Below are 72,089 nucleotides of genomic sequence, written 5' to 3'. Positions count from 1 at the left end.
GCGTGAACGTCCACTAAGATTTTGTGCGCAAGAAGATTAATGTGAACCCAAGATTCTCAAAAAATGACATCATTGCACGCCATTCAAACCAACCATCAAGTGGTAAACAACCACGACCTTCAGATTAACCGTCACCACATATTGCACCAAAGGCAGATTGAACCCAAGATGAGGTCGAGCGCAAAGGACAACGTTTAGAGAGAGAGAGAGGTTCTTGGTTGCAAGAACCTTTTCTGGGGTTGTTTGTTTCATTGTTTTTTATGTGATTTGTGTTTCCTCTTTGAGGCTCAAATGGATCTGAATCTAGTATTGATCTTGTGTTTTGGTACTAATTAAAACCATAATAATTTGTTCTTCTCAGATGAAACACAAAGTATCCCTGAGGGCAAAGGTAAGCCCACAGAGTTTTATGCTGCCAGGACGGTGATCATAAGTACCGCTGGCAGAGCTAGCATGGCTAAGTCTTTTTATATTGTGAGTCATTTACCATGTTTGATGTGGAGCATGATCCCATACAGGACGGAATGCAATGAAAGATTGTGTTCCACCATCCTAATGCCCCCTAAAAGGCCTCTAACATAAATCCAGTAGTCACTTGTTAGGTGGCACCTAGGTGTCTTATAGGGTGTTTGATCCCGGATGCACTTGTTTAAGGCAATTTGTCCTGGACAAAGTGCATCAAAGACAGTTCTGATTAAGACTCATAATTTTTCAATGTAAAAATAATAAAAAATAATATTTTATCGGGTATAGTCTGGGTTTGATTCATGTAGTTCTTATCGGGTCCGGGGTATGTTTCACCTGTGTCCAAACCAACCCGTTAACACCCATATTTGAAACTTATGACATCCTGTCAACACGGTGGCATTTACTAGTCGACCCTAATGATTAAGAAGGGTGATACCAAGATAAATATTTTAAAGACATTGAAGAGCACACCCAAGTTCATGATTTTCAACTTCTCATCAAAACACCAAACCTCATAAATTACAAACTTTGCAGTTCACAAACTCTGTCATGTTTTATTTGATAAACCATCCCTAGAATTCAAACTATGGCACATCTGAAATTCATGTTTCACACTATGCCAAACTTTAAACATGTCTTTCAAGCTAAACCACGGTGGTGGTTACTCACGTAGTCAGCGGGGTCCTGTATCAAGCTGAAGCCCCAGGATTGGATCCCGCTGTCCTCAACCCAAGTTTTACCTAGCAAGGATGCGGGTCAATTAAGTGACCTGGTTCTCACCAAGGGTTCCTTTCTCGTTAAAAAAGAAAAAGAAAAAGAAAAAGAAAAAGGCTCTATCGATGGGTAAGGTTACCAAGGCTTCATCATTATTATTTACTTCATAATATATATATATATATATATATATATATATATATATATATATATATATATATATATATATATATATATATATATATTAGTTAAGCAAAGGTAAACCAAAACAACACGATGGCAGTGGACTTATTTGGATCTGGAATGGAGGCAGGGATGAAGGTTAAAATCAGAACCCATGCGGGGAGGCGGGGATGGACTTCAGCTTTTCTCCGCCCTGCCCCATCCTCGTTTCCAATCCCCGCCTTGCCTCATCCCACCCCACCTTGCCCGGTTTGGATCGGGGATGGAGGACATGAGACATGAATGGAGGTTAAAATAAAAACCTGTGCAGGAATGGAGGAGGGCAGGATTTTGAGATGGGACGGGGGTGGAGACCTTGTACCCCACACCCGCCCCCGATCCCCTGCCATCCCTAACACCATGTTTGAGAGCCTAAATTCAAGTTTTAGATGAGATGCCTTGAAAGGGTCTCCATTAGATCCCAAGGTTTTCCACCTATCATCCTACACTTGACCTACCGTGACTGTGACCCCTCTAAAGCTTAGCCCTTTTCTTGCCTTGTAGTATTGATTCTTGACGTAGGAGCCAAGCAACGTGCAGTCTGGTTCAAGAAATTCGTTTGGATATAGTTTTAGTTTAGGGTTTTTATTTGAGTTCTAATGTCTTTAATATAATGGATCCATCTCATATCCCACATAGATCTAGGGTTTCGTGTTCTATAAATACTCATTATAGGGATTATTGAGGATGGTTGAAACTTAATATTTTCTCTAAGTTTTGTATTATTTAATTAATTCATTTATTATTATCTTGCCTTGCTAGAGTAAATATTCATATGAGTAGCTTAATTTAGTTGTTATTGCATCAAAATTTGTATCAACTTCAAGTATTTATTTTACCCTACCCTACGTTATGTAATATAAAGTATACCCAGCATATACTCATTACTGCTTGATGAGCCCACACAAATGTAATCGAGCCGACCAACACTGCTCGCTGAGTTACAAGTTCGAATGAGCCCTTTATGAGAGCCAAACTAAAAGCGACTCATCCCGTTTCTCAAACCTTCTTTTTTTTTTCTCAAAAATATAAATAAGTGGAGAAAACTTTTTATATCACTAAATTGTACAAAAAAATTAAGTTTTTTTTCTTTTCATTAGAAATATTCCTAGCTTTTTCCCATCAGTACCCACACACAGATGTAATCCAGCAGGGTTCGAGCCAAGTTGGTCTTAAGGTGGACCATCCAAACAAAAGCCCAAGAAATCAAAGGTCGGTTTTGGTTACTCAAAGAGCTTTTCTTCCAAAGCCATCAATAATTTTAGTTGGAAGGTGCCCTCCTTGACAATGACTAATATAGATATATCCTAGGGCACTGGTCAACGGGTCAGGTTTGGTTTGGAGTCAGTTGAAACCAGACCCAAACCTCATTTGATATTACGGTATCGGATTTGAATATGAGTTTAACCGGACCTATTATTAAAGAAATCATACCCGGATCCTATAAGGATTACATGAACTGGACCCAGACTATACCCAGTAAAATAATATTTTTTATCATTTTTATATTGAAAAATTGTGGATCTTAATTGAAACTTGATCCACCCCGGTCTGTAATGAAATTTCACAAACTATACCCGGATTCATATATTAATCGGATCCTTTTGGTCTGACCCGAATTCTAATCGGACCTTCTTATTTATCACCAAACCCTGACCCTATAGGGTTTGGAACGGGTCGGGTCTCTGTCAAACCCGACCCATCGACAACCCTATGTAAGCCACAAATACTTTAGTCGTGCTGACCATGTTTAAGTGTGCCCCTAATTTTAGGCGCCACAGCGACTGTTTCGGGGACGGCTTTAGGGGTTTATTTAGGGGTTTTGTGGGGTGACTGTCAAGCGTTCGTGTGGGCTGGGAGAAGAGAGAGCAAACCCTAATCCTTTTGAGCCATGGACAGATACCAGAGGGTGGAGAAGCGGAGGACTGAATCGGCCATCAGCGAGAATGAAATCAGGATTACCACTCAAGGCCTCATCAGGAATTACACCAGCTATGCCACCAGTCTTCTTCAGGTGATTTCTTGTCTTGTGCACCACTCTTTGGTTATATCTCTTTTTAATTTTCTTTTGTTCTTCTTATTGGGTTCTCAGAATATTGATGTTGGTAGTCATTTTTTTTTGTCACCATCATGGATTTCTATGTGATTCTGGATTTGGGTGTCTGTTTTGTTTTGGGTTTTATCTACTTTTTTGGTGAGTGGTGTTTGGGCTTTATTTGATTTGGAGGTGGGTGTTTCCTGATTTTTAAGTATGTTGTTTATTGATATTCTTGGTGTTCCTTTTGCATCTTGTTTGGTTTGGTATTGTTAAGGGTTTCACTTTAGTTGGTCTCTCTGTCTTTTTTTTTTGAGGTTTGTTTTTTGGGCCGTGTTAGTGCGTGGATGGTGTTTGTTGTCTTTCAGGGCTCGTATATGAGATTTCAGTTTTGGGCCTCATTGGTTTTTGTGACTGCATCTTATGGGATTTTTTGCAGTTTCTAGTTGCGTTTTTCTTCTTTCCGTTTTTATTTGTTAAAACTTGTTTGTGGATGTTCTCTGACTGTTCTCCTGCGACTTGTTGATTTCCAAGATCAGAAACAGCAGAGGTTCCGCTAACTCTGACACATACACACACGCATGTACATTGAAGAGTGGCACGTGTGTTGCCCCAAACCTGACTTGCAAGTTTTGCACGAACTTCAGTGTACATGTTTATCTCATATTTTATGTTTTGAATCTCCAAATATAAAAATGGCAAAATATAAAAGAAGAGGTTTAAATGTTCTACACTGAAGTTGTGTGTGTGTGTGTTCCCCAAAGGCCCAAACTTGACTTGCAGTTTTTTCCACAAGCATCTTTGGATGCTTACATAAATGAAAGAGTGCTATTATTTGTTGTTTTGGTTAGGCGACCATGGCTTGGTGTTTGTGTGCACAGACACACACACCAGTGCAAATATGTCTTCTCATATTTTATATTTTTCATTTTTGGAGCAGCGAGTTTAATCTTTAATACAAAACCCGCTTGTTTAGCTGCCAAAGTTGGTTCAATGCTTTCATATGATATTTTTTTACGACCTTAGTGGAAACTCGCATAAGTTAGAATTCCACTATAAGATCTTGCTTTTAGTTTTGGAAATCAAGCTAAGCATTGTTGTTCGGCTTGATCTTATGTTTGATTAACACAAGTGAACCTAGTTGTCGTTTATTCTTTTAAGCTTTATGGTCCTGTATTGCAATATCAACGAGTTCTCTTTTCTTTGCAAGTGTCCAACCATGTCATATTGATATTGATAGGATCATAGGTGCGCAGGACGAAGCACTGACATGCTTGGTATGACATGAAAGTTTTCTATAACTTGGACAGAGGGACAAGGGCTTATGTCATATTTATATATATCTGTGTACATAATGTATATATAATTATATATATTAAAAAATTTTATATAAAGGAGTAAAGCTTTAATATCATCCTAGGTGCGATTTTTGAACAATGATTCTATGCCACTATAGTTAGTAAACATCAAAGAATATTTCCAAGTTGAAGATCCAAAAATAATGTAATCAATGGCATGTTTTAAATGTAAAAACTGCAAGAAACTGCAAAATAACAATCAAGATCAGAAATTGAGACAGATGATCTAAGGACATGATGTTGTCTTTGTTTGAAGGGTTTTTCTATGTTCATGCAGCACAAGGGTGATAAAAATTCCATATTTGGCACAATTGTATTTCATTTTTGCATTCTCATTGATATTTTCTATCTTGTTTCTCTCAAGATTAAACATTATTCCCAACTTTTTTTATTAAAAGAACAAATTATACACTTGAAACAAACTATACTCATTGCTAGATTAAGTAATAAACACACCAATTAAGCAAACCCTAAGGTACACTTACTAAAATAAAGTGTTTTTCTGCTCTTTTCCATATATTGCACAAAATTATATCACAGGGATACATTTTTTGACCTCCTAAGAACTCCAAATAACGCTACGATCAGACCAAATCATTAATAGACGTTGACACCTTTCATACCATGAAAAAAGAGTAACAGGCACTTTGCAGATCATGTGTGTCTTGTGTTGTCACGACACAGTACCAAATACTAATTGATAAGAGGCAGTTGTTTGTTGATTGGGTAACTTGAGTAGTTGTTTGGTGGATTGTGATCTCTCTCTATCTCTCTCTGGTTATGCGCGCACGTGTGCACTTTATATACAGGGGTTCTGAACATTTTGGTATATGCTCTTATATGTAACTGGATCTGACTTTAGCCTGTCACTGATCTTTGAAGCAAAAATATTACTGATTGCCACGGTATATAACCATGCTCTAGATGCTTGTGAAAAACTTAGTTAAGGTTGTCTCTTTTGACTGACTTGCAATGTGATAATAGAAAAATTTGCAAAACAACCCATGTGAATATTGATGCTTACTTTTTCATTTTAATATTGGAACCCTATTTTTGTTGTTGTTGTGATAGTTGTTGGTGTTGGTGTTATTTATTATAGGATATGAAATTTTGTTAGTTGAGATTTTCTGACATTAGCTTATCTTCGCTGCTTTAGATAGTTCATGCAAGCCATGTAAAAGTTGTTTGATTATATTGATCTGGCTAAAAGTGGAAAAATATATTTGTTCATGAGTATCCTTATTTTTGACAAAATAGTGCTGCTATTACTTGTACATTTTTCTTGTCTTGCGTATCTATTTTTTCTATCATTGAAACTCTCAGATACTGATGAATAGGGGTGGCAAAACCTGACCCGACCCGCCAACCCGCCTCTTAGGCGGGTTCGGGTTGGGCTTAAGCCAACCCGTTTAATAAACGGGTCGACCCGCCTAACCCGTTTATTAAACGGGTCGGGTTCGGGTTGGGGGTATGCCAACCTGCCAACCCGCTAACCCGACCCGCCAACCCGCCCGCTACCCGCCAACCAGTTTTCCCGACCCAACCCATTTATTAAACGGGTTGGCGGGTCATGTCGGGTTACCCGTTTATTAAATGGGTCGAGTTAGTGTTTGCCACAGCTGACCCGTTTAATAAACCGGTCGGGTTCGGGTTGAGGTATGCTGACACGCCAACCCGACCCGATTGCCACCCCTACTGATGAATGTCTACTTGTATGACATGCTCAAAATCAACGTCGTTCTGCAGCAGCGTTGTGCTACTGGTAGATGGTTACTTGTGACCCTTTTGTTTGTGTTAATTCCTGATTGTATTTTAGAAACTGAATAAGTTAAGAAACTTAGGTTTATGCATAGAGCTTCTGGAAACAAGAACTGGGTTTGGAGATTCATCACCCAAAACCATCAAATAGCCATACATATGGGATAATGGCTGGGGAAAGAGACAAAATTTGGTGTCTGCAACTCATGCTTGTAAAAACCATGTCCAACTTGTGTACCACAGGATTCTTTTTCTTTATTTTCTCCTGTCTTGGCTTCGTGGAGTTGATGGAATATTCATGAAAGGACATGATGATCTGGATATATTGAACTGATATCATTTGATAGGTGTTGTATGTTTTGACTATATATCTGGTTAGCAGATTATCCCATTAGTCATGAACCTTGGCTACTTCTACTGGTCACATGTAGCTATGCTCTTTCTGTGAGAAATAGAAAAACCTATGTACACTTTTTCTCTCTAGATTCTGGCCCACTAGTAGGTATGTCTGTGGTTCATACTTCATAGTCTTCACATGTCTTTCATCAAAGTGGAAGCCTTCTAGTAAGTATTAGGAATTGCACTTAATTTAGGTGGTGGTTGGATATTATTGGTGATATCGTGTTTGTATAAGAATCATAAGGTTTTGAACAGTTTGCCTTAGTTGAGCTTGTTACTGGTTCAATGAGATGTGGTGTATTAAGGGACCCTTCATACGGGGTTGTAGTTATGGTCTGACACTCAAAATGGAGAGATGCTGTGTGTACTAGCATCTCATTGTCTCCCTTCTTGCTACTTGGGCTGTATAAAACTGTCATCTAGCGACTTTACCCTTTTATGCAAGTTCCCCCAGTAAGAGTAGTTGATAAAGGCTATTATTATGTACATAATCAAGAAGAATAATTTTGTTTCTGCGACTGTTGTCTATACATACAAATTTAAATGGAGAAGATGACTGGCAAAGAGAAGATTTCCTGACTAAGATGACCTGTAAGTCATAGTTGTTTTATGCTTTATAGTGCTTTTGGAAAGAAAACTCATGATGGTGCTTATGTTCTCCTAAAGTTGTGTTTGGCATGTTTTAGGTTGTCAATCATGTTTGTCATCATTTATGATACTGAGATTGGGAATTTACCAACTGGAATTTTATCAGCCATGCCATGCACCATTATACAGACTTTTTAAATAAAAAATGGGTCTATTGAATTCAACACAAAGGTGGTAGATGAAATAGATTCATAACAATTTCTTGGTTAATATTTGGAGAACCCAACTCTCTTTTGTATGTTTAATGGGATCAAATTCTGTTACTCTGTTTCAATCATCATTCTTGTGTTATTCTCATCAGGGAAATAACTTCGTATGCTTTAAATGGGTCAGTTTCTCTGGGGAAAATCTAGGCAGTGTTTTACAAAAAATCCAAGTGATTAAAAGAAAATGTAATCACCCTAGCCAGAATGATAAACTTTGGGGGTGTTTGTTACAACCCCATCCAAGTGAAGCAACTTTCCCTTGTGAGGCCTTTCAGTTTATAACTTTATATTTCAGTATATAATATATTTTAGATATATCATATATATTTAGATTATATTCAGTTTATTTTAAATATATTTTGTATTTATATTATATCTAATATATATATATATATATATATATATATCATAGTTACCTGTATCGTTAAGGTAATTTCTCGGCGAGAGTATTTCTCAGAGAGATTTTCAAAAGTTGATAAATCTCAGGAAAATCTTGGGAAAATCTCCAGAGTTTAAAAGATTGAAAAAATATAAATAACAACAAAAACCTAAGAAAATAATAAGTTTTGTATTATTTTTCTTTCAAAAATATAAAGAAACATGTTTTAAAGGTTTTAAAATATAAAAGAAACAAAAAATAAGAAATGCAAACTTAAAATTTTAAAAAAAATCTAAAAAATATCGTGATATTTTTTATTTGCCGATATTTTGAAAATATTGCATTATATTCCCGATAGTATCGACAACCTTGAAATTGCCAATAATATTGCGATATATTCAAAATATTGGTGATATCGGTGACAGCGATATATGTATATATACCCTCCCCGCACCTCTGCACCCAAGTTTTTTTTAAGTGCCGCATCGGCGCATCCACACCTGCATCTATGTGACATAGGGTATCAATTGTACTTCCAGTTTATTTTTCCATAGATGGTGGACCGCACTAATCTCATGTATTCTTGTGCTTATTGCTTGGTTTTACTGTCTTCTATGCTTATTTATGTTTGGATGGCAATGTTCATAATTGCATGCGGTCATATTCAGCTAGTCAAATTCTTGTTTATGCATCCCATTTTCAAATTGATATTTTTACTATCACTGAGGTGAAATAAATCTTTCCATACAGAATCTTATGGACTGAAAGATCATTATTCCTAGAAATTCTCTCATTCCAAAAAAATGATTGCTCAGAGAAATCCTTAAGAGTTTCTAAGACATGGAATACCTCTGGAGAAGCTGCATAATTTTATTGCCACCTTATTTCGCATGCGTGACACATTGTGTTGGCTTTTGCTATATGTTTCTTGTGATTATTTATTTACCTCTATTTACTGATTTATTTAGAAGGCCCTGCTTCTATGTGGAATTAGTGATGTAAGCCAGTATAACATGATATTTGCCAGATATGTTTATAAATAGAGCATTTTAAACCTTGTAGTGCTATTCTATCTAAATTTTGGCATTTAAAGGAAAAAATTTATTTGTTCAAAATTGGCTGCTGCTATAAATGTTATTGTTCTTCCTTGAATGAAAATCTGATCATTTACTTGCTGATATTTACACCTCGATCATAGCTGGTTTTTTTCATGATTTGATCCTAAGCTACTGGTTGAGTCCAGGGTTATCGGAAGTGCCATAGGGCATGGGGAAGCGTGCTTCCCCGAGCTGCATTTCAAAAATGCGAAATGTGTTGGGAAGCGTAAAAAAAAAATTGAGAAGCGTGCTTCCCATTTAGGGAAGCTCACTTCCTCTTCTTTTTTTCATTTTTTCGTGTTAATAATATTATCATTATTTTTTCTTTTTTTGCTTCCCCCTCGCTTCCCCAAGCTTCCTAGGTTGCTTTCGGTTCGCTTCTGAGACGATTCTTGGTTTGCTTTTAAGTTGTCTCGCGCTTCCTGCTTCCTAAAATTTTGAAATTGCCTCGCTTTCCTCTTGGCAACTCTGGTTGACTATTTCTATCTCATGGTTTCTCCTTAGAGGGATATATTAATGGCTATTAGTTATTTGGTTATGGTCTTGATAGATTAGGCATCATAATATAGGTGGAATTTTCACCATTGATCAACTTTTTTGTTATTAACGTGTTGATATAAGTTTAGTACTTCAACACAAGGTTGTAAGTATCATATCGTAACCCATATCGGTCTGGCCCAAAATAAGATACATATTGTATCTTAAAAATTGTAAATTTGAAAAAAAATTAAAAATCTAAAAAAAATCAGAAAAATAGCAAAAAATTTAAAAAATCATCACACGCGAAACAATGATGAAATGCACAAAATGCAACTATAAAATCACATGAATCATTTATGTCTCTATGAGCTACATAAGACATCATCAATCATCAACTATCTCACATGAACAATGCAAAATATTATTAGGTTTTTTTTTACCTTAACCCACTTCATTGAGTGAAAAAATGGTGAAAATGCACTCTTAATGAAATCGCAAAAAGCCTCTCCCTTGCACAAAGATCGTTCCCAAATCACTCTCACTGCTCCTAGGGTACGTGGATTCCTCTCTAATGACCTCTACACAAATGAGGGAGTCGCCCTCAAGAGGTGTTTAAAATCCAAAAACACAAAATTACTTTTCGTCCCTTTTTTAAAGTGCATTGATATTGTATTGTACGATATTGTATGATACATGTATCTTACGACACATACAATACGGATATGATACATATCGTATCATTTTTCTAAAAAGTAACGATACTGACAACATTGCTTCAACATGCTCCATTTGTGATTCAGTTGTCAAATATCTGATGTGAATACGCTTGCATGGTGGCTTCTGAAATTTGTAGACACGAGGTGTTGGTGTGTGATGTTGGCAGATGCTTTGTTGAGATGAAAGGCCATGCAGCTTCTTCAATGTCTTTGTGGATGAGAATTATGCTGGCAGTTTAAAAAAGAATGATGGTACTATAAACCTCAAGTTACATTGATGTAATTGTTGTTAACAATGTCAAAGATTAGGGAACCACTGCAGGTTAGCTAGATTTAGTTGGAAGCACTTTCTACAAGCATTTATGAAAAAGGCAATTTGACAAGATATAAAAACTCATGATTTCAAAAGCATTTATGTAAGAAAAGACAAAATACATTGGTTCATAATACATGAACATTTACGTAAGAAATTTTGGTTCATAATACATAAACATTTATGTAAGAAAAGACAAATTATGAAAAGAAATTTGGTTCATAATACTTAAACATTTATGTAAGAAAAGACAAATTATGAAAAAATATATTGGTTCATAATACACAAACATTTATTTGAGAAATGACTATTTGTAATATAAGTATTACTCGAGCATTTATTGTACTTCAAATCATTCATTTTATAAATGACGATTTGAGAAAATAAATATTATTTTATACACAAACATTTATTGTTGAACAAAACAATTAATTTAAGAAATGACCATTTATTTCTTTAAACATTAAATACAATTTCAAAAATAGTTACTCAAAAAGTGATGACTTGTATTTGAGAATATCATTCTTTTAGTAAGCATTCCGCTGTGGCAAAGAGAAAGCAAACACAGAGACCCAAAAAAGCACAAGCTGTACGCACAAAGACCCCGACGTTCTAAGAGGGAGAGAGGGGAGACGAAGAGGAGAGGGGGAGAGCAGAGGGATTTGGGGGCATACCTGGAGCGGTCGGTGGCGGGGTCGGCGTCGGCGTCGGCAGAGAACAGAGGGAGTCAGAGAGGAGACGAAGGGAGGATTAGGGCAAAAAAAATGTGCCCTAATCCTCCCCTTCGCATCCTATTTCATCGGGCAATTTTTTTTTAAAATCCAAAAACTGGACCAAAATGACTCTGGGTGCGTTGATCGCACCCAGGGTCGGGTTGACCGCACCAGGTGCAGCACCTGTTTTGCAGAATCCCTGTGACATAGTACTGGACCTACTGGTGGTATGCCATGACTAATTTTAGAATAATAGTTATTCAATAGCCGAAACTCGCTGAAGATGAAGTATTGAGGCCACTATCTGGAATCTAGGTTCTGGACTCCAGTTTTCAAACAGCCATTCTTGCATGGCTGGCAATTCTTAGAAACCTGCAGAGATAGATGGCATCTAGTTCTGAGAATGACACCTAGGTGGAAGATGCACATGATTTGATTCAAACATTCAAAACCACTGAGTGCATCCTTTTTGGCTCTTTGTATAAGCACACCCTTCTCTATATTCGGCGTTTGCAAGACTAAGTTGTAGATGAGTGGTCTTGGCATTATGGACAAGAAAAAAAGTGGGAAGAAATTATCTCAACAACTGGTAATGATGTGCTTTTTGGATCTTCTTGAAGAAGAGAAGATGGAAGTAGTTTTTAAGGCCTTGAATCGAGGAGTATTTGCTTGAGAAAATATTGTAAATTTCACTGCTGCAATTAGAATTTTATCATTTATTATTTGATATATTTTGATATATGCTTCTGGAGGATACAGGTTAAGGCATATGACTTTAACATGATTGTGTGCCTTAAAGTTTTAATTGGGAATGATAAATGGGCAATGTAAAAAGAATGAGTTGGTGAAAAGAGGTGGGAACTTTGTCACCTGGGTATGGGTGCGGATATGGGTATGGAGGGTACAACACGACAATTCCAAAAAATGTGGGTATGGGGTGGAAACACGGCTATATATATATATATATTAAATATCACGTAAATACAAAATAAATTCAAAATAAACTGAATATAATCTAAATATATATGTCATCTAAAATATATATTATATACCGAAAATATAAAGTTATAAACTGAAAATATAGTTATAAATTATAAATTGGATATAAACTTGTATGTACGGAGGCTAAAATGGCGTATCAACACGGGAACATGCGTGTCAGCACAGGTACAGAGAGAAAAATGGAGTGTCCATGTGACATAGGGTGGGAGTCCACATGTATGGACCACATGCACTCATACATTTAGTTTAGGATCCAAATATATTTGTAGTAAACTAATATGTCCACAAAATATAAGGTACATGATGTATGGATGGGCATATACATGCATGTGTGGAGAGAGAGAGAGAGAGAGAGAGAGAGAGAGAGAGAGAGAGAGAGAGAGAGAGAGAGAGAGAGAGAGAGAGAGAGATGCACTTTTTTTAAGTTTCTAACAGAATATGCTATATTATGGTATACCATGAAATTTATCTTATGATATTCGCCGTATATTGGGGCATTATAAATGGTTTTTTTTTCATGCAAGGATAAGGTGTTAGATTGATTATATAGGAAAATCAAGGTTGTAAGTATGGTATCGTTACCCATATCGGTCGGGCCCAAAGTAACTCTGTGTAGTATCATATCGTAAACTTTTAATAAAAATTTTCTAAAAAATCTAAAAAAATCAAGAAAAATCAGAAAAAATGTGCAACATTTAAAAAAACTCATATCACATGAAACGATGATGAATTGCACAAAATACAACCATAAAATCACAATAAAACATTTATGTCTCTATGAGAGCTGCATCAAACATCAACTAATATAGAATCATAGATAATATTGCATTCCTATCTTACAAGAACAATGAAAAATATTAAATATCTTGCAACATGTTACAAGACTCGTACTTTCCTATTACATAAACAAAAATATTATAGCAATGGTATTACTCAATTTTCAATTGGTGTTTTCACTCATTACTTGAGTGCGTCATTGTCATGCCGGATCATCTTATGCTATCTTTGTTGGAGGTGTGTAGAGCCTGATTTCTACCTTTATATAAATCATTAATTTTCGCGAATCCAACTTTGCGGTAAGTTGGTCGGAGGCGGTAGGGGGTAACTTTGTAATTTTAGACATAATAAAGATTTTTTATCTTAACCCATTTTCTTGAGTGAAAAAATAGTGAAAATGCATTTTTTTTACCTTAACCCATTTCTTTGGGTTAAAAAACAGTGAAAATGCACTTCTAATGACCTCTAGACAAATAGAGAAGTCAGCCCTCTAAGGGTATTTATAACCCAAAATGAAAAAAATAACTTTCAGCCTTTTTAAAGTGCGTTGAAGGTGTATCGTATGATACCTGCATGATGCAGGCGTGTATCGTACGATACACCTGATACGGTACCATACACGATATGAGTGTCTATCGTATTGCAAAATCTAAAAAGTAATGATATGTATCGTACCGCATCATACAATACGGTATGATACTTACAACACTGAGGGAAATACTTAAACATGAGATGGGTTATGTGAAAGAATGTAAATGTTTGAGGACATTAAGATTCGACTTTGCATTATGAAAATTTGATATGATTTTGTTAAGTCTACATCATATGTTGTATCCGCTTGGACAGCACCATAAACTCTGTCCAACTTGCTCATGTTGGTGCCTTGGTGATGCACAATTTGATTTGCAATGAAGGTCCATGATGGTATCTTTTGTTGAAAAGTTAGCACTCAAAACAGATGCTTGTCCATTGTGCACAGTATTTCTGTCACGTGTGCTTATACTGGGTCTGTGCATTGTATTGCATGTTTTTCGTCAGTGCCAGTTGTATTGTAATGGTAGGAGTATTTAATTGAACTTCATTTTATTGATTCAGGAGAAGAGGGTAAAAGAGATTGTGTTGAAGGCTATGGGACAGGCCATCAGCAAGACTGTGGCAATTTCAGAGATTATGAAGGTTGATTATCTTTCTGTGTGCCATTTTTTCTTTTTCTTCTCAACTTTTTCCAGCTAGTCCTAATCCATTTCAACTGTACCCTTCACCAAAAAGCAGAAAAGAATTTCTGGGCTGCATCAGGATACTACTATAAGCTCCACAAGCATAACAGATGTTTGGGAACCAATTGAAGAGGGCCTTGTGCCGTATGTTTCTAAAATTTTCCACTTAATTTATGATTTCGTTTTGGCCTCCACAAAACCAAAGCTGCAGCTGACGCTTTTGAACCATGACACAGTTTGGAGATGACTCGGCATGTTTCAATGATATCTATTACACTTTCAACAAAAGAGCTGAACAAGAATTCTCCTGGGTAAGATACATGAATCAAAACAATTACTTTTAGCATTTGTTTACCAGTGTAATATGTGCATGAAACCTCTTCTTGCCTTTGTAGCTATCAACCTCCATCATCTTTAGGGAATCAGCAGCAGCGGCAAGCACCTCTATCCACATACAATGCGCCTGCTGCAGAAGGTAATTAATTTTGTTTGCTAAGAAAAGTGGCCCTTTTTTGTAAAAAATATTATTTCAAGCTTGTTATATTTCCATGTTTCACTACAGATTCCTATGGTAATTAATTTTGTTTGCTAAGAAAAGTGGCCCTTTTTTGTAAAAACTATTATTTCAAGCTTGTTATATTTCCATGTTTCACTACAGATTCCTATGGGAGGGGGGGAGATTCTTATGGACGGGGAGATTCGTATTGGCGAGGACGTGGTCGGGCTAGGGGAAGAGGAAGGGGTTGGGGCAGAAGCTATAGCAGCAATCAAGGTTTATACCCTTTTTCTTTTCTTTTTTTCTTCCTCTCATCTTTCGTGAAAAGTAACACAAATTACTTTGACAGAAAATGGTGGGTGGAATTGGGGTCGAGGCGGAGGACGAGGACGGGGCTGGGGTTACCGTGGTAATTGTTTAACACACCTTTGTTAATATACTTGCTAATAGTTATCAAATTTTAATATATCGTGGTGATCTGTATTTATCAAATCTAATGTTAATGGTTTTATTCTCCAAACGGTCTTATTTTTTTTTCTTGATGTATAATTGGCAGGTGGGGGTGGTGGGTATGAAAGAGGAAGAGGGGTCCGGGGTTTTGCTCGAGGATGGGGAAGGATGGGTGTACGGGGAAGGGAGAACTGATGATGTTTGAATGCGGATGGTGTTTTAATGCTTGCTCGGTTTTATTAGAGAGAATTGTCTGTGAGCTTCATAGTGTGGCCTTTCCTGAGTGTTTGTGATTCTCTGTTATTATGTAGGCCGTCTTTCTTGTTGAGAAAATAGTCATTGTGTAAATGCTCGTCGTTTTCTCATCACAATTCCCCCCGTCCCTTGTATTTATATCAATTTTTCGTTGTGAATAGTTTTTGGAGTATTCATGCTTTACCCTCCACTGTTGATTTTTTTGGGGGAAGGTAAGCTCCCCGAATTTTATGTTTTGCGGCTTCTCTTTCTCCGGGGAGAGTGAGTGAGTGAGAGAGTGTGTTTTTGGCGTACATGCCATGCTAGACTGTGGCCTCCGGGGAACTTAAAATTTGGTATATTAACAAGCTCATAAATTTGTTATAACTGTTTGTATCCTTTATAAATTGCTCCTTGCCATTTGCTATTTATGATTATTTTAAAGATATAGTTTTGGTGTTTTGATTTTTTTGTAAATTTCATCCTTTTTTTCAAAAATAGCGTTCCATCCCACTCTCATCAGCCTTATCACCACTGCCATCATTTTCCACCATAATCATTCCCACCGCTTCACATTCTCTCGGCCATTTCAAAATCCTAGTTTTTTTGGAGGGGAAATTTCAGAAAAATATTGATTTTTAAAAATATTATAAATAAATATATAAAAACAATTTTACGCAAATTTATTAATAAATAAAGTCTGAGTACCTGTATAGAGGAAGAGGGGAACGGGTGCTCCTCTATTGGTGGGTTATAAAGTCTTAATGTGAAAAACATGATAAAAAAAAGAAATATTATCGTGAGATTTTTGAAAGTGAGAGTCTCGCAAAATTATGGATCTTATTGCGATTTGTAAATTTATTGTGATAATATTGTGAGATTTTCACAATCTTAGCGATATTTGTGACTTAACCCATCACCACCGTTACCATCATTACCACCACCCCAACCATTACCATTATCATTGTCTATCGCCCACCACCCTTCTGACTAATCCTTTTTTTTAATTATAATTTAAATAGTGATGATCCAAACATTCACTTAATTAAAAGTAAATGCATCATTATTCTATATAACATGTGCTTAAATTCATATTTGTAAGCAATAAATAAAAATACGGTTTGTAACAATTTTTTTCAGAGTTAGAAACCATACGGTTTTGAACCCTGGCCCTATTGAGTTGAGCGGTAGCTGACTGATTTATGAAGTAAATACGTTTTTTCAGATCTGGGAGCAATACCACCGAGGTGGTATCCCATGTGGTGAGCGGGGTCCTGTGCCAAGCTGAAGGCCAGGTTCGAATCCCTCCTCCACATGGGGCTTAAGAGATATCTGGTAGGAGTCTGCCTAACCCCCCAAAAAAGATCTGGAAGCAATAAGATTTGAATAAACTTGTTGCTTGCAAACCAAGCACTTCACTATTTGTTGCACGCTGCATTCTGTGGTATAAAATGCATGTATTTTTACTTAACGAGTCTATATAAGCCAAACATCGGCTATTTGCATTTGGCGCCTATTTCGCAAGTTCGAATGAGCTCTTTGCAATCCGAACAAGCAGCTTGTCTTGTTTGCGTATGCTAGCTGATCAGTCTAAGGTGGGGTACCTATTGGAAAACTCTGTAGATTTGGTAGTGATGCAGTGGAGTGGACAGGAGGATTACTCCTAAACCCTGCAAGAATAGGTACCCTAACGCAACTAAGAAACTAAATTATCTAATGTAATTTAAGAAACAAGGAAACAAGCAAAATAAAGGTCTGTTGTTGCCTATTTGTTATTAAGGATTCATTGGTTGTATTACGGAATAACCCGTGAAAATACTCGATAACTTTTGTAAAGATGTCGCTCAATGAAATAATAGTTTATATATGATGGATGTGTTTGCTTGCATGTAATGTTGAATGATTAACATACCCAAGTTATTTATTTAGTAGCTTACTCTACTCTTAATTGCAGTATGAAGACTCACTACAGTACACCTTACCAATTTAAGGGCTCTAAAACAAGTAGGAGTCTAGCTGCACCTTCTCAAGTAAGGCATGCAGATGAAGGTTTTGCAATGAGGGGTACTACAAGCCCCAGTGATCATATATCTCCACAAGCATCAAGGAGTCTACCTCCATATAGTGTGAGAGCAGAAGGTGGAGAAGCATCACCAGTTTCGCACAGGCAAGACCATGCTACTGTGGGGAGTGGTGTGTCTCCGAGCTATACCATAAGTTTTTTTTGTATGAATTATTACAAAATCCACTACAACAGAGCCAAAACCAAGTTGTATCTGAAAGCAGTTTGTGGGATGAGAAGTTCAAGAATATGAGGATGCTTACCTTTGATGAAACTCCTGGGAGAGAAATAATAGAAAAATGGATGATGTAAGCAGAAAAGGCACTGGATGTTATACAATAATGCCCAGAGGATCAGAAGGCTTGGGTTGCAACATCCAACCTACTAGGAGATATAGAGTACTTGTGGTGGTCCATCAGAGATGTCCTGGGTAATAAAGATTTTTTCCCTGTACCACTTTCAGGAACAAGTTCTACAAACAATTTTTTTTCAGGATTGAGAGAATAAAAAAAGAAGAAGAGTTCAAAAAATTGAAACAAGGGATCATGAGTGTGGCGGCTTACACCGCTAAGTTCAATTTGTTGTCTAGATTCACAAAGGCTTTAGTATCTACCAAGAAGCAGAAATACAAGCTCTATTAACGCGGACTAAAGCCTGAGATATTAAGGATGGTGTGACCACTGTAAATTCAAAAGTTTTCCAGATTGATGGAAATGGCATCTCGTTATGATTTTTGGGACGCTCGAACATCAAAGCCAAAGTCAGAGAAGCCGAAGCAAGTACAACAGGGATAGTCTAGTTCATCATCCTGAGGTTTCTTCAATAAGAGAAAAGACAATAGCAAATTTCCAAAGGCATAAGAAGACAATAGTGGGGGAAACAACAATAAGCTGCAGGAGAAGAAGCTTGAACAACAATAAGCAAAGTAGCTCCGACACCAAGGGCCACCTTCTAGGAACAATGACAATTATAAAACTTGTGGCCTCAACTATGAAGGTCATTATTATCAAAAAAATATTAAGTGCTATAATTGAGGACAGACGTGCCACATCACCAAGAAGTGTCCTTAGCTAGTGCTAGGAGATAGAGAAAGACTCAAAGACAAACCAGTTACTCCAGACTGAGTTTATGCGAGAACTCTATAGGAAGCTCTGACTAGTCTAAATATGGTGGAAGGTACACTACTTATTTCTGGTGTTTGTGCTTATGTTTTTTTTGACTCTGGAGCAACTCATAGCTTTACTACCTCTACTTTTGATGCACTATTACCTGTTTCACCTACACCTCTAGACTTAAGTTATCAAATAGTAACACCAATAGGGAGACCGTTTATGTGGATAAAGTTACCAAAGGATGCATGGTGCAAATTGAAGAACGTTCATTGCTGGTAGACCTTCTGGTATTAGAATTTAACGGAGTGGACACTATCTTGAGCATGAATTGGTTATCTAACTATCATGCAACTATCAACTGTTGGAGAAAAAATATTAGTTTTCAACACCCTGAGGTCCCAATATTTACCTTTCAGGGTGTTAAAAAACTAGCAAAATTGGTAATTATTTCATATTTTTAGGCTAACTGTTACCTACAAAAGGGTTGCCTTCGATATTTGGCTTATACGAAGACAGAAGTTAGTGATATCCTTATGATCGCAAAGGTAGATATTGTACAAAAATTCATAAATGTTTTTTCTGAAGAACTACCGAGACTTCTACCAGATAGGGAAGTCGAGTTCTAAATCAACTTAGTTCTTGGCACAACATCCATCTTTATTGCACCATATAGGATGAGACCTGCAGAACTTAAAGAACTCAAAGATCAATTGTAGGAATTGTTGGATGTTGGGTTAATCTGACTATTAGTGTCACCTTGGAGTGCAACAATTTTGTTTGTAAAAAAGAAGGATGGGTCATTGCAAATGTGCATCGACTATAGAAAATTAAATGTAATGACAGTAAAGAACAAGTACCCACTCCACAGATAGAAGATTTATTTAATCAACTCGAAGGGGCAACCTATTTTTCTAAGTTAGATCTATGCTCCGGGTATCACCAATTAAAAATTCGAGAGGAGGATGTAGCCAAAACAACTTTTTGCTCAAGGTATGGACATTATGAATTCCAGGTCATTCCCTTCGATCTGACGAATGCCCCAGCCGCATTCATGTAGGTGTTCAAACTATTTTTAGACAAGTTTGTGGTGGTGTTCAGGGATGATATTCTCTTCTATTCACTTAATAATGAACAACATGCATAATACTTGAGAATAGTTTTGCAAACACTTAGGAAACATAAGTTGTACGCTAAGTTCTCTAAATGTGCATTCTGGCTATATCAAATCTCATTTTTAGGACATATCATAAGTAAAAAGAGTGTGATGATGGACCCAACAAAAGTTGAAGCGGTAACCAGCTGGTCTAGACACAAGAATGCCACTAAGATTAAGAGTTTCTTAGGTTTAACAGGATATTACATGCATTATGTTGAAGGTTTTTTAATATTGACAGTCCCAATGACCAAGCTTACAAAGAAGGATGCGAAGTTCAAGTGGAATGAGAAGTGCAAACAAAGTTTTTAAAAAATAAAAAAGTTGCACTGGCTGTTTTACCGTTTATAGCGATGCATCACATAAAGGATTGAGTTGTGTCTTGATGCAATATGGTAGAGTTATTGCATATGCATCTTGATAATTAAAGGTGCACGAGATAAATTATCCAACTCATGACCTGGAGTTGGTGACGGTGGTGTTTGTACTCAAAATTTAGCGACACTACTTATATAAAGGTTTATACTGACCACCAGAGTTTAAAATATTTGTTCTCCCAGAAGGAATTGAATATGAGGCAGGGGCGATGGCTTGAGCTACTCAAGGATTATAATTTTGAGTTAAAGTATTATTCGAAGAAAGCCAACATGGTGGATGATGCACTTAGTCGAAAAGCAGAAGCGACCTCAAGGCTATCTGTATCAAACCTGCTTGTCAACATCGTGGAGCAAAAAACAGAAGTGTAATGTCTACCAAGTCGGTTGATGTTTGTTCAAACAACCATAGGGATTGAAATTTGGGATAAGATCAAGGAGAAGCAACCTTTAGGTCAGGAATTGAAATGAATCAAATAAATAGTATCTAAAGGTGAAGTCCAGATTTCAAGGTGGATGACCAAGGGATTTTTCGGTTTCGAGATCAAGTGTGTGTTCCTAAGGATGAGGAACTTAGGAAACAACCTCTTGATGATGCCCATCATTCAAAGTACTCCATTTACCCTGGCAGTACGATAATATACATGGATTTGAAGGGCAACTTTTGGTAGAATGGAATCAAGAAAAATGTTATTGATTTTATCAGTAGATGCCTTGCTTGTCAGCAAATAAAGATCGAACATCAGAGATCGGGTATACTCTTGTAATTGCTACCCATCCCTGTATGGAAGTGGGCAGATATCACAATGAATTTTGTGACAGGCTTTTCTAAGACCAAGGAAGGTTTGAATGCAATCTTGGTGATTGTCAATAGGTTGACAAAAGCTGCACATTTTTTTGCGTGCAAAACATTGTGTTTCTTCAAACAATTGGCTCATCTATTTATTAGAGAGATAGTGAGATTACATGGAGTGCCAGACTCTATTGTCTCCGATAGAGATTCAAAATTCACCTTCAAGTTTTGGCAAAGTTTTCAAGAAGCAATGGAGATATAATTAAAAATGAGCATAATTTTTCATCCTCTGACTGATGGACAAACAAAAATGACTATTCAAACACTAGAGAATATGTTGCGAGCTTGTACATTCGAGTATCATGACTCTTGGCACAAGATTCTGCTATTAATGGAAATTTCTTATAACAACAACTTTCAGGCTAGAATTGGTATAGCTCCCTACGAAGATTTATATGGGAGACATTATAGAACTCCTCTATACTATGACCAAGTAGGAGAGAGGAAGACATTAGGGCCAGAATTGGTTCGACAAATGGAAGAGGATATCAAATTTATCTGTAAAAGACTCCTAACAACTCAGAGTCGTTGAAAAAGTTATACATATGAGAGGCGACGTGAGTTGGAGTTCAAGCAAGTTTACCACATTTTTCTTGAAGATATCACATTTTAAAAGGGTAATGTGGTTTAAAAAGAATGAAAAATTAAGTCCAAGATATATTGGACTTTTTGAAATATTAAAAAAGATAGATTCTACAAACTATCGGTTGGCATTACTTCCATAATTGTCTAGAATGTACAATGTGTTTCATGTATCCATGTTAAAGAAGTACGTGTCAGATCCTTCACACATACTGGACATGGTTGAATCAATGTTGGATATTCAAGAAGACATAAGTATTAGTGAGGAACCAATCAAGATTTTAGAGTTCAAAGAACATAAATTAAGAAAGAAGGTTATTTTGATGGTCTTGATAAGATGGAAGAATCACAATAAGAATGAAGTTGTATGTGAGTATGAGGTAGACATTTGTGCACAATTTTTTTCATTTATTTTCAAGTAAGATTCAAAGCAAATCTACTTTTAACGGGGGTGGAATTGTAACACCCAACCAGGTATGTTCGAACCCACCTGGTTTGGTCGGTGTAAAGAGGTCTGACACCCCTCCCATTAAATGGGTAGTGGGGAGAGGGAGGAGCCCCACCTCCTCTCTCTAATTAAAAGGAACCCCCCCCCCCCCCCGCTCCCGCTTCCACAATTTTAGTAGTGGGAGAGAGAGAGGTAACTTTTGTTAAAGAGGAGTAGTAGTAGGGTGGGGAAATGTTCCCCCACCCATGGCGAGGAAACATTCCCCCACCCATGGCTTTTATAATCCATGGGTACCCTCTCTCTCTGTCAATTTTGTTGTGAGAGAGAGAGAGGGGACAAAGAAAGAAGGAAGAGGCAGGAGACGAGAAGAAGAAGAAGCGACAAGGAGAGCATCATAGCCAGGTAAGTCAGTTCTCTCCCTTTAAAACAAAACAAAACTGACAACTGCAGTAGTTGTCAGCCTTAATGGAGGGGCCCTGTCAAGGGGAGAGGGGCAAGGATAGGGATCGACCCTGTCCCTGCCGCTCTCAATGGGAGAAGCAGAGGGGAGTGTCCCATCTATCCTCACTGCCGGCAACGCAGTTGCCAATGGCCTGTTTTGGTGAAAAAAAATAGAAGGGAGAGGGGAAGGACTGTTGCCGGCAACTGTCGTTGTTGGCAGTGCCGCCACAATAACGATGGAAGGCAAGAGGGTTTCTCTGCCTCAACCACCGGCAACCATACGATTGTCGGAGGCTACAATATTAGAGAGAGGGGCGGGGGGAGACAGAGAGTTTTTCCTCTCTGTCTCAACCCCAAATATGAGACTGTCGGGTCAATAGGGATGCAGGAAAAAGAGTGAAACTCTCTATCGTGTCCGAGAGTGCATACCAACACGGCCTAGTTAACTAGACCGAGTTGTGTTAGAAAAAAAGAAGAAGACCTCATGGGTCTCGGGTTCATAAGGCACCGACTCGGTCTGCGATGCATGTTAGACAGAGTTAGCCAGACCGAGTTAGGTCAGTATTAACCCAGATCGAGTCAGAGCGTGTTAGCCAGTCGAGTCGGTCTGGATATTGTCCAGACCGAGTTGGGTAGAAAAAAAATGTACGAGACCAACTTGGGTCTGTTTTTTTTTCAAACCGATTGGGTTCAGACCGAGTCAGGTCTGCTATTGACAGACCGACTCGGTTCTGGCCGAGTCGGGCCTACTATTAACAGACCGACTAGGTCTACACCGAGTCAGTCATGTTTTTAGAAATAACTATAATAAAAATAATGAAAACACACACACACACACACACACACACACACACACACACACACACATATATATATATATATATATATATATATATACATATAGGTGTAGATTGAACATGGTGAATGTCTCATATGAGTTAGATCTGGGTTTGGATCTGAATCGAATCCAAACTCAGATAAGATCTTGTCTATTTACGGTAGATCCAAAACATACTTGGATCCAATTGGGTTCAATTCAAACCGAAATTCATTCATCATTGACACCATACTTGTACCAAACTCATTATGAACAAGGTTTTGATCGATCGTACCAGATCAAGGATCCAGTCAGGTTTATGTTTGAAAGCTTAAATGATCCACATTAGAATAAGATTGGATCTGGATCTAAAACTCAATCAAAAAATCCAGTAAACTAAATATGGACCAGAATGTGTGTGAATTAGGTGTGGTGTAAAGACACGATGAGACTCAGTACAAAACAAATTTGAGATAAAGTTTCATGAGCCCAAGGATGGTCGAAAAGTAAAAAAACTATTTTGCCCTTTTTATGCTCGATTAGTAGATTTGGCATAAATTTTCACCCTAATATCGAATTCAAATGATTTTTAGATCCTTGGATTCTTCTTTTCGAGTAGGATCTATAGGCAAGAGATAATGACAAATTCTGAGATAATAGAGTAAGAATTTGGCATGAAAGCTTAAAGGTATTTTTGTAATTTTTACAAAACGGGACTCTAAATGATGATATGGGATTTTTTACTAATTCAGATCAAAATTTATGAAAAGATTAAGGTTATTCCTTAGAATTAGAATTTAAGCATTCTAGGTAAGCGAATATTTGCAAATTCCTCTTTAGTTAAATAAAATACATATTAGTTAGTTTAGGCATCTTACAATGTGATTCCATATGTTATAAGTATGCTAGTGTTATCCTATTTTGAATAGAACAACTGAGTAGCATGCTTAGGAATACATAAATTTAATGTTCAGTATGATGCTTAAAAATGTTGACACATATTACATATTCTTTAACTTATGACATGATTTCAATTATGAATGTATCTTGTATGGATAAAATCATGACATCGATTTATGTAAAATATTGTTGAATGTGGATGTTTAACTTTGAGAAATGAGAGTGGAGTTTCAAAGTTTTAGGATAGGATTTGTCCTGAGAATGACACACTTATGCCTTGGGGGGGATTGTAAGTGTCATGACGTAATGAGTTAACTTTATGGTAGGATGTTATCCTAAAAAATATGACATGTATATGTTAATACATGTTAAAAGTAGTTAATGAACATACATTGATTATTGTATAATACATTAACGCCAAGAAATAAAATTTGAAAGAATAATGTACATAAGTGGTAGTATTTTTCTCGAAGGTATTTAAAAAGACATTTTCAATAAAAATTGTCAATATAAACTGTACACCAAATTATAAATACCGACTCACACTAGTGGTGAAGTTCGGGTCGAATACAGGGAACAAGATCAAAACTTTATACTCTAAACAGAACACACTCTTTATTGCCTCAAAAGTAAAATAAGAAATGTAAAACAAATGCTCAATCAATCATATTACAAACGTATGTGCGTAAATAAAAGTTAATGCAACCCAAAATAATAATTTGACCTAGTGCCCTAATCTAAAAAAACAAGAAAATAAAAGCAGTCTTCTATGGCTCAAGGACAAGATCGTGATTCCCGTGTGTATAGGAATGCTTTGATACATTCACCTCAGTCCACACTCCACTTATTCTTTTTTTAAGCTCGAAGCCACCACCAGTGAAACACAAGTAAAACACAGCAAGAAACACAACCTAGACTAGACTACTTGACTACGATTAGTAATAATAAATAAGTTAAGCTAATCTAGGCTAAGACAATAAACCAAAACAACTACTCTAAGTAAAGCACTTAAAACTAAACCAATCAAGTAACCTAAAAAGTATTTAACCTAATATAACCTAGCTCTGACTAACTTAATCAATAGCAAATTACTCCAAGAACTACAAGCTATTAAACAAAAAACTAATTAAGAACAATCAAAAGAAAACACCAACTTAAACTACGTATCTACTTGCCCCAACTATACTCAATAAAACTTAAGACAAACCAAAACTTACCCTCCATTTTTCTTATTAAAAATAGACACTAATCTAACCTACATTAATCTAAAATTCACAGAATAACATAAAATATAACTGAAAATGCAAGGAAGAGACAAAACAACCCTACCCGATTTCTTGGTTGGACTCCTTTTTGGGGCCTTCTAAAAACAAATTTAGGTAAGTCCAACACCTTCCTAAAAGTGTCTAATTACTTTTAGAGAAGAAAAAACTTGATATTTAATAAAAAAATTAAATATAAATAAATAAATTTCAAAAACTGCTCAACCCAAAATCGGAGACCGGATTTTTGTAGGGCCAGAAAACTGGCATTGATAAAATGGCCGTAAAATCCAAACCCCTGGTTGGATTGAGCTGAAATTTAAAGGGCTTATTTCAGACATGTGCAACTATGACATAAAATTCAGCCTCAAAATATTTCTGAATTGGCCAGAATCGTTTATTTATTAGACCCAAATTTTTAGTTCTCACAGAAATCTGGCCAACGAAGAAAGGAATTTTTTGGCCAAAATAAAAAATAAAAAATGATAAACAAGGAGTTTAAATGATCCTAGCTATCCTAGGTACCTATCCTAGACTCAATCCTAGTCTAACCTACTGAAATAAAATGGAAAAGACCTGGTTCTTGGGCCGGATTTAGTTCAAAAAGCAATCTTTGGCCGGATTTAGGTGGCTAGGATTTTTTCAGCCAGAAACATAATTTCAAAACACAAGCCAAGAGACTGGACGACCCTAATCGTAATCAAAACTGATAAAAATAATCCTAATCTAACATATTTTGGAGGAGAAGAGAGTGATCTTACCTCTATTAAAACGTGGTGCCTTCCCGAGTTTATTTCACAAGACGCTGCCTCTACCTAGCGATCGGTCACCTTCTCACGGAGCTACGAATGGGGAGATGAGTGCAGCAACAAAGAGAACACCGGGTATGGAGATTAGAAGCAACACCAAGTGTTGTGGTGACCCAATGGCCGAAAAAAACTTGAAAGCTGGTTGATGGCTAATATGTGGAGTTTGGAAAAGAAGAATAAGAGGAGGGTTGGGCGACACCTTGAGAGAAGGGAAGGAAAGAGGAAGGAGGGGACAACACAAACGATGGGGCAAGATGCTTCAATTTCAGGCTAAAAAAAATTATATATACTCTAATCTAGGGTTAGGGGGTGTTTTTGTAAAATTTATTAAGAAAGGCTCGATTTTTCAAAATTACAAAACACCTCAACTTATCATCTATTTCTAAAAGAAATGTTAGGACCTAGGTTAATTTCAAAGGGTGGTTAGCGCCCCTCTAGGGGTGTTTTGGACTTTTTAGGCCTTAAAAAATGGATCAAATATGGATCTCAATATTTGGACTAGTTTGTTTCTCGGCATTCAATCCATAAGCCTTTAAACCACTCTAGATTGCTCATTTTAGCTCCATTTTTTATGAAATTCAGAGCTTACCTACATAAAAAAATGGGCATTTAAACCTTAAATATGCTCAAGATCATGCATTAAAACATGTAAAACTATAAGTAAAATATGCATGATCAATAGGATAACAATACAGAGTATGATAAGTAACTCTACTAAGAAAAACATGGTCTAGGTCATTGTTTGAGGTATGTGTACTTCGTTCATACCTCAATATTTACTCAAGAATTCTTAGGTAACCCTTATGGTTAAAAATATTGCCCAATAGACACATGTAAGATGTAGTATGAACCACAAACCTTAGGGGCAGGTATAGCTTCTCGGACATCTTAGGAGAAGAATATAGCTCCTTGAACACCTTGGGAGCGGGTATAGCCTCTTGAGCTCTTCAACTAGCTACCAATGAGCATTTTTTAGGATCTTGACGAGCAAGTTGCAACAATTATGAGTCCATAGTGTAGGCCAGTTTGAACTATATTGTTGTGAGTGGTTCATATGTCTGGGCAACATCGTAGACTCTGAATTGTCTACATAGGTTGCTACACCAAAAGAAGCTATTTCTTGAATAGCTGATTAGTGTAGAATGTGAATGTCTACTTTGAGAATGACGATAGAAAAACAATAAAGGGAGACCAAATCCATAAATAACATATGTGCTTAGTTAGCAAACTAAACTATAATTAGAAACTTAGTGCTCACTACAGTTGTAACGGTCGTGTCTTATTTGTAAATATGAACTTACTGAGTTATAGACTCACCCTCGCCTGGTTACAACTGTAGGTTCAGAGACTGTTGTTGATCAAAGGACGTGATCTTGGACTCAGACTCAGCTACTATCAGACATCAAAGTAATTGGGGTATTTCATTTCATCTTTGCATTTTCTTTTCATTCAAAATATATAATTTGAATACTTTTTATTGAGATGGTAATCATTAAAATTGATGGATGAATGGACCTTATTGTTATTATCATTAAGAAAAAAAATTATGGTATGATTTTAAGGTTGTTTTGGTAGTTTTTCTTGAGAACTAACGTCCATGAACCCGGGCTCGAGAGGCCCCAGTTTGAGTCGTTACACTTTCACATTCCCACCTCATGACTGAATCATGAGAATGAAAGGGGCCGTACTTATACCCAACATTGAATTGAATCACAAAGAATGCTTGATCAAAACCAGTGTTTTCATGAAGAGCACGGAAAACCGTACGATTTTTTTGACCTTTCCAAATGAGAGAAAACGTTTATCCGAGAAACATTTTGAAAAAGGTAACCATTTTGATAGGAAAGAGTCTTCTAGGGGTGAAGAAGCCTTTTCTATTAGTCTTTCCTATCACGCCCCCTCGACCTTGCCAGTGCCCTCTCCTCTCACTGCTTCTTCTTCGCCTCTGGCCCTCTAACTACCTCCTCAACGACGGGTCCCCTTCAGGAGAGAAGCTCCCAACACAGGACTAGATTCCCACCTCCCTCTGCCAGAGGTCATCGATAGTGGTGTTGCTGTCCTGACCTACTCGCCCGACCCCTACAGCGATTTCTGGGCATCAATGCAGGAGATGGTTTTCTGGTGATTCTGATTAGTGGGGGGTCCCTTAATTCTTTCGGTGATGAGAGCTTGCTTGATTTAACTAATAGTTTTCATTTTGTATTCTTGTTCGGTTTGGGATATTGGCTGCTGTTTTTGTGTTTATTTTGGTGTACAAATACATGGTTTTTGTATTGTAGTCTGTACAAATCCACATCTTCTCTTTTTGGGATTTTGTATTTTTTGTTTTGTTTTGTTTGGCTTTTGGTTTTTTTGTTATGTTAAACATGCAAATGTGATTTTCTTAGTTGTCTCATTGATCTCGTATTATTGTAATGTCATTTGTCAAACCAAACTTGTGTCCCTTTAGCATAAGGTTCTGATATGTTTTATGGATGCACCTGTTTACCTTATGAAAAAAAAGAACTGTTGCATTTTTTCTGTTGTTCTATTTACCCCTAAAGTAGTGTAAAATTTGGGATTTTTTTTTATAGGCAAGCTGGGGTTAGGCAGGCCTGTACCAGATAGCTCTTAAGCCCATGTGGCAGAGGGATTCGAACCTGGCCTTCAGCTTGGCACAGGACCCTGCTTACCACATGGGATTTTTTCCTTGAGAATGAAACACTACTGTTGATTCTTGTTTTTTGAATTATGATAGATGTATCCTGAAAAGTATGATAAATGTGGAAACTGTGACGCCAGTTCTCCAAATAAAGTCTTCTAGGTTGTTACCTTTATCTAGATAAATGAACCGGTCTAGATAAATAGTGATCAGTTACTTTGTGCCTTTGGAATCGTCATGAGAATTTTTTTTCATGTACAAAACAAACAAGTGAAATTTTTTCTCTTTCGTTTTCAGCCAGTTTTTTTTAATGCTACACAAACAAGTGAATGTTTTTTTTGGAAAACTTCTCATAAGCAAAACTTTTTTTTCCTAGAGTTTTTCTCGCTTCCAAACGTGCCCTAAGATGGCAAGCTTTTCTAGGGGCTAGGAGACCCCTTCAACCACTCGTGGTTTTGGAAAAATCATCCAGTACAAGGCCTCCTAATCAACTTTGTCCAAGTCTGGAAAATGGGGTTTCACACTATTATTGTGTGTGCCCGCAGCTTTTTACCCATCCCCAGGGCGTGGTTCGGTGGACGATTGTGTCCTGCCATTCAAACAACCCCGTATAGTCAACAGACTCAATACGGTTTGAAGCTTTGAATTTCGTAATGCGGGTCAGTGGACGATTGTATCCTGCATTCATATGACCTCGTATGGTCAACACAGTTTGTGGCTTTTCCTAGTCTGTCTGAGACAGGTGATACAGGGAAATTTTATTCCAGTTCTGTTGTCAGTATCGGTATGGGCCCTGAATTCGTTTGGCCAACCATTCAGGTGAATCAGCCGATTCTCAAGTGAATCGTTTTGAATCAGCTAAAAAAATAATTAAAAATTATTTTGTGTCAATCAGAACCTGACACAAGTTTAAACCATTAAAATAATATTGAAAATTAAATTTTAAGCATTTTTAATATTTATTAAAAACAGCTTATTTAGGATAGTATCGTATCGATTTTCTGCCGATACGATAAGTATCAGCCCATACAGGTTGATTCAGGCCGATACTAACAACATTGGTTTAGGTTCTCCTGAATTACAGTGTGCTACTTTTTTTTAATTATGACATGTTTGGGAGATTTTTGTTGACCTATCTTTAGGTTCTCCTGAATTACAGTGTGCTACTTGGATCTTGGATCTCAGGTCTTTACCCAATATGACTTGGCGAATTTTCATCCCATTGCAAGGCTCCCAAACATGGACCAACTTAAAAAGGAAAACTCTCTTGCAACCAACATGGCGACTGGCGGGGGACGGTGGGAGTACCAAAATCGGGTCAAGCGAATATGGGTCAGTTCCAGATCCAAACCCAGCCCAGTGAGAACCATTCACCTGGGCCCGATTCTATGAAGACGCAGCTTTCATTTTGCAGTCTTAACGATAACGACATCAAAGTTTCTTCAGATTACTTTTATACCCTTCAATCGTGCACGGAACCTTCCTCAGCGTCGGGGCAAAAACATCCGGAAATGAACGCATTTAAGTATTTGGTGAAGGACATTTCAGTCAACAGATAAAGAAGTTCCTAAAAGACGAATTCACCCTCGTAAACTTTATGCATCGTACGAAAGAGCACAAGTTCAAATCAGCGAAAGCTGATTAAACGACAAATTGGGTACTTTTTCGTCCATTCACTTTACCACCGTGTACAGTCGTCCTCTGTCCGTGCTCACGTGGCCCCCGAAGAAAGGCCGTCTGAGGTTCGGGGAACCAGTCAGCATGTACGTGGCCTCCATTCCGTCCAAGTTCATCCCTTTTTTTCATGTATTAATTGGAGGCGGGGGACGGGAGGGTAGGGACCGGAGACGCTATCTTTCCGTTTAGCGCGAGACAAAGATGAACGGATTACCCACCGTAAAACTCTCGCCCCCGGGAAAATCTGTTACGGGTCCGGCGAGTCCGACGGCCGGAGGTGCCCGGAAGGATCCCTTCCACGTCATACACAAGGTTCCAGCCGGCGATGGCCCTTACGTACGCGCCAAACACGTGCAGGTCGGCGTTTTCTAAGAGAATTTTGAGATTTTCGAGAAGAGATCGAGTTTGGGAATTTTAACTTTTTTGCCGTTTATTTTCAACTTCCTTTTCAAGAAACCGAGTTCCTTTTGTGATTCTGATGTTTTTCCGTCTTTTTTCAGGATTCTGTGTAAATTATCGTTCTTATTGACACTTATTTATTCATTTATATATTTACTTTAATTGGACTTCAGATCTTAGCTATGGATGAAGAATTACTTGTTAAAAAATAGGATTCGCGTTTATCATGTTTTCTTCTTTGCTTACGTAACTATTTGAATTATAGAACGTCGAATTATGCGTTCCAAAAAGGTATTAAAATTGATCCAAAAACGTATGGTTTGATTTCTGTTTTCCTTGGTTATTTAAAAAAAAATGTATTCGTTAGGTGTTCTGGTTCATTTGGCCATGTTACGTTCCTCTCTCTGTCTCTCACTCTTTTTCTTCATTCTGTTTGTGTCTAACGATGGATCCATAGATTTGTTTATGCGCGAGTTCACCGCCGTTTTCGGTGATCTCGGGCTTTTGTCCTCGATTGTGTGGTCGATCTCAGATGGGGTTTCTTTTCTCTCGGAGGTTTTCTTGTTCCGTTGCCTAATTTGGTATTTTGATCCAACAGTTAGACTCTCTCTCTCTCTCTCTCTCTCTCTCTCTCTCTCTCTATATATATATATATATATATATATATATATATATATATATATATATATATATATATATATATATATGAATGGAAAACTTCCCAAAGAACACGGTCCCAAACCTACCAAATGAAATTTTTTTAGTGTTTTCTTTTTCAAAATTCTGATTGTACAGATGTGTTCGATTGATTTACTAAAAATGGACTCTTGGATCATGAATTTTGGATAGAAAAAATAGTAATTGGAGCCTCAGAAATTTATGAAAATTGCATGCTGTTGATTTTTGAAACTTATAAAAACCTATCCATGCATCGTAATCAAATGCTCCAAGAACTAATTCCTATAAAAACAAGCATACAGATGACATCTATACTGTCCCAATTTTGAAACAAACACCAAAAGAATGTCCAAAGTATTTGGAAGGTCCAAAATCCACAACGATGATAATTAAGGGCATTGATTCTCTAAGATAGAGTTTTTCATTAATAGGACTTTATATATTGAATTTTTACCATTCATTTAGTGAGGTACATGTTTTGGATTGTGAATTTTCCATGTTTAGATGTCTTTTTGAAAGCGCTAAAAATCAATGCCCCACTATACTTTTTTTGTAAAGTTTTAACTGCATTGTGAACCATCTATTTTTCACGCTTAATAAATAAATTATAAAGAACAAATATACGTGGTATGATTGATGAGATGCTCAAGCATCGTAGAAGGGCAGCCGTCCGATCTGCGTTGGTTGGTCCTTAGATTTTGAACCTTCCTTTGGTTGGAGGGTCCCTTCCCTATATATATATATATATATATATATATATATATATATATATATATATATATATATATATATATATATATATATATATATATATATATATATATATATATGTGTGTGTGTGTGTGTGTGTGTGTGTGTGTGTAGATCTAGAATCATCTTAGGCACATGCAGGAACAGTTTTGCGCCCAGCCCATTATCCATGTGTGACCAAAAGTGGTTTTCAGTATTATTTTTGTTTTTTATTTAATTGTTTATTTAAATTAGAGAAAATATATAGTAGTACGAACTATGATGCCAAAACGGTGGTTCTCACCCCTGTTTGTATGGATCATGTGTTTACTATAGAGGTTTTATTATCTCTAATATGCCATAAAGTTTAATTCCTAAGATGTTGAAAAACCAACGCCTCATAAGAATGGTTCAAAGATCATAGATCTGTATAAATCAAGTGCATACTGCCATAGTGGTTCAGTACCACAATAGAAGCATCCTTTAATTTTAATATATAATGAAATTTAAAGCAATGATTAACTAGCGCATCCATGCACATGCGCTTAGCACTTAGCAGTATTGACTTAGTTGCGTGCAGCGAGTACTTTGTAAATACTCGGGTCCGATCACCGAATCTACTCCAGACTTTTCTGATTTGCATTTGAGCGATTTATTCTTCTCCTAAACTCCAGAGTAATTATCTCTTATTGTACCACAGCTGGTTGAGAAAGATGCAGAAGCTGCCATCGTTCTGTTCTGGAAGGCCATCAACGCAGGGGACCGTGTCGACAGCGCTTTAAAAGATATGGCTGTTGTGATGAAGCAGCAGGATAGAACAGAGGAAGCCATCGAAGCGATCAAATCGTTCAGAAATCGTTGCTCTCAGCAAGCTCAGGAATCGCTTGACAACATCCTCATTGATCTCTACAAGGTTAATCAAGAAAAGATTATGAAATTGCATCCAAATGAGCTTGACCTGTTAAATCTGATTGCTTCGCTTTTAAATATTTGTGTTGGTAATACAGAAATGTGGAAGAGTAGAGGAGCAGATAGTGCTACTGAAGGAGAAGCTTCGTATGATAAACAAAGGAGAGCTCTTCCAAGGGAAGCCAACAAAAACGGCTCGCTCACATGGCAAGAAGTTTCAGGTCACCGTCAAACAGGAAACCTCCAGAGTGCTGGTAGGGCTTGCTTACTCTTAGAAACTCGGATGAAGTTCGGCTGATCTGAGTTCTGAATACATATAAATTTTCAAATTTTTGGTTTTTTTTTTTTTAACTTAGAGATGGTGGGGAAGCCAAGCATGCAACTATGCTTATATTCTTAATCACAGCCACAAATATCGTTCTTGGCAGTTTCTTGGCAAGGATTTTCTCCAAAATATCGTGGATGTTTTAAAAAATATAAAAAAAAAAATCAAAGGGATAAGAAATTAATGACAGGTTTTAGCAGTATTTTTCTTGAAAACATAAAGAAATAAGTAGATTTTTAAAAAATGAAACAACAACAAACAAAAACTACGCCTTCATCCCAAAACAATTGGAGTCGGCGATATGAACCAAAAAAGAAAATCATTCTCGGTCTTCCACATGAATCCTTCTCCTTCAATCATTTATATCCAATGCCATGTCCTCAGTAAGGTTCAAAGCATTCATATCCTTTCCTATCATCTCCATCCATGTCTTCCTAGGCCTACCCTGACCTCTTTTAACTAATATATTTTTTCATTTCTCCATCCTTCTAACTGGAGCATCATTAGGCCTTCGCCGAATATGTCCAAACCACCATAAACGATTCTCTCTTATTTTATTTTCAATGGGTGCAACGCCTACCTTCTTAAGTATCTCCTTGTTCTGAATCTTATCTTTTATTGTATTTACACACATCCATTTAAGCATACGCATCTCAGCTACACTCATTTTTTGAATATGATGTCTCTTGGCATCCCAACATTCAGCACCATATAGTAAAGAGGGCTTAATAAAACAAACAAAAAATAAGAAAAAACTTAAAATATATAACTTTAAAATATCATGATATTGGGATATTTTCAAGATATCAGTACCATATTGGGATATTTTCCGTTCAATATCAGCGAGGATATTCTTCTGGTAAATATCGTCATATTTTCAAGATATCAGCAATATTCATGGCTATAGTCTTGACATTAGTTGGTGGTCTCCATATTATATCCCGTTATTTATTATATACCGAAAATTTGAAAATATCATCATATTTTCCCATAAATATCGGCTAGCTAGGGTGTTTTTTCTCATAAATATTCTGATCTCTTTGTATGTCAGCTCCTAATAGCTGTGCTTAAGTTATAGTTTCCAGAGCCATTGTGGCAGTGAAACTAGGTGTGTTTAGTTATCATTACTACCAAGAGGATAGTTGTATTAAGCTTTAATTTGCACTGGTTACAGGGTAATCTGGGGTGGGCTTACATGCAGCAAATGAACTACATTGCAGCCGAGATGGTATACAAAAAGGCCCAAGTGATTGACCCAGATGCTAACAAGGCTTGCAACCTAAGCCTCTGCCTCATAAGGCAAGCAAAATACGAGGAAGCTCGGACCATCCTTGAAGACGTCTGGAACGGAAGATACAGCGGGACGGAAGACGACAAGTCGCTGGTTCGGGCACAAGAATTGCTGAAAGAAGTTAGAAGATTAGGAGGTGATGAGATCATGGATTATCAAGATGGGTTTGATCATCTTGAAGAGATCATTCTTGGTGGGTTAGACCTGACCCATGACTGGGCTCCGGCAAGGTTGAAGAGATTGCCCATCTTTGAAGAGATGACACCTTATAGAGATTAAGTGGCTCGTTGATTAAATCATTGTGATCATTCTGGAGTGATTTGTAAATAGTGTGTGTGTTGCAGTTAATTGTGTCTTTTTCTGTACCAAAGGAGTGTGGAAAAGGAAAAAGTCAATAAGGACCGTGAAGAGATTCGTTGATTGGTGGGGTCATAGTTACCAATGGCGGATCTTTGAAGGGGCCGAGGAAGTATGGGGTCATAAAGGAAAATTAAAATTTTCATTGCCCCTCATGTATATTGTTTTGATAATAGAATGATTAAGGATTTGCGTAATTTTCAGTCTTTTAGGCCATGTTTGTAATGCCTTGTGATTCTTAGATTTTTTTAAGGTCCTGTCACTCAATCAGAACACCTTTTCATTGAAAAATAAAAAAAAATACGTGATTGCCAGTCGGTTATTGCTTTTGTCTTGAATCTTGTGAAAGTTAGTATTTAAGATTGAACAATCACAGCTTCTGCTTGAATCGTGCATCTTCTGGCATTGACATTTGTAATCCCAACCTGAACCTTCTAGAATTTAAAAGTTTCAGCTTCATACATTTGCGTACCTTCGTTTCAAATAATTAAGTAAATTCTAACATTTGTGCAGACATCATATGTAAACCCGATTTAACTAAGAACTAGCTTATAGGTTAGACGTACGTCCGCAAGTATATGTCTCACCTTTACAAATGTATGTTGTAAATGTCTTTAACTTAGTATGATTTCTTATTTGGCATGTTTTGCGTCACATATTTGTGGGCATCAAGATCTTCATGCAGATACCATATGAACTTCCTTTGTTTACAAATATAGACATTCAAAAATAATTGTTACAAATATTCTTATATTCACATGTTTTCATATTGCAAGTTCATGTCACACATTTATGCACGTCATGACCTTTGCGAAGAAACCATGCAAACCTCCTTTAACTAAAAGCTCGCATTCGCAAATGCCAGACATTCACAAAAGTCATGCATTCACAAAAGTCTTAAATTCGCAAATGTCCTTACCTTCACATGTTTTTTACATAATCGCATCATACATTTGTGTATGTCTTGTTGACGTTCACATAGTTCATAAATGTAGAACTTCTGACCTCAATTATGGACATACTGAACATTCACATATTCAACACACATTTCATAAATATTCTCATGAGGTTTTTGCGAATCTCATAACCCATGCACATAACATTTGTGATCCTCTTTACATGCATAAAATGAGACTCTTCATTTGTATAAGAGCTTTGTTTCATATTTGATGACCATTTTTGCATAAAAATTAGGGTTTCTCAATGAGGGTTTTGTGGTCCCCATCATGTTTTCCCCGATGAGTTTTTTTGATGAGGTGTTGTTGATCTTGCCGGATCTTTGTCTAGAAGCTACACATCATTAGCAGTGAGTTTTTTAGCATCCAACACATTATCGTCGATGAGATGTTTTGGTAAACACAAGTTTTTCTTTTTATAATAATTGGATGAGTTATTTTTTGAAACAGTGGCATAAATAAGTTATTTTGTGAAACAATGATATGTTTCATGAGTTATTTTTGTATATTCAATAGCCTATTCTATTTTTTTGGTTAACGCAATTTCATAAGTTTCTTTGCATATTTTTTTCCTCAAATTTGATTGTTTATATTTTGCTTATCTTTTATTATAAAGATAATGAGAGAACAATGACATGATTCTTAGGTTATTTTTCTATTTTAATTGCTTATTCCATTTTTTTTGTAATTTAATTTCATATGAGTTTGATCCTTGCCCGTCTGTTTACCTCTATCCTCAAATTTGGTTGTACAATTTTTTTTTATCTTATATTATAAAGTTGACAAGTGAACAAAGTGTCATGGTGACACCAACACCTGCTAGTCCATCATAAAAAAGGATAGGATATGTATATGCTATAAATAGGCGGATTGAAATTGCTCTCTAATATACTAAAGTTTTTATCTCCTGACTACTATTTTTCATAAATAATACTTATTGGTTGATCCTTCATACTATGATGTACAAGAGAATCTTGATAAGTGAATAAACAAGAAACCTGCACCATGACCAAGAGCATGGGTTTTTTATTTAATTCACAAGAAATGCAACATTGGTAATATGAGGTCGAGATTGTGAGATTGCTATGATCAAATAAGAAGCCTCAGGCCACACTGAAAAAAAGCGAATTCTATAAAAAAAAATCTTAAAAAAAAAGGTTGATGTGTTTGTCTACATTCATATCTCTCATATAGAAAGCATCTAAAAAAGGGAATGTTAGTGAGGAGCAGTTAGTGAGTTAGAAGTGTAAGGAGCCCATGACTTTTGATTCTCTGATCATAGCTAATCTGCAGGGTTGATTGGAGGAAGCAGGAGATATAACCACTTTCAGTGCAATGATGAGATGAAGTGTGAAGAGAGCTGATGAGCAACCTTAACAAAGAGAGAAAGCTAAGGCTGAGGTAGAGGAGAGGGTGGGGAATCAAGAAGATTTTTCTCAAGGAAATAAAGATGTCAGTGTTGAGGTGAAGAGTGAGATTGTTACTGGTGAGAGGGCAAAGGAGGAACCTCAACAAAGAAGAGGAAAAAACTGAGGTGAAGAGTGATAGTAAAGATAGTGAGAAGGCATAGGAGGATCCTTAGCTAAGAGAGAAGGCTGAGGTGGAGTAGAGGGTGGAGAGGAAAGATGACAATGATAAGAGGGTGGAGAAGGAAGGGGAAAGATCATCCTATGGAAGAAGAAGTGCATGCTCTCATGAAGAGGTTACAACGGGTAGCAAGGTTCAATACTTGTGAACAAGTATTTTCTAAATATGTTGATGTTTATGCAATAGTGGACTGATTATTTATCGATGTATGCAGTTATAACTAGTAAACTAAAATGAAGTATGTTTTAATGTTATATATATTCAATGATCAAATTGTGATAAGAGAGTTTGTGTGAAACATATTTGTAAGAGAACCAGTTATATATTGTAATTCATTATCATGTATTAAATGATTGATGTGCATACAATAGTAAACCAATTATTTATTGATGTATGCAATTGTAAATAGTAAATAAAATGATTTGTTTTTTAATGTTATATTCAATGATTAAATTATGATACACGATTTTTTGTCAAGCATTCTTGTAAGAGAACCAATTATATATTGTAACTCATTATCATATATTCAATAATTGATCTGTATGAAATAGTGGATCAATTATTTATTGATGTGTGCAATTGTAACTAGTAAATAAAGTCATGACATCCACAAATATGTGACACAAACTTGCAATAAAAAACATACAAAGGTAAGGACATTCACAACACATATTTGCAAATGTCCACATTTGTAGTCATACATCCAACCTTTATATGAGTTTTTTGTTAAATGAGATTTGCATGGTACTTGCGTGAAGCTCGTGACATCCGTAAATATGTGACACAAACATGCCGAGCTTGAATCAGAAAATATGCAAAATTAGAGATGTTTTCAACACACATTTACGAAGGTGGGGCATATATTTGTGGGTGTACATCCTAACTTTAAGTGAGTTTTTAGTTAAAGCAGGTTTGCATGACATCTCGTGAATGTCAGGACTGCTGCAAATGTATGGAGTGAACTTATCAAGTTCAAACTTTTTAATTCTAAATGGTTCGCATCGGGCCAGCGAATATCAGAAGATCTGTGCATTTTAGATGCAAATCTCTTGTGTTGGGATTCAAGTTAGCAGGTTCGCAAATACTTTATGTAAATTTTATTAGGTCTGTGAAATGTTTATGTGGATCTCCTTTTTATTGAGATGTTACAACCTTCGAACGACTTACATATCTATCATGTGAACATCAACCTGTTCACTTGTGTGAAGGTTAGCTTCCTAGGTCTCAGACATTAAACTAACATTTTGACTTTTTCATATATATATATATATATATATATATATATATATATATATATATATATATATATATAGAGAGAGAGAGAGAGAGAGAGAGAGAGAGAGAGCTACCTAATTTAATCCATGCCTACCTCCAGCTTACTGGGCTTCTAAAGGAGTTTTCTTTCATTCTCAAATCTGACCATTAGGGATACACACTAGCCAACTCTGAGTTGTTCAAACTCTGCTTGTTTATAAACAACTTTGTTCAATCTTTTCTCGAGCTGGGAACCGAGCCAAGCTAGAACACCCTTGTCCAAATTCGGCTTGGTTCTGAGTTCAAGCCGAGCCAAGCTTGGTCCTAGTTCCAAAAGAACTTTTTAATATGTAACACTTTTGAAGAGGCAAAATTTGACACCCAGTCTCTCCCAGAAGTGGACAAATATCTCACTGTTGGGCCAAGCTACTAGTTTTTTGTAAAATGTACAAAGAGCTAGTGGAAGATTTGATATTGCACCTTTCAAAAAAGAAACCAACACCCTACCCATTCGGGAAACACTATCTTTGGTCTTTGTTTTGGCAAATTTTATATATATATTACTTCTGACAAGCTTAATCGAGTTTTTTGACCTTTCTCGAGTTTAGCGGCTTGATCAAGCTTGGCTTATTTACTTTCATGGACGAGCTTGAGCCAAGTTTAAAGAAGCATAGTCCGAGCTAGCTTGTTTCATTGTGCACCACAATTGACCAATCAGATGCTTTTACATGCTTAATTTTATAGAAACAAACTCTTGGATCATCCTATTTTGACACATGGGTAGGTTTTTATGAGGTTTGAATATCGACGGTCTACAATTTTCATACATATTCAAGTTTAAAAAATCACATTTTTCATTAAAAAAATGCAATCTAACTATCATTTTCTAGCAAATCAACTATGTCAAGCACGTCAACGAAGTCAAATTTGAAAAAAACACACCAAAAACCCCTTTTTGCTCGTGGTAGGCACCTACTCCTCTCTCTCTCTCTCTCTCTCTCTCTCTCTCTCTCTCTATATATATATATATATATATATATATATATATATATATATATATATATATATATATATATATATATATATATATATATATATATATATATATATATATATATATATAAAGCGGAAGATGGGTGTAGGATGTGCAATAGCTCACCATGTGTATTAAAAAACTTCCTTTACCCATGGTCTTTGATTGCGACTAAAAGGTGTTTTTTTGTATAACGCTCATGCATATGACATTATATAGTAATGGGGAGGTGCAAAATGATACATGCTAAATGAGTTTTTCAAGGTTTTTTTGTTTTATTTTTAAATTTTAACCATGCATATGTGATCTATGTACTTGATTTTATAGGGATCAGCTCTTGAAGTGTTCGATTCCAACACACGGGTGGTTTTTATAAGGTTTAAAAAATCAATGGTTCAAAATCTCTATAAATTTCTAGGCTCCAAATATCATTTTTTTCATCAAAAACACATGATTCAGGTGTGGATTCCTTGTAAATCGACCATGCCCAACACATTTATGGGGTCGAAACTGCGAAAAAAAATTAGAACGGTAGAAAAACCCATTTAGCATGTATCAATTTCGCACCTCTCTCTCTCTCTCTCTCTCTCTCTCTCTCTCTCTCTATATATATATATATATATATATATATATATATATGGGACCGTCCAACCAAATAAAGCTTAAAAATCTACAACCAATGATGATCAGATGACTCCCTCCTCCAATGCTTGAGCATCTCATTGACCAGACCTCATATATTTATTCTTTATAATTTTTTTAGTAAGAAATATATTTTACACAAAGATTTTATGATATATAGACATGTTTTTTGAAATGTAAAAGTCGATGACTCACAATGCATTTAAAACTTTACAATACAATGTATTTTGTGTTGTTGATTTTTAGCTCTTTACAAAATGCAGCTAAACATCGAAAATTCATAACCCAAAGCATGTCACTCACTAAATGAATAACAAGAATCCAATATGCAAAGTCTGGTCGAAAAAAAACTCGATCTTTAAAGAAGGAACATCATCGATTATCATCAGTTGTAGATTTTGGACCTTTCTTTGGTTGGACGGTCCCTCTTCACTATATATGTAGTAGGTGGTAGTTGCTTACCACTTTTTTGGCCTATTGCCAGCTTATAAGGCTTTGGAATGATTTTTCTATTTTTTCTAAAATCTAACCATGCAAATGTGATTTACATGGTTGATTCTATAGGAATCGGCTCTTGGATTGTCTGGTTCGGACACACAGTTAGGTTTTTATGACATTTAAAAATCAATGGTCTAAAATTTTCAAAAATATTCAATGCTTTAAAATCTTTCTTATTGAAAAACATTATTCAAGTGCCATATCCTAGCAAATCAATTATGTCGAACATTTGCAGGGTCAGATTTATAAAAAACAACCCAAAAACACCTATTCACCGGTGGTATGCTAAAAAAGTAGGCAACTACCACTTTTCCTATATATATTGTCACTAGAATATGAGAACTAATGTGTGAACTTCGATTTTCATTATTTTTTTATTCTTTTCTCTTGAATCTAATGGAACGGATGTGATCTACAAGTTTGGTTTTATAAGAACCGACTCTTGAATCATCCGATTTTGATGCATAAATGAGATTTTTTTAAGGCTTTAAAAGCAATTACTAATAATCTTCGTAAATATTCAGGCATTCAAAAATCATATTTTTTCATAAAAACACACGATCCAATGGTTGATTCCCAACAAATTTACCATGCCAAGCACATCCACATGGTTGAATTTGCAAAAAAGTGTTGAAAATGCCCATATTTCTAGTTCTCATAATCTAGTGACTATATATATATATATATATATATATATATATATATATATATATATATATATATATATATATAGAGAGAGAGAGAGAGAGAGAGAGAGAGATGTGTAGGTGCAAAATTGATGCGTGCTAAATGGGTTTTTCTGCCCTTTCAGTCTTTTTTTCACAGTTCTGACCTCGTAAATGTGTTGGGCATGATCGATTGATGAGGAATTCACACGTAGACGTGTTTTTTGATGAAAAAATGCTATTTAAAGCTTAAAAAATTTACAAAGATTTTGGATCGTTGATTTTTTGAACCTTATAAAAACACACCCATTTGTCGGAATTGAACACTTAAAGAGCTGATCCCTATAAAATCAAATACATGGATCACATTCGTACAGTTAGAATTTTTAAATTAAACTAAAAAATCCTGAAATTTTCATTTAGCACGTATCATTTTGCACCTACCCATTACTATATATATATATATATATATATATATATATATATATATATATATATATATATATATATATATATATATATATATATAGGAAAAGTGGTAGCTGCAGGATCGTTTTTGAGGTTTACCATCAGCCTACTACATGTAAATAAGGGTTTTCGGGATTTTTTACAAATCTGACCCTGATGTGTTCGGCATGGTTGATTTGTTAAGAAATGACACTTGGATCATGTTTTTTCAATAAAAAGATGATTTTTTAGGCATTGAATATTTTTGAAAATTGTAGGCTGTTGATTTTTAAATCTTATAAATATCTAACTTGGTCATCAAAAGTCGATTCCTATAAAATCAAGCATTTAGATCACATTTGTATTGTCAAATTTCAGAAAAGATAATAAAAATCCTTTCAAATCCTGGCAGGCTTATGGTAGGCTCAAAAAGTGGCCAGTCAGCTACCACTCACTATATATATATATATATATATATATATATATATATATATATATAGGAGAACTGAAATATGAGAACTAAAATATGGGCATTTCCAACACTTTTTTTGCAAATCCAACCATGTGGATGTGCTTGGCACGGTGAATTTGCTAGGAATCAACCATTGAACCATGTATTTTCGATGAAAAAATGTGATTTATAAATGCTTGAATATTTATAAAGATTATGAGCCATTGATTTTAAAACCTTAAAAAAATCACGTTTATCGGATGATTCAAGAACGGGTTCTTATAAAAAGCATGTAGATCACATCTGTATGGTTAGATTCAAGACAAAGGACAAAAAAATCATGAAAATAGTGGTTCATTATTAGTTCTCATATTCTAGTATGTATCAGGGGTGTCAACAGGTCGGGTTTGGTTTGAACCCAGGTGAAACCAGACTTAGCCCCGATTTTTTGGTATGGTATCGGGTTTGGACTCAAGTCTAATATAAAATCAAGTACATAGATCACATTTGTAAGATCAAAACTTAAAAATAAAATTAAAAAAAACCCAAATAACCTATATTTAGAATGTTTCATTTAGCATGGATGTGTTGCCCTATATATATAAATATATATATATATATATATATATATATATATATATATATATATATATATATATATATATATATATATATATATATATATATAGGGAAAATGAAAACCGGCAAAATGGGCACCGTGCTAAATGGCTACTAGATTTTTGATGTTTTTTTGAAATTCTGACCATATAGATGTTACCTATATGCTTGTTTTTATATGAATCACATCTTGGACCATTTGATTATGATGCATGGATAGGTTTTTATACGGTTTCAAAAATCAATTGCCTACAATTTTCATAAATTTTTTAGCCTCCAAATACTATTTTTTCTATCCAAAATGCATGATCTAAGTGTCAGTTTTTTTAGTAAATCAATCGTGCTGAACACATCTATGAGGTTGGAATTTAAAAAAAAATACTAGAAAACCATTATCATGTTTCATTTAGAACGGTGGCCATTTTGTAGGTTTCTATTTTTCACATTATATATATATATATATATATATAAGGTGATAGCTGTCTACCACTTTTCTATCCTATTGCCATCCTACTGGCTTTGGAAAGTTTTTTTCACATTTTTCTTAAATATGACAGTACAGATGTATTATACATGTTTGAATTTATATGAATCAGTTGCTGGATCATCTAATTCCAATGCACATAAGGTTTAAAAATCAACCGTTTAATATTTATCAAAATATTCAAAGCTTAAAAATAATATTTTTTTATAAAAAAACATGATTTTAGTATCGTTTCCTAGCAAATCGACCATGCCCAACATATCTGCAGGGTCATATTTGTGAAAAACAACATTAAAACGTGTTTGCTTATGGTAGGCAGCTACCACTCTTATATATATATATATATATATATATATATATATATATATATATATATATATATATATATATATATATATATTGGCTACTAATGAAGGTAGAAACTAATGAGCAGATCTTACTTTTTTTCTTCACAAATTTGTGCTTAATTTTTTTTATAGATGATCTACATGGTTTGTTTAGTAGGAAACTTGTTTTGAATCTTGTGATTATGACAAGTAATAGGTTTTCAAAGGAAAAATCAACAGCCCACAATGTGTCAAAATTTCATAACTCAAAAGATCACATTTTTACATCAGAAAAGCATGATCCAAGGCTTGATCCTTAGCAAACAAACCATGCTGAACAACTTGCAGCTATGATTTCTACCTCATTAGTTTCGAACCCTTATTAGTAGACAATATATATATATATATATATATATATATATATATATATATATATATATATATATATATATATATATATATATATATATATATATATATATATATATATATATATATATATATATATATATATATATCGGTTTGTAATCTGTCACAGAGACATGGCAAGAGGGATACGATTTCATTTTTGTGTGATTTTCTATAGCATACAGAGGAGATGACACAGCAGTATGTTGAGGTATCTCTCAGTTTTTCAAAAGCCGTATAATTCCAATAAATCCATTATATTTTCAAAATATAACTTACTTATGTATCAGCTTTTATTGGGATATTAATGCGAGAAAACCACTTTTTAACTTTATAGTTTTTCACTAAAAACAAAAACAAAATTTATCGCAGGATTTTCCCTCGCGGGGAAAATCTGGTATCAAAGATATGTGACATTGTTTTAGATCCGCAGGTCTAATGTGGGTTTTCTCCAGGAATTCCGTTTCAGGCAGGATCCTGGTAAGGTCGATTTGGTGACTGAAGTCTGATGCAACTACTTAGATCGACGTTTCTAATTGAGATTACTGCAGATAAATCCACATCTTCAGCTCTTAACTTTTTACACCATGATCGAGGAGTAAGATAAAGGGCACAGACTGTAGATATCTCATCAAAGTGGGTTTGCATCCATTGAATATTTGAGAAAAGATTCAACCCATTCCAACCTATAGACCAGAACCAAAAGGTAGAATCATGCTTAAGAAGGCCTGGACATCAAGGTTTTGTTAAATGCTCATGGACTCGTTTCAAGCCGTTCAGCCTATAATTCTTCAATGTCTTTTCTGGAGTATGAATCGCATGGCAAAATAATGTGAGCCAATCTGAAAAGATGCATCTCCCTTACCGTCTTGGGACAGGACCACTCATTAATTTCTCGTGTTTGATCAACTACAAGTCTATAATTGGAAACCTAACAAGAACTAAGAAGGGATGAGAAATCATTGATTGTTCAGTGCCAACTGCCGTTTCTAACATCTATGACTATTTAAAGAAACAATTCAAGTGAAATAGATGGGACGATAATAAGGCTTCCCCATACAAGGCCCTCTAAATGGGGAAAAAAATAGCAACCATGTACAAACCATCGAGAAAAATCAATGCACAGAATCACTAAAAGAAAAAGGGGAGTGAAGGCACCAACAATATCAACAAAGTCTAATAATGAAGCAAATGTAATGAATTCCCCAACAACAATCTACAACAGCGAGGGGAAGAAAGAAAGACATGAGGGTGATCTTAACAAGGGATCTGTCTGGTGAACCATCGCATGACCTTGATGGGAAGCTTTATGAGACCCATCGCAAGATTGGCCAGCCCAGCGAAGCACATACAGCATGGACATAAGCAACTCAACACCGTCCTGTACCACCATTCCAACAATCACCCAATATGAGAGAGAGAGAGAGAGAGAGAGAGAGAGAGAGAGAGAGAGAGGTTTAGGATTAGAGGACTCACCCGATGATCCAAACGACGACCCCAATGAGAGAAATAATCAAGGCCACGAATGCGAAGGGCAACCCGATCAAGAATCCAAGAGGCCTGCACTCCCCCATTCTCTCTCTTCTTCTTCTTCTTCTATCTCTGTGTATGGCTGGATAATATAAGATGAGTTTGGTTGAACGAAGTTTCGAAGCATTGCGTACAAAGAGTTGAAAATTAAGAGTCAAGTATTCAAAGTTCCAACCACCGTGTGGGCCCCAACTTCCTCCTTCCTCGTGGTAGGGCCCAAGTAACCTTGGGGTAGTTTGACTTTGCGATGGGGTGAAGCCCACAGAATCAGTTTCGTGCCATGTGTCGACAGATCCATCTGTCAGTGATAGGGATAACAGGCGGTATTATTAGGCCTGAACTGAAACGGGGTGGCTTTTCCAGTTGGCTCCAATCGATGGAAAGGGATCCAGACCCATTCTCATCCTGAACTATTACCTGATGGTTCCCGCACAGGTCATTAACAAGCTAATGTGTGTTTTATTGCATAAAGATCCCTAATCACACAATTAAGCAGGCTTAGCTTGGGGTGGACATTGGGTCGGGTAACCAAGATAGGATGGGTTTGGGCTGCCCAAAGCCTGACAAGTGTCGAGTTGGACCCACCCTCATGGTAAACAGCCAGGTCCAGTGCAGATAAAATGGCCAACTGAGTGAAGATACACCTACCTCGTCAACTGGTCAAAATTGCCAAATGGCACACACCTGAGCAGCTCCATTGTGTCTTGGGCCACACCTTGGGCTCGTGATGAAGGGTCTGAGCAAATAGAGCAGCCTGAAACCCAAGGAAAGTGTGACGAAATAATCTCACCCAAGGAAAGCTTATGATCGCTAAGGCTATTGACAGAACAAATTATCAACAAACCCAAGCATTTCTTGTACAAAAGGCTTTGTTGGGGACAGGCCTGCATGTACCACGGTTTGATAAGAATTAAAAGATAAACTACACTAATAATCGGCAAACATGCAAATCTATCTCTCTCATATGCATACGGAACGCACACATTTGCCTGCACACAATCTGTGTAGGCATCAAAAACATTCTACTAGAGAGACTATAACGATTCGTGCATACAAAATATACAAAGAAAAAAAAACACCATCTCATTCACAAGACACGATAGTCCCAATACCACACTTTGTATTCAAATCCATCAACATTTGAAGCCATGGCAAACAGACAACACGATGATGAGAATCAAGGCAACAATAATGCCCAAAACAATCAACTTGATCTTCATATTTTGTAACCACATTTTCCTTCTCATCTGGGTTCCTTGTGACCGGAAATCCTGGGCCTGCACCGACACAACAGTAGAAAATATGGCAAATTCTTTACAAAATAACGAGAGGTTACACAAAAGAAATAGATGGACTGGAATATGCTATTGTCCAATGTTGGTCCTTTGACAAAAGAGAGAGGTTTGTAAATTATACACCACAAACCTGTGAGCGAAGATTCTCAGTTTTGTCAACAAGAAGCTCGATCTTCTCACCACGGTCAAGAACCTGCACATGGAAAAAATGATGAGCAACGCATTCCGCATTATTTAATCTGACAAAACTACATCCACAATGTCAACATTCTATGGTCGTTAAACTGAAATTGGCTCTATCCCATTATTCCGTGATGTATATCGGGTCACCATCTTTTTCTCGTCTATAATATTTTACAGTAACGTTCCTCTGGAAATAATAATAATAATAGGAAATTAACAAAAATGTCAAAGTTAGGCAGACACCTCAGAAGAAAATGATGGGTTACCTTCTCAATGTTTTCCATCATCACTCCTTTCACTTCAGAAACCTGAGCCTTCACTTTGGCAACCTTGCTTACTTCCTCTGCATGGTCCACACAGTACTGCATGTGTTCCTTCAGCTTGGGACTGCAATAAAATGACATTGTAAGAAATCAAAAGAGAGTTCAGAACTGCATGGTGGTCGTTTCAGATTTACACAGAACACGTACCCAAATTCTTTGTTGAGGCTGTGAGCAACAGCTGTAGCAGCTTTTCCGCCTCCATATCTCTTGTTAAACTCATCTTTTACACGTTCCAGAAAAGCAATAGGCACTTGCCGTCCAACAGACTCAACTGCAACTACACAAAAGGCTGCAACATCCAGAAAGGGTGTAAATTATCAAACTAAACCGTTGCTAAAGTTATAAAATTCAAAAAGTTTAAGGAGCAGTGACTTGTTTATGTGGTCTGACCATAATTGTGGAATACAAAGGTGGGACTTCACTACCTTTAACAGCATTGACACAACTCTAGCTTGTCAGGCCTTCTCATCATCAGGGCACCATAGCTTATACTTTTAAAAGTCTTAGAGGTTAGCAACTACTTGTGTAATCCCATCAAATCAGTTCAATAACAATACAGCACCTAACAACAGTTTAGCAATGCAACTAAGGCTCTGTTTGGGAGCCTTGCATTGAGATGGAAATACAATTTCCATTCTGGTGTTGAGGATGGAGTTGCCAAAAACATCCTCTTGTGAATGGTGTTGAAATGTGTTGTTGGGGCTGCCAACTCATCCCCAATACAGCGTTTCAGCAACACCACTGCTCCTGAACAGCAGAGAGCATGAGAGCATCGCGGGAAACCACAACAAACCAAACAGAGTCTAAAAGGAATTCCCCATTAAGTTTACCTTGACGATATAGTTATTCTCTCCTCCTCAACCCCCCACGGTGCTCTACAGTCTAAAAGGAAAAATCTTTGGAAATTTTCTAAATTAAAAAAATAAAACAGAAAATTAAAAAATAAGAAAAAATATAGATTAAGCAAAGAATCCTTAATATGATAGAAAGAACATGATAGACAACGTAATATATGCAACAAATTGTTATTAATTATTGCATTAGACTAGATAATCCAGAACTAGCAAATCACAAATATTACTTAAATAATGGCAGACATGATATTATCATGATATTTGATAACTATAATATCTGATCTTTTGAAAATATCATGACATTACAGCTTTAAAATCACTTTCAAAATATCGCCTATATCAGTATACATGACTTCCAAGAATCTTTCTTTAAGTTACAAGTTCTCCTCTTCTCATTATGACATGTGATTGTCTCCTAGAAAAGTTTAAAAAGTGTAAGTTATTAGTTATCCCTTAATAGAACTTAAGAAAATCTTTAATTTACAAGTTCTCCACTTCTCATTATGACATGTGATTGTCTCCTACAAAAAGTTAAAAAGGAAAGTGTAAGTTATCCCTTAATAGAACTAAAGAAAATATTTAATTTACAAGCTCTCCTCCAATCAAAGTCAAAAGCCTCAATTTCTAGACTCTTCTTGGGAACAGTGACAGAGGGAGATGAAGAGCTGCAACTAAAAGGCCTCCCACTCCTGCAACTCCAACTCTGCTTCTGGGTGATATACAAAGGAGTAAAAGTGTACACCTCCTCAACTTCCCAAGTGTTGCCCCAACACCTTTTTTCACAAACAATCACTGTGGATGAGTTTGATCCAAGTCCAAATCCTCAGCTCCTACCCAGCTAGCAGCCTCTAGGATCATTTGCCTATAGCTATATGAATATTTGTGATAAAAGACATACTTTACTTTAATATGTCAACTAATACGGTATCTCAAACAAATATGCATCTCTGCATAAAAGTTCACTGTTCAGTTTCTAGGTCCCCAATTACACAGTCAATGGAAACATAAAGCCAGCAAGCAGAAGAACATGATCCTGCAAGAAGGCTGCAAGGTCATTGCAGTGAATTGGAATTATATATCCTGGTGACAATGGGTTTATCATCACAAACATCAACAACCATGACTAGCACCACCAACATCAGTTCCAGAAGCATCAACCCACGGCCTCTCAGCCTAAGCCCTGGAGGCCACCACCACCATCACGATGTCAAAATGCACCATGTAGCCAATACCACCAATAAGCACCATCACAATGTAAATTGTCATGTCCACCACCAATATGTAAACCATCACCAGGACCACCACCACTTACAAGATTACCACATCTACTGCTGCCTCCACATAGTACATACCAACAACCTAAATATTTTTCAAGATGTAGTGCCCAAAACAGAACTAATCCAACCAAGGAAAATGCAATTCTCCAAATAACAAACATTAATGACAATGTAGAATTCAGAAGGCAGTGGATTCAAAACCAGTCTTTGGCCATGTCAACTGAGGGATTACCATAGCTCAGATTTCATGTACTACCTTTTTAATCTAATTATCAACAACATAATGCATTTTTTTCAGAAAGAACTGCCATATAGAAACACAAACTATTAGATTTCTAAATTGCAGACTGATATAGCATCTTCAAACTTCAACTATCAAAATATACATAATTTGATATCAACACTCAGAACAGAATGTTTAGAACAATCACCATAAATGAATTGGATCTTCAAGTTGAAAAGTTCATTTGTCTCTTTCACTGGCCTTAAAAAAGATCACTGAAATCCAGAATCCACATATTGAGATTTGTGAGAAAAAATCAGGCTCCTTTCACATAATAATAGCAGAATGACCACCACAACAACCAATGAACTAAAAAAATTAGTTTGATAACCCCCGACAATTAGCCGAGGACTAAGATGATGAGACGGTGAGAATATACGCACCAACTAATGAAGTTAGTTTACTAATAAGAAGTAGCGATTGTATTATTTTCCGTTTTTCCAAAGAAATATTTTGGAAGGCTTTTTTATCTTCTTGACAACAAACACGGAAATATCTCACCCACAAGAATAGAGAAAGCAGACAAGGCAATTCCGGTTGTAAGAAAATCATTCTTTTTCCCTCGTCCTTTAAACGTTTTGCTGGTCTTAACCTATGAAACTCAAAAGACAAAAAGAAAAACAAACTAGTAACAAAAAGAACTAGCATCTGCAAGAAAAAAAACAGACGAAGCAAAATTCAAAAAGTCCATCGATCTTATCTCAGGGGAAAATTACAAGTTCAGAAACAAAACGAGTTTCAGTTCATTTCTCTCCGCCAACGTAATCCAATCAAATCATCACACTTAAACGCACCGAAAACATCGCAAACCATAAACAATTTGAAAAGAAAAATAATAATAATATCAAAGACAGTAGATCAACAAAAATCAGACGAACTTTCTCCAACCCCCAATGAGAAGCATAAACCCTTAACGAATCCTCCAACAAATAAGTCAAGAGGTCTCCCTAAACCCTCACAAAGTCAAAACATCCGCAGAAACTCACTCTAACCCCAAAAACCCTCGACCCCGAAACGTGATCAAGAAACCTAATCTACGCGAACGAGATCGAGATCGAGAAAAGGGGAAACATAACGCAAAAAGAGACGGGCGATCGAAAGGCGTACTGAATCCGTCTTCGACGAGGTAGTTAAAGGTGTGGTTGTCGCTGTCGTAGCTGAACTTGTTGTTGGAGGCGGGGAGCTTTTGGAGGCACTGGGAGGCGATGGCCTTGAAGTTGCCGGAAAACTCCGTGAATTCCGCGAGGACGACGGTCCCCCGAGCAACGAAACTGTAGATCAGAGACTGCTGGCCCATCTCGGAGGCTCTGAATTGGTGAGCGGGAAACACCCTAATCTTCGAGGGAGATCGGTTAGGGTTTTCGACCCCACTCCTCCACTTCCTCTCCCTTCTTTTCTTTTCTTCGCGGTGTTCTCTCCGCTAGATAAAGAAGGGAAAAGGGGAGCAAGATGTTCCCTTTTCAAAGCAGCGGAGGTGCGAACCCCAGTGAGCATCAAATTACGTAAAAACCCCTGTACTTTTGGTCAATGACGTGTGAGAGCTTTTGTAAAGGCGGCCTACGCATCATTAGCTATGTCACAAAGATACGACTAAACGGACATGTGACACTTAATTCGTGCAATTTTCTATTAAAAATGGTATAAAGAGGGGCACGACACGAAGCACGTTGAAGTATCCCTGTGACATAGATCCTCAGCCACGATAAGGCCTTGTCCCCCGGTGAAAGGGATGCTCACAAGAGAGTGTTTCCCCATGTGATTCTGTTTTCACAAGAAAACTGTGGGACAAACCACCTTTTTTTTCCAGGATGGTGTTTGTTTTCATCCCATGTCCTGTATTGTTTTATCGTGTTTTCATGTGAGAAAGAGGCTTCCAATTCTTGCTGGGGAAGATGTCATAGTAGTGGATTGGATGAAGCTTAAGCAGCTGAGGTTATATGTTGTTGAACACCAGGGTTGTATGATCCAATCCACCCCTCTTCATTCTCTGCTCACATGAAAGTGAGGTCTCCTAAAGGCAGAATGGGGATAGTCTTTAGTAAATATCAGGATGATGATATTCATCTATGGATTATGCTTCTGCTGGCCGATGGAGCCATGAGCGGTCCAATAATGAAACTACTTCTTTCTGCCACCAACCCGTTTACCTGACCCGTTTATTAAATGGGTTAACGGTGTCATGTCGAGTTACCCATTTAATAAATGGGTCGGGTTCATGTTTGCCACAGCTGACCCGTTTAATAAACGAGTCAGGTTCGTGTTGAGGTATGCTGACCTGCCAACCCGCCGACACAACCCGACCCTCCAACCCTACTCCCAAGTTTGTTTCAAAATTTTGGTCACCCAGAATGCTCATTTTTTGTGACAAGCAAACGCCCCTTAAATACTTGTCTCTGGGAGTACCTTTGTAGGATACTTTTTTTTCCCTTGTAGTAATTATTGGTGAGATAGAAAGACCTGGGTTGTGCATCTTAATCAACTGGATATCCGACTCATTGACACCCTAGCTGAGTATGGTCTTTATGGAATGGTATTGGTAGGCTTGGCGCTGCTTGATACGGAACGGACCCATGTTCGTGCTTTCTGAAAGTCAACAGCCAAGTACGTCCTTTCACCAAATGGCAAGGAGAATTTCGCAATTGTGTCGCGGACTTGCTCCCTCACACCTAACGTGCTCTATTGTTTACAGAAAGTTAACGAGCAAGGCCGGTACTCACGATTAGGGATGGCACTGGACCGGGTTCACCCCCGCCCCGTCTCAACATAATTATCCCCATCTCCATCCCCGGCCCCGTCTTGCCCGCGTCGTCACCCTGCTCCCGCCAAAACATGAAATCAAAACCCTAAAACCCCCCTCAAAATAACCTGATTTCTCTCAAAACCTCATTCCATACACCAAATAAGAAATTCACAAAACAAATAACCAAAAAATACACAAAATATATATAATAACAATCACAAAAAAAAAAAAACCGTACCTGTAAATAAAATCCAAAACCTAGCTCGATCGATCATCGTCGATGATGAAAACTCCACAAAGAAAAAAGGAAGAAACTCCTTTTCCACGTCAGGAAGAGGGGGTGATCCATCACGAGAAGCGAACACCTCTCTTTCTTCTTTTTCGCAGAGAGGAGAAGGCGAATGTGGCAAAAGAAGACTCTCTCTCTGGGCGGCGAGTCGGTGACTGACTCCATTTTTTTATTAATATGATTTAGAGTTAGTTAGTATATATAGGTGTATTTTTTTTGTAATTTTATTACTTAAGTTAAGGTATTTTAATAATATTATTAATGGAGATGGGGTGGGACTGAGGCGGGGCAGAGCAGAGCGGAGCGGGGAAAAGTGTAAGTCCATCCCCGCCTTCATCCCCGCACGGGAATGAATTTTAACCTCCATCCCCGCCTCAATCCCCGTTTCATGCCCTTCATCCCTGGTTTCCATAAAAATTGATTTGAGATTATGGTATCAAGTTCGGACTCAGGTTTAATCATCCCTGGTTTCCATAAAGATTGCATCAACCAGACTCGGATCATACCGTATAAAATAATACTTTTTATTATTTTTACATTGAAAATTTGAAGATCTTAATCAGAACTCAGGTTGAGCCTGAGTCTGGTATAAAATTTCACAAACCATACCTATAGCTTCATATATTAATAGGATCTTTTGAGTTCAACCCGGATTCTAATAAGACCTTATTTATCACCAAACCCTGACCTTATAGGGTTTGTTACCACTTGCGAGCTATTGATTAAAACTACTGAGTTGAGAGAGAAACCAGAGTGGTGTTGGGAGGGGTTACGGTGTTATAAATGGACAGATTTCAACAACTTCAGATCCGCCCCACATCTAGCTGTGATTGAAAAAGCATGATCCAAGTACTGGTTTCCGCTAAATTGAATATTTAAAACACATTTCAAGGGTTGGATATGCAAAATATTAAAAAAGAAAAGGTAAATATTTTAACTCGTGGGTTTGAAACCCACGTGTGGCTAGGGTGTCATACGGTCTTTGGTTGGAACCCAAGTGGAATCAGACTTAGCCCCGATTTTGGGTTTGGTATCGGATTTGGACATGGGTCTAATCGGATCGACAGTAAAAGAAACCATACCGGGACCCTATAGGGTTTGATACAGGTTGGTTCCGGGTAAACCGGACCCGTTGACATCCTTACTTGTGGCCAACATTTTTCCATTAAAAAAAGGAGTGGATTAGCCTGCATCTTTAGTCACTCTAAATTAATGAGTTTGGTTGGTCATCTACTAAAGCAAACATTACTATTATTATTATTTATTAGCTTGTCGTACCATTTTCCATCTACTTTTTTAAGCTTTTTTTTTTGTCCTTTGACACAGATCCCATCGGGTCAACTGTGCAATTTCTTACTCGAGTTTTTATTTATATTTATAAATGAGAAACTCTGGTTCGGGGCTCAAGAGGAGGCATTGTTCTACGTTGGGTAGGCATGGCAATGGACCGGGGCGGGGGACAAGGTCTCCATCCCCGTTTCATGTCCTCCATCCCCCATTGAAAGGGGGGTGGGGCGGGGCGGGACCCCATTTTCCTTCGGTCTTTTGTCATCCCTTAAAAGGATTGGGGATGGGATGGGATGGGGTGGGGCAAGGCGGGGATCGGGATGGGGACAGGGACGGCGGGGGAAAGCGTAAGTCCATCCCCGCCTCCATCCTCGGTCCAAACGTGGCAAGGTGGGGCGAGGCCCTGCTTTCCCCCGGTCCACTGCCACCCCTAATGTTGGGGGTGAACACCCCTTTTAGTAAAGGGTGGGGTGTTGGCGAACACCCCCTTTAGTAATGCCACAGGGACACATCATTTTAGTGGTGTGTCCCCTATGATTCGAGCGGGCGCTACATGACACATACTGTTAACATTTTCATATTTTTTAATGATTTTAAGTATTGTTTCAATAAAAAACTTATTTTTTAATATTACAGTATTAAAAGTTAGTGTTTTATTGATTAAAAAAAATAAAAAATAGGTATCCTCATGTCCTGTTTTTCAAAAAAAAAAAGCTTGTGCATCAAATCAGCATCACGTGTCTGTGACATCGTTTAATAAAGGGTTGGGTTGGGGTTGGGGAACCATGTGGTGACCTGCCACGTAATGGAAATAAAAGAAGTTACCGTATCATCATCGTCCTTATCAAGTCAAGTATTTTGAAATACAACCATTGGTTGCTAAGGGAGGGTGTTGTGTGTTCTCCCCGAAACACAAATTTGCGTGTTCCTGTGTGTACGGAGGAATATCTTGGGACCCGTGATAATTCATATGTCAATGTTGCTCATGATGACTTTATAATAAAATAACATATAAAAAAGGTAGATATGCTTTTGACGAAAATGTCCTCCGATAAGATAGATATGTGTTGGATGAAAATGTCCTCCCGCTCCCCGTAAATAGATTTACACGTTTCGTCTTTGTTTTTAGCTTGTGTTACAACACATGGATGCCTAATCGTTTCTGCCTGATGAGTTGTGGAGCCTGATTCAAAGTTTTTGCCTTTACAGGAAGGGGGTCCCGGGGGTCCCCCCGGTGTGGGTCTCGGGGGGCCGCCCCTGGTGGGGGGTCGTGGGGGGCAGCGCCATCCGTAAGAAAAAATTTTGGGGCTTATGTTTGAGACTCAGTTTCTTATGGATCAGACCCAATTTGTTTAGGTTTAGGGTTGTCACCCTTGCCTTGTAAGTACATTTGAAAACATCATGTAAGTACATTTTCTTTTTCAAATTTTTAAACTGCTTTTTCAAAATGTATTTTCAAGTAACATGCTTATGTTAATATTCGAACTTCTGCACATCGAAGCGGTCATGTATAATGACTCAAAATAATCATCTTACAGTGGTAGTATTTTCTAGTTGATCGTGCATCAACCATCACATTGGCAAACATTTCTGCATGACACAGGTTACACATGGAAGGAGATTACCATGCAAAAATCAAAAGCCAAATCTCAGTTCAGCAGTAGCCCTGATTGAAAAATCAATATTCATATTCAAGTCAAATATATTACTAAATGGCTTCAACAAGCATCTCCTACATTTTATTTTCCAAGAGAGTAAATAAATCTTTTAAGCACACTTCCTTCATGATTCACTTCTTTCAATAAGCCCAAAGGAGATAAGATACTCAAGGTATAGAATAACCTCAGAAAAGAAAAGATCGGACTGCTTCCACTCCTAATATGTAGAGGATACACCTATAGTAAGGTGATAGGCACTGCTTTGGAGTTTGCTAATATGAATAGATGACTTTGCAACCCAAACATGAAATGGCACATGCTCTAAGACAAAGGCCACCGAGTCAATAGTTCAATGACTCATCATCTTTTCTGAGGTCAAAAGTACAACAACATGCAGTAAAAGAAGATGGTCCAGCATGCATGCCATGTCGATTCTGAAACGGGAATACTTGTATAAAGCATAGGGAGCAGTTGTTTTTTAGTTAATGTAAGTTATTGTAAAAATGCCAAGAAAGACGAAAACACTATAGCCCTGATTCATCAATGAGATGATTATTTAGAAGAAACAATGTATATGTGTGTGTGTGTTTCCTACTTTTACAAATCAGAAATTTCAATCATGTACAAAAGTATCCATGTTCAGATTTGGGCAATGGAAGCCCAACAAGTTTAGCAGGACAAAAAGAAAAAAGAACAGGATTGAAGCTGAAATTGTCACTAGAAATTGCAAACATCTCAACGAGATAACATGAAAGAAGCCTCTTATGTTGTTGGCCATACAAGCACCTTCCTATGACAAAATGGTGCCTATCTAACAGTTGAAAGATCCCTGTCATGCATCCTATTCGCTTCTGCAAATCTGGATTATCATCTGTCAAAGCATGCAATAGTTTAGTCGACATTCTTTCTCACACTTTCTCCTTTTAGCTAGTGATGTCATTTCCATATGTTAGGAGATAAGGATAGAACCAGCGCATGGCTCTATCCTAGTAACCTCCAGAATTAGCAGCTTACTTACCTATTTTGGAACTTTCCCTATATTTCAGCATACCCATCCCTATCTAAATTGTTTCTTCGGTGTTATCTCTTGCTTTCCTCTTGTATAAAACCCCCTCATCAGTAGTGGAACAAATACATAATAAAAATAAAGAAGCAGCATCTTATACCTGTGGATGTAGGCAAACTGCCGAACCACGTATATCTCTTGTGCTTCCATGCTTGTGTGATTTCTTTCTCTCGGGTGTATACTATGTAACATGGTATCAGAGTCGCGTTGCCATCACCAATACATCCTTATTCAATGAAACACTTACTCACTCCTTTTCTGCCATACAACTATGGACGACAACACCACATCAAAGACAACATCCCAGCCCACCGCGCATCCGTCAACATCAAGAATGGTGGTCCAGGAGCAAAACCCTACACTAAAAATTACCACCACCCCGTTGAACGGATCGAACTACCTCAGCTGGTCGAAAGTCGCCAGCCTCTTTCTAAGCAGTAAATCCAAACTGGGGTACGTCATCGGAAAAATAAAAAAAACTGAATCGACTCGATGTTGCCTACAATGAATGGGAGTCAACAAATCATCTGGCAATGTCCTGACTGCTCAACTCAATGGAATCCAACATTGCGAAAAGCGTGTTTTTTCTAAAAACACCAAAGAAATATGGGAAATTTGGAGGAAGTATATGGCACTCAAAATAACTTAGCGCATATCTATCAACTCCAGCAAACCTATTTCACTTGAACCATGAAGAACGTCCCTTCCATGTATATCTTGGAGCATTCAAAGCCACGTGGAATGAACTACTACAATATTGGCCACCAATAGCGGATGTAGAAATTATTAAGCAAAGAATCGAGGAGGATAAAATTTTCAAACTTCTTGCCGATCTAGGACACGACTATGACTCATTAAAGAGTCAAATCTTGATGTCAAACCCGTTGCCCTCCTTCAATAATGTTTGTGCGACCATTCAAAGAGAAAAAACAAGACAAATAGTGATAAAAGCTAACAATCAACTCGATCAACCATAGAAAAAGCTCACCTTCAAAGTCTAATCCAACCTTGAAGAGAAGAAAGTGCCCTTCACAACCAACCATGGAGAAAGACACTCAGAAAAATTCAAGAACAAAAGCAGACCATAGTGCAACTATTGCAAAAATATTGGGACACCTCAGAGAAAAATGTTGGGAACTGACCAACTGACCGGGCAAGGAGAAATACCAAGATTCTCTACCAAAGGTGGAAAACACCAACACAGTATCCTTCAAAAACCTCACAAAGTAGTTCCAGCAAATGAGCCGCTCCAACCTCGCTTCAGAACTTCCCTTCAACAACTCATGCACTAAAGAAACAGGTATCGAACGTGCCTACTCCTCCCAAACTTTCAATACTGAGTAGATTGTTGACACCAGTGTTACCAACCATATGACTTGTAGACACCACCAAATTCAGGACATTAAAACCACAACAAAGAAACTTGTCCACATTGCCGACGGGTCCTTGGTTCCAGTCCAAGGAATCGATAACACATACTTTTTTGAAGGGAAAAGACCCTCTCAAGTTCTTCATAATCCTAAATTTCCAGCTAGTTTGCTATCAATTAGCAAATTAACTGCCACTTACAATTGTTTGGCCGTTTTTTCTCCTAAGAACGTAATCTTCTAGGACAGACATGAGGAAGAAGATTGGTAGAGGGAATATGTGAAATTGGCTATACGTGTTAGAGAACTTGTTGCAGCCACCCACGACTTTCCTTGCAGACAAACAAGAATTTGTCCACAAGTTATGGCACTCGAGGCTCGAGCACCCATCTAATTCCATTCTTTCATCTTTGTTTTCAAAATTACAATTAGAGACTTATGCTTGTGATGCTTGTGAGTTTGCAAAATCTTTTAGATTAGCTTTTAAACATTCAGAGGAGAAAAGCAATGAACTTTTCCAACTTGTCCACTCTGACGTATGGGGCCCGACCCCCGTTACCGCCCATTCGGGATATCGATATTACGTAACCTTTATTGACAACAAATCCAAAAATACTTGGGTGTATTTCCTCAAACAAAAAGGTGAGGTCAAAAAATTCTTTCAAAAATTTTATAGCATGATCTTGACCTAGTACAATTCCAAACTAAAGAGTCTGCGCTCTGACAATGGAGGATAATATGTAAATAAAGCCTTTCAAAAATTCAGGCGTCAAAATGGGATTATGCCCCATCTCACTTGCGCTGACACCCCAGTAGAATGGGGTTGCTGAAGGAAAAACAGACACTTACTCAACATTGCAAGAGCCGTTATGTTCAATATGAACATCCTGAAGGAATACTGGGCTGAAGCGATAGCAACAACATGCTACATCATTAACCGGATTCCTAATAGCGGAAATCCAAAACAAACTCCCATGGAGTTTCTCCTAAATTGACCAATCTTTTTGAATCATCTCAAGGTCTTTGGTTGCAAATGCTTTGTACATCTACAAGGAAGAAGCAAATTAGATGCAAGAGCTGCGAAGTGCATTTTCCTCGGCTACTCCACCATGAAAAAGGGCTATAAATGCTTTGATCCAACCAACAATACCTTTTATGTCTCTCGAAATGTAAAGTTCTGCGAAACAGAGCCTTTTTTTTTTAAACCAGTTGAATCCCTAAGTCACTTTAGCCCAAGTCAGGGGGGGACTCACAACACCACTGAACCCATCTTGCCCACTCCACCCATAACGGAAAATCCATCCACCACTCAAGCATGTCAAAAATGTACCAGACAAAACCGAGTCCACCAATCACAACCTCACTGAGTCATCACCTATGACCAATGTTCAAATCGGTAATAGCCAAGGCGAACAAAAAATTCCCATTAGAAGGTCCAACTGCACCACTAGACCTCCAGCAATGCTAAGCAACTTCTACACATACCTAGCCTCCTCCTCAACCTCACACTACATAGAAAACCAAATCAACCTAGACAAACTATCTACGACCTACCTATCGAGCATATCTAAGGTATATGCTTAGACCGAACCCTCATCCTATCAAGAAGCCAAACTCGACCCTCAGTGGAAAGAAGCCATGCAGGAGGAACTAAAGGCCCTAAAAAAGAACCATACTTGGGACATTGTTAAACTGCCTCAAGGAAAGAAACTGCAGGCTGCAAATGGACATACAAAATAAAGTTCAACAGTGACGACGCAATCAAAAGACTCAAAGCCTGCCTAGTAGCCAAGGGATACACCCAAGTGAAGGGCAACGACTACTCAAAAACCTTTGCCCCTGTAGCAAAGATGAGCTTTATCCGCATCCGCTTATCAATTGTTGCAAACAAACACTGGGAGGTGTATCAACTCGATGTAAAAAATGTCTTTCTACACAAAGATCTTAAAAAATAAGTGTACATGGACCTCCCTCCAAGAGTCACTGAGAATGAAATAATGACGTGCAAACTCAAAAAATCCATATACGGCCTCAAACAATCCCCGCAATTCTGGTCCTCCAAACTTAGTGACACTCTGACAAACATTGGATTTAAATGGAACCTAACTGACTACACCATGTTCTCCTCCATCAAACCCTCTAGGTTTGTCATTATCCTAGTATATGTGGAGAAGCAAAGGATTCAAACAGGGAAGAGAAGCAAAGGATTATTACCGGATTTATTCCAGAGAATCGCCTCCTGCGTGGTTTCTATTGTAGGTTGATTCCTTCAGCCGATTGGGAAGAGAAAAGAAGAGAAATAAGAGGAAGGAGAAGAGAAGAGAGGCTGAGAGGGGATGATCGGAGCGATGGATCTCTCAATGGTGAATGGCTGATCCTGGATGATCTTCGGGGACCCCTGCGCCTCCTGTTTTATAACAGGAGGCCATTAGGCTTCTTTCAAAAGGGCCCCCCCTTGATTTTGAGATTTTCAAAAAGGGTGGCTCCTTTTAACAGATTTTCTGAAAAGTTTTTTTAACAAAGCAAGACTTTTAAAAAGGGGGTTTTTACACTATTATTTTTGTATTTTTTCTTTTCTATTTTTTTTCTTTTTTGTTCTTTTCTCTATATTTTCTGTTTTTTTTGTGTTTTTGAAAAAAAACTCTGGAAACTAAATGATTTTAAACTAATTTTGCAAAATTCAAAGATATTCATAAAAGAAGGGTTTTCTGAGAATTCAGGGTTAAACCTTGGAAATTTCCTCAGAAAATGGGTTTGGATCCGGATTTTGAGGCGATATTCGAGTTTTAGACCTCGAATCGAGAAATATACGATAGTGGATCCAAATGGACACCGGATGGATTGTCCGAGCTATTAAAAAACTAATTTTGGTATTTTTGTACTTTTAATTTGAAAATTGGATAACGATGCCCAAATTTGGATTTTGAACTGGATCCACATCCGAAATCGAGTCAGATAGAAAAAAATGGATTCTGTTTCTTGTGAATCTGAGAAATAACTGGAATTTTGATTTAAAATTGACTCAATTTACTCAGAAAATGGTGGACAGGGGCAAAAAGGGAATATTTACAAAATTTTGAAAAATTTGGGGTGTTCACACTTTGTAAAGAAGCATGGTCATCACAAAGCAAGATCCACTCGCCAATGTCGACAACCAAAACATCTTTTAGGAATCTCGCATGTGGTTAATGTAGAATATAGTAAAATCCGGGCCACCGTAAAAGATACAATACACCTATGGACAAAAACTTACCTAGTATATGTGGATGACATAATCGTTACGGGCGATGATGAAGGAAGAATCACCGAAGTAAAGAGGTATCTACACAAAAGATTCAAAATAAAAGATCTTGGAAAACTCAGATACTTCCTCGGGCTGGAAGTTTCTCATTCTAACAAATGCATTTTCATATGCCAAAGGAAGTAGGTGTTGGACCTTCTCAAAGACACTGGTACACTTGGTGCCAAACCATGCAACACCCCGCTAGAAATCAACAAAAAAATGAAGAATGATGAAGGAGAACGCATTCAGGATACACACGGCTTTCAGAGGCTCATCGGTCGCATGGTATATCTCACAGTTACCAGGCCCGACATTGCATATGCAATCAGTCAAATAAGTCAATTTATGCACTCCCCCAAAACCTCTCACCTCGAGGTCACCCAAAGATTTCTAAAATATCTGAAGGGATGTAACGCCCCCAACATCCTAACTTGGAAAATCCATTGAATTTTAGAGTAATTTTTTTTTTGAAAACATTGCGCAAGCAGAAAATAGTTGGAAATTCTGAGCAGGTTACAGGATGAAACAACAAGTATAAACAACATATTTTAATACAATAGATTTACAAAATATGAAACCAATAGATATACATTATTTCACTCTACAAGACATGCCCCAAACAAGGGATTTTCCAAAACCAACTGCCAAAATCACCAAGTTCTAGAGTGTAAGTTCAATTCTCGCAGCACATCGATCCCCATCGCACATTCTGTCAATCACCTGTATTCCCATAAAATGGGGTCAGACCTCTTGCGAGGTGGTGAGATAAACCATTCACAAAATACAATTTCTAGGAAAGCATGAACATGATAGCAATTATAACATGAATCAAAAGTACGTAACAAAACTATGTCTAACGTGATGGAACTGCTAGAAACATGCAACCAAAGTATATGTGAATGTGAGCATCCATGTGCATCGTGCGATAAGTACGAGAACTGGCAAAAGTAGCAATACAAAGCTATTTACATCATGATGAGACAGTTAGAAACATTTAACTAAGGTAAGGCATCTCTAGAAACGTATCACAAGATATATAATAGTATTCTCTTGCTTACTCCTTCGTGTACACGAAGGAAACTCACATAGGTAATGGATTCAATCTACATTCTTTAAGGTGAACTGTTTCGTGAAATGGGCAATCGGGCAATTATCATAATTATGCTTATCTAGCAACATTCCCTCCTTCTGAGGTACTTAGGCTCATCTGGCCTGGTGTTCCTCGCAGGGCAACACAAACAACGTACAAAGATCTAGCCCGCTCAGTCACGTGCTTTAAAACAACAAATATCAAGATGATTATTTCGCCGGTAGAGGTGACATAACACCATCTATGTCTTAAGGGTATTAAGACTCATGAGCTCACTCACGCAACAATATCGATTGGAAAATGTGTCAATACCCTAACGTGGTGTTCAATCCCAAACCTTTGTCGGGACACATCAAGTACGTAGTGTGCAACATGCATTAGGGTAATGCGAAAAGGTGAATTACCGCATATATATGTGTCACATATGATCCATAGCACATTCATGTCAATATGTGCAAGTGTGAAGTGTAATTGGGCAATGACAATCGATACCTAAGCCAACTACACATTTTCACGTATCATTTTATAATTATAACAAAATAAGCATTTGCAATTGCGTGTCACATCATGTCTTTTTGCATCGTATTTGGTGCCATTAAGTATGAGGTGATTCACATAATCACAATGCATTCCTTTCACTTTGCCACCACTCTTATGCGTTTTAGCGAGGAATTCTCATACACGTGTCATGATGTGCCAAAGTGCAAGCGCGCAAACATGCAATATATGCTAAATTTCCTCGCAAAACCATTAAACGTAAACGATAATATTTATGTATCTCATTTTCATTCACAATGTGTAATTATGTGCAAGAGCCAAATGACAGTGGTCAACCATAACAATATGCAAGTAATCGCGCCCTTTTTCTGATATTTACAATTATGACAATTGAAGCATATCAAACATGTGCCATATTGCACGAATTTACGCATCGCATTTGGTGACAATATATGCAAGGGTAATTCTCTAAGCGCATCTCATGGTGATGTCATTCGTATGCGATACCACGATGAATTTTGCACACCTATGTCATGATGTGCAAGTGGTGTAATTCGCAATGACTTTACAGAAATCATATTAGCGCTCATACATACATAATCGAATACGGCACTTGCGAAACAACTAAGGAGAAACTCACGAGGCACGGTCATGGCGGTCTAAGAGTGGTGCAAACACCAACAATGGCCATAGAAATTGCTGCAACGAGAGCGAACTAGGTGGGCAGCAAGCTGCCACTTGCTGTCCACCTTTCTGCTATCGCAACACTGCAACAAGGAGTGCCAAAAATGCCAACAAGGCCAGCACAATAGGCCCGGTTTGATTCCAGCGTGAGGCAGCCTTGACCTGACCCATCCGAGAGCAGGCCGCGGTCGGGGGCCAACAACCTAGGTCTAGACAACTGGTCCAAGCCTGTCTTGGCAGCGCAGGGTATGCGCAAGCCACATGCATGGTCTGGACAAACCTGTCCAGACTAGGTATGGCGCTGCCACACCTGACAGCTCCAACTGAACCAAAATCAGTTCAGTTGCTGCTAGCACGGTTGGCCTAGGTTTGAACCGACCGGTTCAAACCCACGCCAGGGTGCTCGGGCTCTGAGCCATGGTCTGGACCGGGGTGTCCAGACCCGAGGTGATGCTGCCATAACAATAAAAAAAAAGGGAGAAGAGGGCGCAGACCTGCAGCCAGCTCTTGGACGCAGCTCTCCTACTGCAACCCAGTTGCAGCAGGCTACCGGGCGCCAGCCACAGTGTCGCTGTAAGGGGAGGTGACCCCATCCGAGGCCCTGCTCGATCCAAGGTGACATCGTGATAGGTCTGGACCAAACTTAGTCCAGACTGTGTCAGGTCAAAAGGAACAAAAGAGCTACAACAACTCAGGTTAAGGCGCGACTGTAGCATAAAAAGGGGAGAAAAAGGGGAAAAGGGGCCAACCTCCAAGCAAAAGAGAGGGAGGCAGCAACCTAGCCATTTTCCCTTTCAGCTAGAGCTCCACACGGTTGCGAAAAAACCATGGGAATCCCTATCTCAAGGAAAGAAATGAAGCAAACACACCATGCATCATGCGTGTGTGAGCATGGGAGTGCAAAGGAAAGCATACGACAGATAAAAATGCTAAAATACTTCTAATCCACCACAAGAACCCCTTGCATGCAATGGATGTAAGGTTGTTTGGGCTCCATGGCTGAATGACATGCTAAACCTTTAAACTGATAACATGAAAATGGAAAATCTCACTTTGGTTCGGTAGAAGGAAGAGAAGAGACATTTCTCTTCGCTTGGAATGGAGGAGCTTCCTCAAAAATTGATTCACGCACACCACAAACACTCAAGGAAACCCGATTTCTAGAGGAGAAAGGAGAGGAGAGAAGAGAAAGAGGCCAAAATGGCTAGGGTTTTCTCTCTCTTCTCCTTTCTCAAAACCTTATAAAGCTTAGGGTTTGTATTGGACGCCTGGGATTAAGGGGGAGAGATGGACGGTTCAACATGCTCACCTCCCCCTGCCCTTTCTTTGAAATTTGAAGTCCTTTTCAAAAATGCCATCGCCCCTCCCTTGGGCGATTTCAAGTTTTAAAAACACATTTTCTTCTTCTTCTTTTTTTGTTTACTCAAGATGGCGTGGACTTCACTCTAGGGTGCGCCCATGCCCCTTAGGACGACGTTGGCCATATCATCTCAAGAATTTTTATAAAACCCCTTTTTACTTTGTTAAATTTCAGTTTGGCTTATTTCAAAAATCCCTTTTCTTTTTAAATCATACTTTAGTCTTTGGAAATAACCTTTTCCAAATTCCGATAAAAACCTAGAATTCCCTTAAACCTCTATTCTTATCAGAATTTCTTAGAATACCTTGAACCTAGGCATTTAAAATTCTCGATGGAGCAATTCAAGTGATTTTATGTATTTGAATCAAATGTAGGGACTCAATGTAATATTCATACGATGTACATATATATACATCCATTCTAGGGTTTCCGACATATATATATACACACACAAGTGTGCACGCATGCATATGCATATACGTCTATTTACATAGATAATTACATTACAAAAATTTCATCTAGTATTGAATTTTCTCAGAAAATTTGCGGGTCTTACAAGGGATACCTCAGAACATGTATTCTTCTCAGGAGAAATGGATACTTAAGAATCGAAGGGTATGCTGATGCAGACTGGGCCGATGATCCAAATGACTGAAAATCTACATCTGGTTACTGTGTCCTCGTAGGAGGCAATCTGATAAGTTGGAAAAGCAAAAAGCAAAATATGGTAGCCAGATCCAGTGCAAAGGCAAAATACAGATCCATGGCTACCTGCACCCGTGAATTGATATGAGTAAAAAGCTCTCATCTCAAACATGGGTTTCAAATGGGAGGACCCCATGGAGCTCAAATGCGACAACCTTGCCGCCATTTACATAGGGGCAAATCCGGTGTTCCATGAAAGGGTGAAGCACATAGAAGTGGACTGCCACTTCATAAGGGAAAAGTTGCAAAATAAAGTCATAACCACTACTCAAGTTAGATCAAATGAACAACTGACCGGCATTTTAACAAAGGCACTCGCCAAAGATCAACATCACTGGATCACAGACAAGTTGGGGCAAACTGACATTTGTGCACCAACTTGAGGGGGGAGATTGTTAGGAGATAAGGATAGAACCAGTGCACGACTCTATCCTAGTAACCTCCACAATTCACAGCTTACTTACCTAGAACTTTCCCTATATTTCAGCATACCCATCCCTATCTAAACCGTTTCTTCGGTGTTATCTCTTGCTTTCGCCTTGTATAAAACCCCCTCATCAGCAGTGAATCAAATACATAATAAAAATAAAGAAGCAGCATCTTATACAAGTGGCAAACTGCCGAACCACGTATATCCCTTGTGCTTCCATGCATGTGCGATTTCTTTCTCCCGGGTGTATGCTCTGTAACACCATCCTCCTCTAGAAACCCAGTATGGTAATGATTCTATGACAATAAAAAATAAGATCACTAGACCTTGTACTCGGGAAAAACTTCTTGTTCTATGTTGAGAATAAGGAGGCCCTTGAGTATCATCACAATGCAAGGAGCAGGGGTTAACGGTTTATGATTTCATTGCAAAACGAAGTGGAGCAAACTTCACAACATAGGAAGAAAGGCATAAAGGCCCATCAGAACACAACCTTTGAAGGTTTAAAGAAAAGCTAAATGAAAAAACAGAAGCAAAAGGTTGAGAATCACAAGGACTATGCAAGTAAAAGACTAATCTAGCAAGATCTACAATTAAAAGCCGTAAAAGATTAATGTAGCAAAATTTACAACTAAAAAGCTAAGAAAATCTATAAATACCATCTAAGAAGGTAAATACTAAACTTACTTATCTAGCATCCAATAGCTTCTTCACCTATGAAAATTCAGATTCTACTCTCCATAAGCATAATAGCAGTTTAATGCATCAACATTCCTTACCTAGCCAGATATAATAGCAAGAAACATTTTAAGTTTTTGACCTGTAAAAGATTCAGTATTGGATATAATCAACTACATATTTCTAAATTCACAATAACTGACAAATAACAATTGTGATGCATGCAAACTTTAGCTCAAACTTTAGCTCCGTATAGTGGAAGCTCCCACCAAGTGTTTCCCAATTCAATCTAGATGTCAAAATGTCTAAAAAAACAGAAAAACTAATGAAAAAACATGAGATAACAAGGATAAAAGGGGAAATTTGATCAGGAAAGCGAACAACTAAGGATTTAATGTATATCGTACGTTTAACAGACTAAGAATCATTCATAATGACCAAAATAAGAAGACTAAACATATAGAAAAACTCCCAAACAAATCCTAAAGGTACACTATTGCAGCAAGTTAAATAATCTAGACACCTATACACCATTTACATCACCCAAAAAAAAAGACTGAATAGATACAATCAATCAAGATAAGATATATTTAAATTTCAATATGCTGCATCATAGACTTCAAACTGTACATCAAAAGCGTAAGAACTGGATCCATCGGTTACTACTATTTCAAATGAAAAGTTGGCAACAATTGAATGAACAAGCACTTTGGAAGACAAATCAGGCAGCCTGATTCAACTGTTTCACATGACGGGCATGCTTCATGTTACACACTGGCATATAACAATTAAATCATTTATGGGATTCATAATCAAATTCTCTCTCTTTTGATATCTTCTAACTGATAAGTGAACTTCCTAAAGTATCCACTAAAGAGGAAAAGAAAAAGACTAGAATGGATCACCAAATAAATTATGCCTAGAAATGAATAATCTAACATGAGCTAAAATTTTAGATTAAAGGGAAGAAAGAAGTGAAATTAACAATTTTCTGCAGAATCCTCACAACAACAAACCTAAAAACAGAGTTTATCAAGTGATTAACAATAACAAAATAAGGAAATGAATAAAGAAAAGAGCTGAATCTACACGCATTTTTGTTCTCAACCAATCTGACCTGTGGTTACTATGTTCTCATGAGAACCAGTTGAGACATGTCCATCCTTCCTAAAATCCTTTCCACCATCATGCTTCACATCTGCCTTCCTAGATCCAAAACAAGAAAATCATTGTTAGAAGTTGTTGTATATTACAGAATATATATGGTAATGTAAAAATATTTAAGCATTTAGGTGATTCAAGACAATAACTTCAGAAGCACCACTATTAACCACTGTCACCTATATCGCCGATATTTTGAAAATATTGTGATATTATTGGCTATTTCAAGGTAGCTGATAATGTCAGGTATATATCACAATATTTTCAAATTATCGCCAGAAACAAAATATCACAATATTATCGTGACATTTTGAGAAAAAAACTTTTTATTTATTTATTTTAAGTTTGCATTTCTTAATTTTGTTTCTTTTATATTTTAGAACCTTTAAAACATGTCTTTATATTTTTTGAAAGAAAAATAATGCAAAACTTATTATTTTTTTAGCTTTTTTGTTGTTATTTATATTTTTTCCAATTTTTTAAACTCCCAAGATATTCTTGAGATTTATCAACTTTCGAAAATCTCTCCGAGAAATACCCTCACCGAGAAATTACCTTTAACGATACAGGTGACTATGCTATTAACTATCATCAACAATGTGTACTACCTAAAAGCTGCTACCATAATCAAGGTGATAGCACAAAGTTTCTGACTTGTGCTTAGCTGATACAAGCATAAGGCCTATGTCTTGAAGAGTCTTAGTAGCTTGGTAAGTTCATGGAGAATGTCTTGTTACAAGTTAGATTTTTTCTGTTTTCATGAAACATTTGGTATCAAAGCTTAGGTCAACTTGTACCAAGCTCAGTATACAAGTAAAAGCCCTGCAAAATTTAGACACATAATAAGATATGGAAAAATACAAGATTACTTATATGACATGATTACTTATACACTCAAAGGACTTGGAAACATGATTATAAGCTAAACCATGCATGCAAATGGATACAACTAAAATATAAGAGCAAAAGTGGAAAAAATGAGACTAGAAAGGCTGAAATTTTGATCATAAATCACCAGCGCCAAACCTCATATCAAAGTTTTTTCACAAAAATTGATCATGAAATTTCACTAAACGGAAGTTCCAACAGGGTACTTACAAAAGGAAAGATGCTAGAGAGGAAAGAGTAACAGTAACAATATTCTGTGAAATATAAACCTACACTATCTAAGAAGCTATGATGAAGAAAGATACCTGTTCTTTGGTTGTGCAGAAATTCAACTCTAGTAGAACAAAATAAAGCGGCTTTAGGACCACCTTGAACATCACAATATTTTTACACATTGCACCGACTTGATCCCTTCAACTTCCTATCAAACACTAAAGTGTCAAGCAAAGAAGACCCCCCCCCCCCCCTCCCCATACCAGCTTTTCATAATCTAATCACCAGACGAACCTTGAACCTGAACTCTTGTTGCCTACCCTGCCTCATTTCCAAAATAATTCACACTCTTTACAAAAAATCTCTAATTTATATAGGTTCTAAAACATCCAGCAGATTCATGTCAAAAGAATAAGCTCTAAGGGCATGCTTGATGCCCAGTAAAAAACAAACTGATGGGGATAAAGTTCTGTAGGGAGAAAAAGTTGAGTGGGTAACGGGGAGAAAAACCCGCCCCCCAAAGCAAAAGAGAGGGGAGTCCTTTTTTTTTCCTGTTTGAATGAGTGTGTGGGGACTGATGGAGGAGTGTGGAGCCTGATATAAATCCTTAATTTCTTCATGGCAGTTAGTTGGCTAGGGGTTGCACCTTCCAGTCGCGTTCAAAGGCATTAATCTTGAGACAAATTTTTTATAAAATAGTTCTGTAATTCTATCCTAGACTCTTTGCTATATTAACACTAGTAAACTCCTAAAACTCTTAGACTCCTGTTTAAAAGAAGCAATCAGACTCTTTTATTGTATCTCAATCAATAAAGAAATAAAGAAGACTAAGTGCCATTGTGAACTCCAAACCACGTAAAATATTTTTTGCTGTGTATGGCTGTTTTCTCCTTTTGCTTTTTCCCATATTTGTTTCTTCGATCCATGGATAGTTCAAAGAATCGTTCCCCAACATGGGCCACCAAAAAAAAGTGGTTTTTACCCCTGCTGGATATTTTCACCGGCCGTCAAACACCGCCCTAAAGGTAACAAGAACACCTTTGAGAGCAAGAAACTCTTTCTCCAACCTCCACCACCCAAGAAAAAAACAGTGCTTTGTCTAAATCATTCAAGTGAAGAATTGAACAACTTCTACAGCTAGGTAGCAGTAAATACAACACATATGAAGAGTTTTTCATAATTATAGTTTAATGCTTCGTAGAATAGAAATTCTGGGAACACCCATGAAGAAACTGCATAAAGTTCATGCGATTCAACTCCAAATTGTACATAATCATCATATAGTTTCAATTCCTAACTCAAAACAAATGTTACCAGTAAGCAATTGAATGAGCTTGAATTACCACATCCAATCAAAGGGCCAGACGCAAGCATACTACAAATTCCAAAGTCACGAGAGTATGATTCTTCTGGTGCATAAGCTCAGTTTGTCTAAATCTTCAAGATTATGCCCGTGTAGTTCATCATTATCTGAACTTTGCTGAAAAAAAGGAAAAGAAACACTTTTCACAAGATTCAAACCTTATATTTTTCACCTTCCGTTTTGAAAATCCATGGTTTAAAGAAAAAAAAAACTCAAATCACAAGGAGATTTAGGTAGCAAACATCGGATCAAAATGACAATTCGTCAGTTGATTTTCACATGTTCAGCTAAATGAAAATGTGCAGATCAGCTTGTGGACTTCCATAATGAGGCCAAATAGGTTTTTGGAAAATCAGTGAGGTTTCTAGAAACAAAATATCAGAGAAAACGTGTAATTACTATAGTTTTCTGTAAGATTCAAGCCCAAAACCTCGTTTAAATTATCACACATTTTGAAGATATTGCATTTTTATTGCGATAATTATGTGTTATTTATGCAACATTTACATTTTTTATTTTTCTTGTTTTCATTTAATTTTATACTATTTTTTATATTTCTAGAATTTAAATGTACCTATATTTTCCCAATATTTTCTTGAAAAAACAAATTGTTTTAAATTTATTGCAAGAATTTCTTTTGTAAAAAATATCCCCGTAGCGAGATTTGGGACTATAGATGAGGCGTTTTATAAGAAAAAGACGAAACTGTTATTT

General features: G+C 37.2%; 4 protein-coding genes across 4 annotated transcripts; 2 read left to right on the top strand and 2 right to left on the bottom strand.

Moving 5' to 3' along the window:
* The first annotated feature begins 3,171 nt into the window (after positions 1 to 3,171).
* LOC149813671 (uncharacterized) lies at positions 3,172 to 15,863 on the top strand. Its single transcript, XM_089992445.1, has 8 exons — positions 3,172 to 3,418; positions 14,381 to 14,461; positions 14,558 to 14,646; positions 14,739 to 14,813; positions 14,898 to 14,977; positions 15,161 to 15,274; positions 15,348 to 15,407; positions 15,555 to 15,863. Exons 1-8 carry the CDS (start codon positions 3,296 to 3,298, stop codon positions 15,641 to 15,643), a joined length of 711 nt encoding a protein of 236 aa, XP_089848571.1. The 5' UTR covers positions 3,172 to 3,295; the 3' UTR covers positions 15,644 to 15,863.
* A 15,027-nt stretch (positions 15,864 to 30,890) lies between these two features.
* On the top strand, positions 30,891 to 35,640 carry LOC149813670 (protein SULFUR DEFICIENCY-INDUCED 2-like). The gene is made up of 4 exons (XM_089991990.1): positions 30,891 to 31,170; positions 33,320 to 33,532; positions 33,627 to 33,782; positions 35,028 to 35,640. Exons 1-4 carry the CDS (start codon positions 31,015 to 31,017, stop codon positions 35,421 to 35,423), a joined length of 921 nt encoding a protein of 306 aa, XP_089848116.1. The 5' UTR covers positions 30,891 to 31,014; the 3' UTR covers positions 35,424 to 35,640.
* A 10,379-nt stretch (positions 35,641 to 46,019) lies between these two features.
* On the bottom strand, positions 46,020 to 46,500 carry LOC149813669 (taximin). The gene is made up of 2 exons (XM_089991404.1): positions 46,347 to 46,500; positions 46,020 to 46,251 (listed from the first exon to the last, which is right to left on the bottom strand). Exons 1-2 carry the CDS (start codon positions 46,442 to 46,444, stop codon positions 46,128 to 46,130), a joined length of 222 nt encoding a protein of 73 aa, XP_089847530.1. The 5' UTR covers positions 46,445 to 46,500; the 3' UTR covers positions 46,020 to 46,127.
* Positions 46,501 to 47,405: 905 nt separating this feature from the next.
* Positions 47,406 to 52,038, bottom strand: LOC149813668 (vesicle-associated membrane protein 721-like). Its single transcript, XM_089991403.1, has 5 exons — positions 51,723 to 52,038; positions 48,349 to 48,490; positions 48,145 to 48,265; positions 47,826 to 47,888; positions 47,406 to 47,677 (listed from the first exon to the last, which is right to left on the bottom strand). The coding sequence occupies exons 1-5, from the start codon at positions 51,910 to 51,912 to the stop codon at positions 47,534 to 47,536; spliced, it is 660 nt and encodes a 219-aa protein (XP_089847529.1). The 5' UTR covers positions 51,913 to 52,038; the 3' UTR covers positions 47,406 to 47,533.
* Between the last annotated feature and the right edge of the window lie 20,051 nt (positions 52,039 to 72,089).

The sequence above is a fragment of the Nuphar pumila genome, chromosome 16 (genome assembly GCF_984573655.1).
Source record: "Nuphar pumila chromosome 16, dmNupPumi1.hap1.1, whole genome shotgun sequence".
NCBI classification, from domain to species: domain Eukaryota; kingdom Viridiplantae; phylum Streptophyta; class Magnoliopsida; order Nymphaeales; family Nymphaeaceae; genus Nuphar; species Nuphar pumila.
Note: the sequence above shows the minus strand (reverse complement) of the source record. Positions and strands in the feature narration are given on the sequence as shown.

What these genes read in the sequence shown, in the direction of transcription:
- LOC149813671 (XM_089992445.1), top strand. Translation starts at nt 3,296, where the DNA reads ATGGACAGATACCAGAGGGTGGAGAAGCGGAGGACTGAATCGGCCATC. An exon ending in CTGAACAAGAATTCTCCTGG is followed by an intron (nt 14,814 to 14,897) that starts GTAAGATACATG and finishes TTGCCTTTGTAG; the next exon opens with CTATCAACCTCCATCATCTT. An exon ending in CAATGCGCCTGCTGCAGAAG is followed by an intron (nt 14,978 to 15,160) that starts GTAATTAATTTT and finishes GTTTCACTACAG; the next exon opens with ATTCCTATGGGAGGGGGGGA.
- LOC149813670 (XM_089991990.1), top strand. Translation starts at nt 31,015, where the DNA reads ATGAACGGATTACCCACCGTAAAACTCTCGCCCCCGGGAAAATCTGTT. An exon ending in TACGCGCCAAACACGTGCAG is followed by an intron (nt 31,171 to 33,319) that starts GTCGGCGTTTTC and finishes ATTGTACCACAG; the next exon opens with CTGGTTGAGAAAGATGCAGA. An exon ending in AGGAAACCTCCAGAGTGCTG is followed by an intron (nt 33,783 to 35,027) that starts GTAGGGCTTGCT and finishes CACTGGTTACAG; the next exon opens with GGTAATCTGGGGTGGGCTTA.
- LOC149813669 (XM_089991404.1), bottom strand. Translation starts at nt 46,444, where the DNA reads ATGGGGGAGTGCAGGCCTCTTGGATTCTTGATCGGGTTGCCCTTCGCA. An exon ending in GTCGTCGTTTGGATCATCGG is followed by an intron (nt 46,252 to 46,346) that starts GTGAGTCCTCTA and finishes ATGGTGGTACAG; the next exon opens with GACGGTGTTGAGTTGCTTAT.
- LOC149813668 (XM_089991403.1), bottom strand. Translation starts at nt 51,912, where the DNA reads ATGGGCCAGCAGTCTCTGATCTACAGTTTCGTTGCTCGGGGGACCGTC. An exon ending in CCTCGTCGAAGACGGATTCA is followed by an intron (nt 48,491 to 51,722) that starts GTACGCCTTTCG and finishes TGGATGTTGCAG; the next exon opens with CCTTTTGTGTAGTTGCAGTT. An exon ending in TGATGGAAAACATTGAGAAG is followed by an intron (nt 47,889 to 48,144) that starts GTAACCCATCAT and finishes TTCCATGTGCAG; the next exon opens with GTTCTTGACCGTGGTGAGAA.